The following is a 72089-nucleotide window of genomic DNA, read 5'->3' as shown; positions in this document are numbered from 1 at the left end:
CAGACTGAGACAAACATAACTGGTGGGGCACACCTTATAAAGGGAACAGAGCTGAAGCAAATAGCAGAACTGGAATCAAGGAATCAGAAGCACAGTACAGAGCATAAGGAAATCCAGGAATGGATTACAGCCAAGGGGAACTCTAGCGAGACTGGGAAATACAGAGATATGCAGCTCCGCAGCCTGGATGGGGCGTGACAGTTTGCTGGAATTATTATTATCTTTTATATATATAGCGCCAACAATTTACGCAGCGCTTAAGATTAGCCAAAGTACTACAAAGTACAATTGTTGGACCCATCAATCAAAGCCCTAACCACTAATGAGTCCATTCCAAACGAATGACGGAAACTGCATTTCAGCATTTCAGAGATTTTGCAATTTGTTTCTTTCGTTGGGGACCCTCTTCATCAGAGATTCATACATTATCGAATCTTGTTACAAATGAAGTTTGTATGCATTCAAATACACAATATGTACTGCTCCTCCCTTGTCTGTTATTTAGACACTCAAAAAAGAAGAAACAACCAACTACAGATGAGTAAGTCTTACATTAGTAGTTTGGAAATTACTAGAAATCATGCTAATAGAAAGGATTGTTAAACACCTGGATGTAAATGGTTTGGAAGCTTAGAAAGGAGATCTTATCCAACTAACTCAATTTATTAATTTTATGACAGAATAACTAATAGCATGGATTGGGGTAAATGTCAGTCTAATGTTAATTGGACCTCTTTTTATTGTGTCTATTTGCTGAGTGTGTTAAAGGTTGTCATATACTCTGCCATACACTCAAAATAAGGTAGTAAATATTGCATACTATGTAACAAAGCCAATTAGAGAGCTAATATAAACTCTGTGACCATCTGAATTTTAGATAACTATGGAAAACTCTTCACACTATGCTGTTATATGGTCTGAATCTTTAACTTTTTTAGAGCATGTTTACAGTGTGTCAACTGCCAAGCATTATGTCAGCTAATTCTTTGTTCTGTATTAACTCACTTTCTTATGTTTTTGATTAAGCTAAAAAGTGCTTATTAATATAGTCCAGGAAAATAGCCAACTATCAAACTAGTGGATTCTCATTTTATGCACATTTTATGCATTATTATCCAGGATGTGTTTGTATGAGAGACAGAGGGTCATGATCAAACTTACTATCATGTTATATGCTTATTTAAGAGCCTTCTTCCATTGAATTATGTCCAAGTTGCTATAGCTTCTTTCTTACCACCTTTCATTATTGGTGGATAGTTGATAGTGGAGGCAGGCTTCACCTCCCCTCCACAGGTGTGCAACATTATGCTGATGCCTGGGCAACACCTGGAAGGCCTCCCTGGGGTTTGCTGGAACTTTAGGCCGCAGTTTTGGCCTACTGCGCCAACGCGATCGGGATTGTGGGTAGACGCTGCTACTTCAGACCGCTTCTTCAGCCTCCAGTGATGGAGGACAGCTGGGGAGAGCAGCTAAGGGTGAGAGGGGCATGACAGCACCTCTGACAATTACTGCTGACTTAAGAAAGTGTTACATTTTGACTCCAGTGAGTTCCAATGAATGTGATTAAATGCATCTTAATATATATATATATATATATATATATATATACTGTCGGTAGTATTACTACCTGCCTACGATACCTTGTATTGATTTTACTTTATATCTGGAGAGACTAAAAAGTCCATATCCATTTTCTTTGTCCAGAGACAGTGGGATTCTGAGAATCTAATCTAATTAATCAAAAGAAATTACTAATTGTAGTTTCCATTAAATTTATGTGATCAATTGGTGATCAGAAATATTAATCACTAATGATTCTTTGTTCTTCATATCTGGTGTGAGTATCCACTCCTGGGGATCCTGAGCATCTCATAAGGCTCCCTCTAAACTAGATAAATGACCAGACCCACTATCTACATCTGTGTAGGTCACCTCAGTCACACCACTATTACATGTTTTAAATGGTCTTTTCATCTATCTTCAATTTCATAGCCTATCTTATAAATAATTAATACTAGCCCCTTTTAATTTTTTGTGTTTTACAATTCCAAGTAACTACTTGGTGTTTATCTGGAACTGCCTGGAATCCATTAGTTTTCTTTTGAAACACTTCCTTGGAAGTCTTTGTAGTTAGTAGTAACAGCTGTCACGTCTTCCTTTTTATCTGTCAATGAGAACAGAATTATTGGTCATCCTTGCAAAATTCTATTTTATTCCACTAGAGCATTGTGTAGAGTTTTGGAGACCTCGTCTCCAGAAGGATATTGACATTTTGGAGAGCGTTCAGAAGAGTGTTACTAAAATGGTGAATGGTTTGCAAGATACAAAATACCCAGAAAGACTAAGGGATGTCAATATGTACAGCTCTGAGGAAAGAAGAGAGAAGAAAAATGTGTACTTAAAAAAAACAAAAACATTTAAGGACTTAAAAAGCTGAATCAACTCTATTTCTGCAAATCAAATCTAATTTTGCGCTATTTGTGGGAAACATTTTCTATATAACCAAAATAATTTTGGGACTTACATTTATGTAAACCCTCAAATTATTTTAGATAGAGAGTTGAACTCACATTGAAGTCTGCTTCATTTAATCAATCATGTCAACGTATGACATATATCTTTAATTAAACTCGAATGCCGAAGCCAGTTGGGCTAAGGAGAAGGAGAGAAAGATGTCCTTAATTAGAAGGAAACAACAAACTTGTTTAGCAGCATCAAATTAATTATAACTCATTGCTATTTTATGTATGCATATCACATGTTACCAATTATAACAGTTGTAAGTTAATTAAAAACATAAGAAAGCAAGTTAACATGGGACAAAGGAATAATGTTATTTGTCACACTGAAAGGTTAATTAAAGTTATTTGTAATATAAGCTGACCTAATACTTGGCAATTGTGACACACTGTAAACACTCTCTGAAACATTATATAATCAGACTTCATAATAGCTTATCGCAAAGTGTATCGCAAAGTTTTCTAAATCCCATACAGTTAAAGTGTTTATATTAGTTCTCTAATTGGCTTAAGTACATAGTTGTCAGGAACTGGGTCCATACAGACTACTGTAAAGACCCAGAGCGCACAAAGATGTAGTTCAGGAGGTATTGCGCAGTAGTGGAGTTGGACAGGGCGTGGTGCAGGGCGACTGCACTCTCCCAGGTGGGCATCTAGGGTTGAGCAGCCACATACCAGCACCCTGACATAGCAGCAGATGTAGTCCAGAACAAAGCAAAACTTGGAGTTATCCTGCAGGCAAAAAACTATTGTAAACCAAATTCTCGTGCTCACAAGTGTAAGTGAAAAAATAATTGCACTCACTGTTTAAGGTTGTGGACAGGTGTCTTTTACACTGATAACAAGTTCAAACAGGTGCCATTAATACAGGTAACAAGTGGAGGACAGAGGAGACTCTTAAAGAGGATGTTACAGGTCTGTGAGAGCCAGATATCTTGCTTGTTTGTAGGTGACCAAATACTTATTTTACCAAGGAATTTACCAATAAATTCATTAGCAATCCTACAATGTGATTTCCTGTATTCTTTACCCCCATTCTGTCTCTCATAGTTGAAGTGTACCTATGGTGAAAATTACAGGCCTCTCTCATCTTTGTAAGTGGGAGAACCTGCACAATTGGTGGCTGACTAAATACTTTTTTGCCCCACTGTAGAGGCCCATTTCAGCTTAGGCAGACAACTTTTACTTTAATGCACACTGTGCTCTCCAACTTTATGGTCACAGCTTTTGTATTGTCGGAGATCAGATTCTGGGCAAAGGATTGTGAACCTATGCAGAAGAACATACACCCTTATGGGAACAATTTTGCAATTATATCAGTACCATGTTTGCTGGCTTTAAGGAACAAAATTCTACATGGGTCGGGTGATCACATTGGCCTTTTCCTAGGACACATATACAGTTTACATGTTGCTGACCTGCACAGAAGTGAGTCAGTAACTCTGTAATCAATTAGACATACCACAGGATAGTAATTTACCTGTACTGGGCAGAAACATGGATAACGGATTATGTGATCACATTATACGTTTGGGTAGATGACATAAAAATCAGTAAAACACTCAAATAAGTATTTAGGAAATTATCGCTCCCACAATGAACCATTCTAGATACCTTGCAGCTAAAAATAGCTTCATGGCTAACCAAAATAATTTCCAAACATCCTAAAATGTAATGAACTGTAATGATTTTCTTCTTAAAAGCTTCTTAACCTCTTCACGACGAAGCCCGTACATGTGCAGATTCCCAATGCATGTCTCAATATGTATAGCTTAGAGAGGACAAGCGAGAGAAGGGATGCAGGAGCTCAGAATATAAAACTAAATGGTCAGAGGCTTAGATGTAATATAAGGAAGTTTTATTTTATTGGAAGTATTTTTATTTTACTGGAAGTGCGGTAGATAAATTGTGAGCAGAAGTGGTAGAGGTTAGTGCGGTGAGAGAATTCGAACATGCATAGGGTAGGCATATGGCTATCCTAAATCTAAGACGAGACCACAGAGTGGTACATTTTTAAGATTTTTGTTATATTCTATGTTTATATTCTTCAATTTTACTGTAACAAACAGCCTATTGATATACAGTATAATGCAATAAGCTCTTTTGAACATGACTCTTCTTACCTTTTGTTTCTGTCCAAATTGTTGTGCACTACCTGTTTTGTATTATTTACCCATTATATAGTAGAATATGATGACTATATAAACCAATAAATAATAATACTAATTTGTTCTTCAAACATATTTTTATTCATTCGGGGACAAATACAAAATCAAATTGACAGTAGAAAACCTGACAAACAAACCATTAATTCCAAAGGGCTTACTAGTGTTTAGTCTGATTCTTTTCTTCTCCTGGCCAAAAGATTATCACTATAGTTACTATAAACATGTCTCAGGGGGAAAAATCATGATCTATGAAGCTCTGAAAAAATCTTATAATTCACTGATCTTACTTTATACATTTCTTTTCTGTCCTTGATATTACTGTTGTGTTTTGGTCAACATATTCATAATTGTTTTTTTATATTATTATTATTATAATTATTATTATTATTATTATTAACATTATCACACCAAAGGAGATTTTACAGACCACACATTTGTCTTTGCAGTTTATATAGGCATTGACAGGAATTTAGCAAACTGTATGCAGATGTGTGAAAAGCAAAATTTTATGGATCATGGCCTTCAATATAGCTCTATCTTCTTACCCATAGACGGTCTTTTGAGTGAAAGCAACATATCTAGCCCTGCCTTATGTTATCAGAACTGAAATGTAGCAAAATTACTTTTCTTTTTTTTCTTAAATATGTGTGCAGCATAATTTTTTCTCATCTTCCTGAAACGTTTTATATTAGTTTACAAAAGTGATTGACATATTAATTGTTTAGTACAATAACCCACTTGAAATATTATATTTGTTGTTTCCAAGATGGCTTTTTGCTGTTATCCATGTGATGATATAAAAATAGTAATTATTACATTTAATGAGTTAAATAAATAAATGTATTCTTGTTAAAACTTTACCCATCAAACATCAACATACTGAAGTTTCATATACTGTCACATATTAAAGTTATTTTAGTTGTTTTTCCTTTTTTGTGTCTACATCATGGGACAAAAAGGTGCAGAATGGAGACTTCTAATCTTTTATACACTTTTCATATAATTTACTTTAAAAAAGTATAAAATATGGTGACAAAGTGAGAAAAAATGACTTTTTCAGATTTTTACTTAAAAAAATGTTTTACTCATCTACAAAAGCTAATGGAAAAAGCTGCTAAATAGATTCTACTGTTGGTCCTGAGTTTAGAAATGCCCAATGTTTTTATGTTTTTTCCACATTATAGGGCAATAAGTACAAGTAACATATTGTTATTTCAAAGCCATTTTTTTTCAAATATGGTCTTATATGGTCTGCCCCCTATGTCCTATTTGGGACATCTTTAAAGCTGACCACTTCAATGTATCCCATTAAACCTCATAGGTTTGAAAACTAGACATCCCAGGGTATTTCAAATGCTACTATTTTAACTCTTTCCATCCACTAATTCTACCACCAGCCTTTGTGAAACTTTGTGGTAGTATTTTTTTCACACACGTTTTACTTCAGGTATGAATTTACAGCTATGTGTGTTCACCAACATCTCCTGAGTACAGTGATACCATGCATGCATGGGTTTGTTGTATTGTTTGAGGACATTTTTCTAATTAGAATTTTGACATGTGCTCATTCTGCCTTCATGTTTTAGTTGGGACATCTTTGAAGTTCCCCACATCAAATCATATATTTTTGAAAACTAGACACCCTAAAGTATTTCAAATGCTGATATTTGAACTTTTTCCATACATACATTTTACCACCAACCTTTGTCAAAGTTTGCTTTAGGTATGAATTTACAACTCTTAGCATATGTTACTGTCAAACAACACCCCAATATTTGTTTAGCCACATCTCCTGAGTACAGTGATACCCCCAATGCATGGGTTTGATGGGTTAGTTAGGAGGCAAAAGGCCACCTTGGCGAGGTGTGCATTTTTTTGAATTTTGACATCTTTGAACTCGTCCAATTCCATTAACCCCATCAAATCATCCATTTTTTTTAAACTATGACACCCCATGGGCATATTAAATGCCAGTATTTTTTTGTGAAGATATAGCACTAATATCTGGAGAGACCCTCTTGACAACTTTTTTATCACCATCTTCCAAGAGGCAAAATCTCTCACAGTGGAGCTTGTGACTGCTCTTCCACAGTGCGTCCTGGGGTGGTTTTTCGTTGTAGCCGAACGCCTCCCTGTTGAGGCATTTCATCAACCCCGTTTAAGCTTAGTAAATTCTAAATAGTAAATACTAATCAAATCTAAGTAAATTATTTTGATATTTTTGGGCATAATACATTTTATTGCATGAACATGTATCTGGTGTTCATGATCTGAACTATTTTACGGACATAAGGTATTTTCCTGTTGGCTTACAAGTGTATAAAAAAGTTAAGAAAGGTCCAAACTTCAGGAGAGTCAAAAGCCAAGAAAAACATTTAATAAAACTTTCAAAAGTGATTAAACGTTTAAAATCTTCTTTAAATTATATTTCATTTTTGGCACACATTTGTATTTTAGTAATATTAATAATCATTATCATAAGGCAATGTAATGTGCAAAAAATAACATTTACCACATTATTTAAGGGGCTATAAAGCCATGGGCCATGGACACCTTACACATAAATACATACATACACAAACATGGCTACTCATACGCTGTACACTTACACATAATTACAGGCAAACTTTATTAAATTGTAGATCTTTGTTTCTTTTTTTCACCAGCACATTGTATATATAATAGATCATGCTTGAAGTGGACATGTTTCTGAATGACATGTCCACTTACAGAAAAAGAATGGTAAAAATGTTCCTTTAAGCACTGCAACTCCATCAGTTGACATCTCCAGGGTACCAACACACATTGAACCTACCCTCTGTGCCAAACACATTTCTTGGTTGTGCAACAAAGTCAAAACTTGAATTTATTATTATATGTTGGCCTATCATCAAATTCCAAATAAAAAAAAATAGAGTATTGAACCAACACATTTAACATCTATGAACCATTACAAATTCACATTCCTCTACTTTTGCAGAAGTCCAGATGTTGTGTCTGGTAGCTATTATACTGACATATGTCTTATGGTTTAAATACATATAAATTAAATATATTGAAAGAACTCTGCATGGACCAAGATTTTCAGTGCCATGACTACAGGGATCTCTCAACATGTTATGAGATGACAGGCAAGTAAAGAAATAGACTTTATTTGATTAACATCTATGAAGGCTACCTAATTTAGAAACAGTATTTGTAAAGTGCTGGTAAGTGTAACCAAGAAATAAGTCAATGGCGACAGAAACAATTGATGGGTGCTGAGATGGCTTGTTTGGGGTATTCTCTAGCCAATCAATAGGAATTGTAACAGACATCGGTTCCACGAATGGGTATATTTGTTAAGATCAGCTTCCTCCACTACTCTGACCAAAAAACCTGATTATTATTGGCCACGCTACTGCCTTCCCCTTAAGAAACATCAGCAGAGACTACATGTTTGAAGGGTGAAATCAGGAACTGAGTTTAATGGGGAACATACTGGTATTTACAGTACAAGGGGGTATTTTACATACAATGGTCACAGCAAAACATACATAGTTCTCAATCAGGCCCAGCTTTGCACAATGTTCAGTATTGGCACTCTGCCCGAATCAGCCCAGTAGGGGGTCGCTATTATAGTCTGTGGGGAAGATGGCAAAACACGGGCAGTTCCCTGACTTCTGGCTTAAACCGGCTGGATATCAGATCTTGATGCAAATACTGGCCGTAGACGTCTCTCTGTCCTTTAAGTCCTGACCCGACGGAGAGTAATACACCACACATAAACCCCCCTCCCAAAATACAGGTACGCCAACTTTGCAACAGTAATGAATCCAATTCGGGAGAAAGCATTAAAATGAACTGCCTGGATTGTAAGTCCCTGCGGGAACAGGGCCCTTCATTCCTCTTGTATCTATATGTCTATTGCTGTATTGTACTTGTCGTTATCTGTAACATTTTCATCTTTGTACAGCGCTGCGGAATCTGTCGGCGCTTTATAAATAAAGTATAATAATCATAATAATAATAATAAACTGATATGTTGAAGTGGAGTGGATCTTCCACCTGTGAGGCATGTAGTATAAAATGCAGCTGGAAATAAAATTGAGATAACCCACTGCAGTAAGTAAAGGTTCTTTATCCAGTTTCAGCTCAAAATCTATCCCACCCAGGACAACCCAGGTATCCATCCGTTTACATTAGGATATTGTGCGTTCTGCTACTCAGAATTTCTAATAAATTACATCCCATAATAATAAAGATTGAACAGTAGAAGAAACTGACCTGCTTTGTTGTTCAGACTGATCATTATATTTTCTACATACTATACCATAGCTACATCTACAAAATATTTTATCTATCTCCTTTCCTCCAAGCTACATTTAGCCAGTTTATTAAAACAAATTTATGTGTTCAAAGAAAGTAGAAATGACATCTCATAGGAGCATTATATAAAAATGCTAAGAACTGAGTGCGTGACAAACACACAAACGATTTTTGTACTTATCTGCCCCTGGCTTCTTAAAATTAAAACCGAGGCTGCTCACACACTGTGATAAAGCTGCTCCTGAGGGAAAAGGTAAGCGGGGGCGGGCAGCAGATGGAATATATGTATATGTGATTTTATATATGTATGTATGTCAGCATGAAAGTGTGATTTTGTGTGTGAGAGCATGGATGTGTGAGTGTGTGAGCATGCACATGTAGCCGTTTGTGTGTGAGAATGGATGTGTAATTTTGTGTGTGTAAGCACAGAGGTGTAATTGTGTATGAGTGTGTGAGCATAGATGTGTAGGCGTTTTTGTGTGAGCATGGATGTGTAAGTGGGGTGAGATGGAGTGTGTGTTTAAATGAATGTGTACTTGTGTGTTAGTATGAGTGGGTGTAAGTGTGTCTACATATGTGTGCCAGAGTATATGTTGAGAGGGGGTGCAAGGGGCAACGATGGCACAGAACAGCTGTTGAAGTTGAGTGTTTAAGCAGCTATAAGAAAGAGCTCCAGGTAAGGTAAGGGTGTGAGGTGTCAAGAGTAATAAAGGTATGATGGAATGAGTATATTTTAGTCTACATGTGTATTAGAGTGAGTATATATGTGTGTGTTAGAATGAGTTAGAGTGAGCCTTATTTGATAACCACATTCCTGATTAGGAAAATTTTGCTCCCTGGCATATAACACCCATTTTAAATTTAAATTCAAAACATAGCCACACACCTTTTGTACAAATAGCAGTTGTTTGGCTCACAACTGTATGATTTTACCCTCCTTCTCTTATCTGTGTTCCTTGTGAGCCATACTATTACACTGCTTCTATGGTGCAAAATATGTTTGTCTATAGATCTATTTCACTGTGTTACATCCTTTTCTTTTCCAGTGTAAAACAAAAATTTGATCCTTGGTCAAGATATGACATCATAGTTTTTTATAGTTCCAATGTGTTTATGTTATGTTATGTGACTTTATTTATTCCAAACTAGTTTGGAGAACATAGCACAGAGAGATTTTACTCTCCTTACCATTAAGTGCTGCTGGGGGAGTGCCTAGAGTATTAGGCACCTGGGGTGGATCCTGTATGTGACACTCCCCCACTTTAAAATGTAAAAACACCCAGAAAAATGTTGGCAATAATATTTATTTCACAAATTTGTAAACTATGTCAACTGGAAAAAACTAGAAATCTGAAAAAATGAATTATTAACTTAAATAAAATTAGTTTCAATAAATATTAAATAGCACTTACTGAACAGTTATGGTACAGCATAACTCCTATCACTATACACTGTTGAACCCGGCTGAACCCGGCTTAAAATCACTCAAGGGAACCGGAGGTCTGTTAAAGACCTCTGATACCGCTCCCTTGCGAACCTGCTCCTCCAGCGGCGGACATTACTGTCCATCTCTGGAGGGGTGCCGGGTGCCGCAAGTTGGCACCCCCTGATGAGCGGCACCTGGTGCGGACCGCCTCCCGCCCCCTAGAGTGTGACGCCCCCTAGAGTGTGACGCCCTGTGCGGTCGCACACCCCAAAGGCCGGTCCTGCTCTAAGGGGCCGGGAAGCCCCCACCAGGGCCGGCCTTAGGGGTCTGCGGCCGCACAGGGTTTAAATTAAAACATCGGGGTTTTTTTTCAACTTTATTTAACATCCTCCATGTTAAATAAAGTTAAAAAAAACTTTATTTAACATGGAGGATGTTAAATAAAGTAAAAAAAACCCGATGTTTTAATTTATACCCTGTGCGGCCGCAGACCCGTAAGGCCGGCCTTGGTGGGGACTTCCCGGCCCCTTAGAGTGGCGGACCCGGTAGGTAGGGTAGGGGCCTGGAGCTGCAGCTCCATCAGCCCCTAAGTCAATGCGGCCCTGCCGTGGCCCGGCCCACCGGGCAAATGCCCGGTGTGCCCGATGGCCAGTCCGGGCCTGGTGATGATGGTCAGGGGCAGTTCTACACTTACGCATACATACATAGATACACACACATAATCTAACACCTTATACATACAATTATACACACAGCCACTCAATGCCATACACTTACACATAATGACATGCATGCAGACACATCCTTTCTAGGCACTATACAATTACACATGCATACATTTTTTATTATTAAATTGTAGATCTTGCTAGGATATTTATTAAAATGATTCACAATTTTATATACCCATAATTCAGAGTTTGCAGTGATATTTAGTTGATCTCTGTTTCCATGTAGTCCTAATTTGATCTATACATGCAATGCAAGCTTTGCATCTCATATTCAATTGGTCTTTAGGTTTCAATGTGGTTCTCATTTGACCTATATACACAATGCAGGGTTTACATGCGATTTAATTAGTTGATTTGTTTATGAGGCATTCCTGCTTTATGACTTTGCAAAATGATTTTCATATTTTGACCTGCAAACCTGTAATAAAGCCTAACAAATATTTTAAACGTTAAAGGATTATTAGGACTGTTATAAAATTAATTATTGGTTAACAGATGTTTTGCACATGTTTACATCTAAAGAATTATTTGCAGACTGTTTAGCAAGTCATTTGTCATATTTTCAGCTAACAATTTTTGTAGGAGAGCTTTTTTTGTCTGTTTATCATCTACCGTGAAAGTGATTTCTGTGTTTTAAAGAACTTTATTTTCAGTAATTTATTTAAATAAGCTTGAAAATGGTTAATTTTAAACGTAAAATATTATTTAGCATTATTTGGACTGTACTGGTGCTCTCCCAGATGGTCCCAACTCACAGCATGATGTCTTGAGCTACAGTGATTAGGAACAGTTTTTTCATATGAATCTTATTGACATACCTGGGAACTCTCCGGGTTTCACCTGGAGACTCCTGGTTTCCGGGCGATTCTCCGGGTCTCCAGGTGAAGGGGGAAATCCCCCGGGTGACAGCCGCTGTGCTGACACCATTTTTAACTGTTTTAAATATACGTACTACTTCATAGACCCTGATACTTTACTCCTAAGAAGAGGAAGATTTTCAGCTTCTGTCTCCTTGAGTCAGTATAATGTAAGTTTATCTTTGGACACAAGCAATAATCTACTTACAAAGTGTCTTTGTGTGCTTTAAATAGACGTACTACTTTATTTTTCCCCCATAGACCCTTATTCTTTACTCCTAAGAAGAGGAAGGGTTTCAGCTTCTATCTCCTTGAGTCATTATAAGTCAGTATAAGTTTATCTTTGAACACAAGCAACTTACAAAGTGTCTTTGTGTGCTTTAACCCATTCAGTCCCCTATGGACGTACCGGTACGTCCAAAAAACGCCTCCCAAGAATCCCCTATGGACGTACCGATACGTCCTGCCCTTACGGCTTTCTGCTGTCCGGCATGAAAGCACAGAACACAATCGCTCTGTTTTTGGATTCCATAGTATATTCTTTATCAAAACATCAACAATAAAGTAAGAACATTGGATTCTGTATTGTTTTTTTGTTTTCTTGAAGCACACACGGACAGCACTTTTGGTTGACATTAGTATAGTGATTTATAATAGCATTAAGATGCTAAGGTGAGTGTAGGGTTTTGTTTTTTTCCTCAAGTCTCAGGGTGAGCCATTTCTGAAAGTTCCCAGGATGCTTATTTATTACTAATGTGTTCTTCAAATATACTTTATGAATGGTTTGTCCATATTCTAAACAAAAAAAAATGAGTGTGCTATATGCACATTAATGGCACCAATTAAATATGGGGCTTCTATTCAGTTATTTCCAGGGCTGTTTTTTATTCCTAGTCTGGCCCTGACAAGTTGTACCATAAAACAGGTTTGATTTTGTTACTTTGCTTGATACCTAGAAACTGGCAAGGTACAGGCACACATTCTGGATGTTCGACCTATCTACAAATTTCTAGATGTGAAGCATTTATTTATCTGTTCTTTATAAATTATGCATTTCTACCTAAGAAGCTAGCTAAGGATCTAAGGGTGAAAATAAACAAAAAAAACAGACAGATCAAATTAAAGTGTATATAATATACTGAGACAAAAAAGTGGTGGTACCTTTTGTATCTCGTACTTGAAATCCAAATTTATGTTGTTTGTTTATGGGTTATCAGCATTTTATTTTTTTAAGAAACTGACAGATTTATGGCACGAGCCATATTGTTGAATGATTAAAATAGGACTGTATCAGATGTGGATAACGTTTTCTGTGACATGTTAAGCAGCATAACATTTTGAACTGCAGGCAGATTATTTCTCACAAGGAGGAGTGGAACGTTTTAGAGACGCATAAAAAGAACAAAATTCAGTGCAGATAATTCTTTCAAGATGTTAATCTGGGTTACTTAACGTTAATTATGTCTTTCCGTACTATAATAGTGAAATAGGAGCAAGTAATGTCTTAACATATAGGTTCAAATCAATTTTGTGTCTGTCCATTTTGAAAAAGTGCTTATTTTTTTGTGGATATAAATTAAAATAACTAAATGATACAATGAATAAGTTACTGTTGCACAATATGCCATGTTATTTACTGCGTTATGGTGATGGTTTATAATATGCAGCACTAGTCAAAATAGGTGAATGGAATGAAAAATCATAACTCTCACTTCTACTCCACTGACAAAGTCTTACAACCAAAACATTGTGCGGTGTCATGAATCTTCCCTCGTAATCACTGTAATTGGGTAGCAGTTAATTTTTTCTTCTGATATAGGATTTTAGATTTTCTGCCTTGTTTGCAATATAAAATGATGATATTTTTGATGAAATAATTTTATTTTAATTTGAGTATAAAGTATCTTCCTATTGAATATTTCTGTATAATAAAACATTATCTGTAAGATTTTCTTGCAAGACTGTTTTATGGGACACAATTATCCTAAAGTAGGGGGTCATGATTATTCTTCAAACCTGCTGTGCAATGTAACAATTACAAACTACTTAAGTAATTCATCTTTTGATTTTAATTCCAGTTTCCTAGATTACATCATTTCCTATATTCTATATCGTACCATGTTGAAAAGCTTGCTTGTAATATGTACAATTTTTACAATATACACTAAATTGGCTACAAGGCATTTTGTCATTCGTTTTCTGTTTTCAGCATAATGCAAAGTATTGTGTGTATTAATCCAGACACAGAGCATGATTTCATAGCAAGTCGATTCATTGAATGTTTGACCTTGCTGGGGTTTTTTTTTTGTTTGCTGTAGGCTGTTATATATGATGGGAAACTTGAGGTAAGTGCGAGAGAAAGCAAAGGATGAATGCATGGTAATTTTTGCCACTTGGCTATAAATTCAATTTTTATTTATAGGCAGAAGAGTTACCGCTACAGAGAAAGATTATACAAGGAAAGTATTCAGAGACATTTAAATGGTAATACATTCAGTTAGTGAACTATGACTTGTGCTTTTTATGTAACTGAATATATCCATTTTGTACTTTGCAGAATGCTGTGGTACGTAGATCAAGTTCTATGAAATACATTGTGGGACATCAGTCTTAAATTTAGGAAGCTTAATGAGAAAAGCAGTTTCTAAGTCGATGTATTACTGTAAGTTTATTTGATACACTGGTACTTGAGTATACAATTTTGTTTCAATTTCCAGTGATATCATGCCGCTAGAAGACCTATAATTTATAAATATTTCCACTCACATCAACTTGAGTGGACGTATCAAATTCAAGACAATCTACTGTAACAAGAATTGTCATAAACAGGTGAAAATGGTGATTCAAAGACACTGGAGAGTTCTATGTAAACATAAGGAGCTGAAGCAAATTATAAATCCTGCCCTTAAAATAACATCTAGAGGGGCCCCATATCTCAGACAAAAGTTGGTTAAAAGTTATATTAAAAATGATCATCAGCAAACATAAAAGGCTTTATTCACTGTGGAAAGTGTGAAGCATGTAAAACTAGTAATAAAGGAGGGGTGACTAGAGTAACTGATTTCAAATCAAACAAAACTAATAAAACATGTCATATAAAACGTTTAATAAAGCGCCAATCAAAAAATGTAATATACTTGCTTACTTGCCCTTGTGGAATTCAATATATTGGCTGTACCACTACAAAAATTATTAACTGGGATACATGAACATATAAGAAATATTAGGAAAGGATACATGCTACACAGTGTTTCAGCCCACTTTACTAAGATTCATGGCCAAGACCCCTCAGGTTTACAACTTATAGACATTGAAATAATACAGGCACATTGGAGAGGGGGTTATTTCATTCGGACTATATTCGGACAAAAAGAAATTAAATGGGAATTTGAACTGAAAGCATTCCCAGAGGGTTTTTGATTTATACAATGTTTTATACATTTTTTATAATATATTTTATGTATAATTTTATAATATATTTTTATATATTTTATTTAATAGATATATAATTTCAATATTAAAATATTAAATATTAAAAATCATTTTTTCTCTATATATTACTATGGGGAGATGGAGAGTGCTCTACTTTTATTTATTCTACGGGCTACATTACAATCTATTAAAGTAATGTAAATTTGAATTTGATGTCGAGTATTTAAGAAGGGGGAGGCCCCTATCTTATTATGTATTTTGAGGGAGCTATTCTTAAAGGACATATTATGTGAGACGCTGTACATGTGACGTGTCATTTTGGAACCATGAAACAAAGCAAAGCCATCCAAAAGCGGATATATCGAAACAATAAATTGGAACACTGGAGGATCCAACACAGCTGTCCATTAATGAGGATTTTGGATATATCGAATGCAGTTGTAACTGGAAACACAATCACATACGGCTTCCTGGAAGCGTGAATTTAATTTGTCTTATGGACTTCTTATATATTACCGTATTGGCTCGAAAAATATCCCTTGTCTTTTGAGGTCGTCTTCTAATCAGACCTCAAATAGAGGTCTGATTACAAGACTAAGATCCAGATCCCCTGCAGTGCTGCAGGGGACCCGGATCCTTCTCTCTGGCACCCAGTGGAGGTCTGTGCGATGCGCGCAGACAACCTCCGCTGCTTCCAGCACTTCTGCTGGGGCTTCTATGACGGAGCACTGGCGTCACATGACCTTCCGGTACTCCACAATAGAAGCTCTCGGCAGAGGTGCCAAAAGCAGTGGAGGTTGTCTGTGCGCATCCCGCAGCCGGTGAACGTTTGAAGGATGCGCACGGACAACCTTCGCTGCTGCTGGCACTTTAGCCGGGGCTTCTATGGTGAAGCACCGGCTGAAGTGCCGGCAGCAGCGGAGGTTGCTCGTGCGCATCCCTCAAACGTTCACCGTTCAGTCATAGAAAGCCCTGGCGGAAGTACTGGCCAGCAGCATGGGTCACAAGTAAAGAGATGCACTGGTAAGTCGGGGGAGGTTAAGAGTGGCATGGAGAGGGTTAAGACTGCCATGGTGGGGGTTCAATGGTTTTCTGGAGGCAGAGTGGTATATAGGGGGTTAATAGGCATATCTGGGGCCAGAGTGGCATATAGAGGGGGGTCTAAGGCATTTCTGGGGGGGCAGAGTGGCATATAAGGCAAATCTGGGGAGCAGATGTGCATAACTGGGGGCAGGTTGGCAAATAAAAGGAAATAAAAAAGATGGCACAGGCAGGGTGTTTATGAGACAAAGATGGCACAGGCAGGGTGTTTATGGGACAAAGATGGCACAGGCAGGGTGTTTGGGGACAAAGATGGCACAGGCAGGGTGTTTGGGGACAAAGATGGCACAGACAGGGTGTTTGGGGACAAAGATGGCTCACGCTGGGCTGTTTGGGGACAATCTGGGTGCTGGTCCAGTTCTATGTGGACACCAGGGCTGGCTTTGGGGTGTGCAACCTGTGATCTATGCCTGTAATTTAGTTTTTTTTATCTATACCTTTAATGCTGAGTTTTTATGTGAATTCCAATTGATCTATACCTGCAAAGCCGGATTTGTGTGTTATTCTGTTGATCTATATCTGCTATACTATGTTTCCATACATTATTTATGTATACCTGCAAATACAGGGTTTTCTAGATTTTATTTAGTTGATATAGCTGCAGTGCTGTTTCCATGTGTTGTTTATTTGATCTATACCTTCAGTGCTGAGTTTGCATGTGATCCCCAGTTGATCTATACCTGCAAAGATGGGTTTGTGTGTTAATCTGTTGGACTATACCTCCAATGCTACACACGCAAGTGTTGTTTACATGTGTTGTTTATTTGATCTATACCTGAACTACAGGGAGGAAGGAAAAGAGAGGGTATGGCTTAGTGAATGAGGGGACAAAAGGTCTCTGGGGAAGAGTACGGGAGAGAGGACCTTTCAAAGTCACAGTAGAGTCATATTTTGCTATATATTATTCTTATATGCATTTGTTTATATTTTATATTTCAATTGTTATGCTCACTTAATTTATCGATTTTTGTGTATAGTGAAGTTAGTATGCTGTGTGAGATAAAAAAACGGAGGTGATGGAAAAGAGTTTAAAAGCCACGGGGCTCAAAGGGATGTACACTGTGATGTTGAAGTCTCCCACAATGACAGAGGGGACATCAGAGGAGACAAAGTGGGGAAGCCATGAGGAGAAGTGGTCAAGAAAGACATTAGCAAGGCCAGGTGGACGGTATACAACAGCAATAAGTATCACTGACCTTAAAGGGTCTGGCAGAAATACAGAATAACTCTGGCAGGGCCAAGCACTACAGACCAAAGTATTTAGTACAATAGAAGGGATAAGCAGATGCCTGGTCAAATAACATTCCAGGGGTTGGTACTGGCAGCAGAGCTTCAGGCGTAATGAACGTAGCATAGAATGAAGACAGACAGCAGAACCAAAAAGACAGGTCAGGGGTCATAAAACTATAATAGCACAGTAGAGCTCTGAGGAATGGGCCGACTTTAGCTATAGACAGCATCAGACAACTGAGCACCAGCTGGAGGGTGAGAATTTATAGCTGTAGGTTTTGGCCCCTCCCCTTTTGCACCAAGGCCTCCCTCTCCTATGTCTGTAAACCCAAAAGATGCACGGCATCAACCCACCCATCTGCTTCACCTACCCAGAGTCCTGCAACACAACCACATCTCACAGAGTTTGGCCACATGCTACCAGGGCCTGACAGTTATGTACGATCATTTCTGCGATACACTGATCATGATTGCAGGATGCTGCATATACTCCAGAGAAGTGCTGCGGCCTACCTCAGGTAGGGTGACCACATTTTATTTATGCCATTCATGGACACGCTATGAAGCATATGAGATTACACACACAGGTATTATTATTATTATTATACTAGCATGCAAAAAAAATATTTGCCACACTGAATCAGAATCAGACATACAAATCCTGTATTTGCAGGTATACAATAATAATGCATGGAAACATAGCATTGAAGGTATAGACCAACAGAATAACACAAAAACCCAGCTTTGCAGGTATAGATCAATTGGAATTCACATAAAAACCCAGCATTAAAGGTATAGATAAAAAAACCCTAAATTACAGGCATAGATCACAGGTCGCACACCCCAAAGCCAGCCGTGGCGTCCACATTGCTCACATAGATCCTGACCAGCACCCAAATTACACGCATAGGTCTTGCCATCTTTGTCCCCAAACAGCCTGGCCTGTGCCATCTTTGTCCCATAAACTCTGCTTGTTGTGCCATCTCTGCTTTCCACAAATCAATTATACATCTATGATACACACAAACACTTTTACAGTCACTCACTAACTCACTTCATGAATTCATACTCCCACACATTCACACAATTCATCCACACATGAATTATTTCATTGTCTCACTCATTCACACAATGCATTCATTCATTCTCTCACTCATTCTCACTCTTTATTTCAATATTCTTACCACTCCATTTCTCACTATCTACCCCTCTACCCCCTTTTCACTATCTACCCCCCTTCTCACTATCTACACCCTCTCCCTCCCTTCTCACTATCTACCCCTTCTCCCCACTTCTCACTATCTATCCCACTATCTACCCCCTCTCCCCAACTTCTCACTATCTACCCCCACTTCTCAATATCTACCCCACTATGTACCCTTCTCCCTCCCTTCTCACTATCTACCCCTCTCCCCATTTTGAACGAGGCCTCTGTCTCCCTGCTCTGCCGCAGTGCGTGCTGCTTCACTGCTGAACGCCGGTATATGACATCATATTCCGGCGCACAGCGACCTAGCTAGACATGTGGTCACCCTAACCTCAGGGACATTTGCCCCCATGGAGCTCTGGATGGTAGTGGTTGCCAAGACATCAGAGTAAGGGACCCCAGCACTGTGGTATCAAGGTACTCGGTGCCTGACATGTGCAAACAAGATGAGAATCATAATCGGTAAAAAATATTTATGCTTCTGGAACTAAAAATCTCATACAAGTCAAATGAATGTTCTAACTTCCAATCAAGACTTGACTCCAAAATGCCAATGTGATTTCTCATTGGATCAACAAACTATAACTAATCATGTCATTGTAACTAATTAAAAGCATGGGGAATATCAGAACAAGATGTCACAATCTAAAACTAGAGAGTCATGGGCTGAGATGTAACATAAGGATGTTCTCCAATGCTATATTTTGCCTTTGGATGTTTACATCTCAAAAACTGCAGTTGCCACATTATCGCCCATTCGTCTAATTTACTTAAATCACTTGCCATTTTGCTTGTTCCAACAGGAATATTTACCCTGCTGCAGACCTTTGTATCATCTGCAAAAAATACATACCTTAATATTGCTAATATAAAATCTATGGATTCCAGTACTGGAATGGATTCCTTACATGCTATTATGTTAATATTGTAAGAACTGTTACTTCCAGGAAACTTTGTAGTAATGCAATTTATGATATACTGTATTTATGATATACTGTACGATAATTTAAAGTGCTTCATTACAAAAATAGCTAATCTACAATTGACTCTACATGCATGTTCTTTACTATAAAGTAGTTTGAACAACATTCTACTTACCTTATAGCCATTTAAACAACATTGGAGGTAGGTATTTTAACATCTGCTGTCTGTTTCACAGTATCCTTTATGAGATCAGATATCTTCCTCCTGCCCCAAAAAAGAGTGATTATTAAAGTATAAATTATTATTCAAATGTAATGTTAACATTTTAAAATGTGTTTTACTAGTTTTATATATTTATTATTTCATGTACCTCTCCATGTTTTACATCACCAAAAACCATATTAAGCAATATAATCAATATGATGTGACTGGTAAAGTCAACTAGTCTGTTAGCCAAGTTATTCTGAGCCTAAAATTGTGCACTACTACATTTCTGGAATAAGAGCAAAATTCCACTTCTTATGGGATTGCAGATTTCTCAGTGAGCCTTTGTCTGCAATAATGTAGCATCATGAAAAAATCATCCAATTCACCCATTACATTCAATATAATACCATATATAAGGAAATGTTTTTCTTTTGTCATCTTTCACCAGTATAGCTTACAGGCAAATTTACCAGTTCTTTCACTGTTTCCTCCCAGTAAGAACAGTAACTTGAAATTCATCTTCTGACCTTTTTATGGGCTGTGTCCCATTGAACTTAACTCACTACTGCACTTCTCCCTTCTTCCCCTGCTCTCCAAACTACTGGAACCTTTAGTCTATAAATTTACAGAAACCATCTGCTTCCCCATACATTTCTGATCTTCAGGCTACTGAATTCTCCATGTGACCTTTGCTACACTCAAATCATCCTCACCCAGGCATTCATCTTCTGATTCATCACCCTTCAACCTCATTGCAGTAGCAGGGACCTCCTCTCCTTCTGCACCAGTATTTCTTACATATGTCTGTCTTATTGTTAATTCCACATATTGTTAATTTTAATGTAATAGTGGTATGTCATTTATTAGCACTCTATAAATAAAATGTAATGTTGTTTGAAGCCATATTTATATGAGTTTGTGATGAGGGCATTGTATAATAATTTTTATTCTTTTACATTAATAAAACAACTAAGGTTCAAGGCAAATATTTTGTTTCCGTTTACTGAATAATATAATTGTTCATTTGTTATCTGTAGAATAAAGAAATAGTTTTTACTTCAATTAGCTTGTCATTATCTATGATACTTTTGCAGAATAGGATTTTTGTTTTTATGCAGCACCATCATATTTCACTGCCATGTACGATGAGTAAACAGGACATAATAAATAGTACATCAAAACATTTTAGACTTATAGACAAAAGTTAAGTATAGCCCTGATCAAACACTTAAATAGTGACAAAGCCCGTATGATCTGACGGAGACAATAAATAAAGTGGGTTTTATGTTTCTGCCTTAGTGCTGCCCATCACATTCCAGATCTCATTTAATTTACATTTTCTGAAATCCTATCTATGCATATTATCTTCCTAAAGAATCACATTTCATAAACTAACCTATATAATGTAAATTTGAAGATGGCATGTGATAAAATCCTGAAAGGACTTGTTGATGTTGTATATTAAATTATTTTTAAGTAGAAAACTGCAGAGGAAGGATTATAGAAGTCTCCAGGATCTTGTAAATATTACTAAAGGCATAATAAGCACTTGTGTTCACATGGCACATCTACTGTCTTATCTATTAGCTGACCCACAATATTTTTAACAAAACTTAGCTGCTATCATACACAAACGCCACACAGTAAAAAAAATGTAACCTTACTTTTACTATTATATAGACATATATTGCAGAAACATTTTGCAGTGCTTTACAATAGACTGGAAGCTCGTTTGAGCAGGGCCCTCTTCACCTGTTGTTTCTGTAAGTCAATGTGTTATGTTATATACTACTGCCTACCCATTGTACAGCACTTTGGAATTTGATGGTGCTATATAAAACAATAAATAATAAAAATAATAGCAGTAATGCAATCAGCAATCAGGGCAGCTGGATCAGCTGCAGGAGCAGAATTTATGGTAAATGACAGGTCACTACTCCTTCTTTCCTCCTCTTGTTAAGATGAGCCACAGGGGGGCCTCCAGAACTTAAAAAGCACAAGCCAGGTAGGCAGAGCTGTAATTGTCCATTGCTTGACATCTAAGTAGGTAGGGTCAAGTTTAGGTCAGGTCAGGTTTAATGGTTTGGGCTGGTTTGAACTAGCTGAAACCGATGTTGTTGTCAGGGATTAATGTAAAGTTGAGCAGCTGATTGGTTAATCAGTTGTTGCAGCAGCGCAAGGGTTTGCGCGAGTGAGTGCGCGGTGGGAAAAATTTAAAGGGCTGATTCCGCTAATCAGCAGTGTTAGTTGCGTGAGACAATTTTAATTAAAATAAATATTAGCTGTTTTGGAGTTTAAGTTGCTTAACTCGACTGACCGTCATCCCTTTTATTTGTCATAGCTGCTTATAAGGGTAAAGGCCACCTCTGATTTGGGGTGGACAGAGGCTTTTATTATACAGTCTGGCTAAGAAATGGCAGATCGTATTCAGTTATGATTAATTGGTTGATATCTTATAGTGTATGGTTATATTTAAATTGTGTTATGCCTCTTATACCCGTTAATAAAGCTACAGCCATTATTACCCCTCTGAAACCGTGTCTTGGTTTTATGTTCATATTGTTAGAGCGGTAAGGTATCAACCGGCAATGGGCATTGAGTATGTTTAATTTATTAGAATGTTAAGGTATGAACATGCAGTGGACGTTCCTCCAACTCCTTCTATTTGTTATTTTTCACAGCTCACCAGAGCATGCCTTGGGGAGGCTAACTAGGGTCTACGTTCAATAGAAATGTGACAATTGTGACTTACAGCAAGTTGTTCATGGTTTAACTTAGAGGGCAACTCCAGCCCTAATTTCATGTAAAATGCACTGATGATCAGCAAGAATACATGCTATTGGCTGCTGCTTCACCAATGGGTTACAGTTACCGTTTATGGGAGTGCTACCACAGATGTAATGCTTACACTTCCTGCTTGTAGAATTCCTGATTTAGCAGAGGCAGGCATGGGAGGAGGAATATGACACAGAAGTCAAATTTTGAAAATTTTCAATAAAATACATGCACTAAAATGTCCCAAATAATGTGTCCAGCATGAACTTTCAATGTGGTGTGGCATTGGTCATGTTCCTTGTACTTGCTCAACATTTTGCACCAGAATTGTTGTTTTTACACAAACCTACTTGCATTCAAAATTGTTTAACTTTGATGAAATCTCTGCATAACAAAACCACATTTCTTAAATGTGTACTTCACGTTATGTCAGGAATTCAAACATTTAAATTCTGTGAAAAACTGTTAAAAATAATAAAAATGGGCATTACTCCTTAGCATTGTTATTATTAAAATCTGGCACATTTTCATAGTGTTTTCAAAAACTATTCATTGAATTTGAGTAGAAAATAATAATAGGGGCAAATCCACATTGTTCTCAATACATAACTTCCCTTACTCAGTTGTGTAATGTGTGTGTTTTGAGTGAGTGTATGGCATGCATTGCTATGCCTTTGAAGTCAAAAAGCCTGGGGAGCCTGATAGACCATCTAACAGGATTAAATGTACTTCTTCCCTTATTGAATGGTTTGACTGATATAATTAGCTGAGTTATTCATACAATAGAAAGTACAGGATCGTGTTCTATCATGTTAACAGTATTATGTCATTCAATAACACTTCATCAGAGTCAATGAAGTGAACAGAACTGTTTATTCACAGCAGTAAAAATGGAGATACGACCATTAACATTTTAAGTCAATACAAAATATAGATAGATATACCGTTTAAAAAAGAAAAAAAAAACAGGTTACGTTATGGTTTTTAACCCCCAAGGGGTGTTAAAGGTTTGATAGTGAGTGAGCAATAATGTTTTAGATGCAATGGGTTAAAGGTTGTACATGCTGTATTTCATCTGAATGCAACACCATAACTAACAAGGTACATTTGCAGGAATTTGTGTTTTCACAGTGTTTAGCTCCAAACTGAAGAGGTCACAAATCTATGTATTTTTCTCAGTGTATTAGAACCGGTTAATTTAGATATTACAACTTGAAACAACACGTACTAAAAATGATCTTCCAACCTTGCTATAAATTCTAAGAAATTGTTATAGATAAAAATAAATATAGGAATATAGATTTATTTTCCTAAAAAAATAGTAACAATATGGGCATAAATATTAAACGTGTAATCTATAACCCCACCAGCACATTCAATAATATTATAAAATGTGTGTATTGTCATAAAAGCTTTTGAGACTTCAATACTTTTCTGCAGAGGAGACTTCTGAGATACAAAAAGGTTGCATAACGCAGCATCTTTTTAACTTTATTATTTTTTTATTAATTTATGTAGCTCCATCATATTCCAGAGCACTATGCACTGGTCCAATAAAAATTGACTTGGATCAATATAGATTCCCTCAGGTTTCTTTCAAAGTTCATAGCAACTGTGCAATCGTTTTGCATCACATATTATCTCTATAGATACCTTTTTCCCTCTCTTTTTTTTGTTGGCAAAAGCTATTCATTTGAACAGAGTCACAAAATCCTTGGCTATCAACTGTAGTCACTGCTGGGTATAGGTTAATGCCAATAAAACTGAGGTAAAAAGAGGAGAAGTAAACACGAATGGCTCACATGTTTTAGAGCCTTATAAAATGCATACTATCAGCTTACTGCTGGGTAATTGTGAGTTGCTGTTACAGACCCGTACAAGTGTAGCTCCAGGTGATGTTTCCCATCATGTTTACAATTGCATAAAGCATGCCTGGGAACTTTATTTGAACATTCTGGATTCTATTGCTTCATAACTTCATATAGTTTTACAATGTTTCATCTTTAACTCCTCTTCATCAGTGTTTTGTGTAGGGAAAATAATAAGAAACACTAGTGTTCTATGCACGTCATCAGCCGATAGTAAGGTGACCAGATGTTTCTGTTTTCAGGGGACTGTCCCCAGATGTAGACCTTTATCCGCAAACATAGCCTCTCTGAGTCCTTTCAAAAGCCTAGAATTTTTTGTTAAATGGAGTCAATTATACCTACCACAATAACTGGCATTATACAAGTCTTCATTAAATATTTTGTAATGGAATGTAATTAAATATTTTACAATGGAATTTAAGGAAAATCACATACATTAGTCGTTTACACAGCAACAATATATATATAAACTTTTCTGTTAACATATCCTAGGTTCTGCTTAAAACATCTGGTCAGCTTAGTCAATAGCCACCCTGAACTGAAAGTCAAGGGTCAGTAAGTCAATACAACAAAAAGTAAATAGCATAAGTCAAGTAAAGACTAATAAAATGAAAGTGGAACTACTGGCACAGCTGTATAGATAAACCAGCTTGTTTCCTCATCCTTTATCACAAATTCCACTTCTGTAACCCCACATTCTCTTTAAGGATGATGGCAGTAAAATAAAATACACTTATTTCACATGGTAAATCTAAAAACAATCCTGCTATGAATTCAAAACACCAGAGACATCGGTAGGTATCCTGAATCTAAAATGAGACCAAGTTATGATTAAGGTTTCAGTCTTTGCATCAGGAAAAATGGTCAGACTTGAGGGACCGGTTGGTTCTACCATCAAATTCTGTTTCTATGTATGCTTCTCTCATCATCATTTTGAGCAATGCACAGAGTTAAGAAACCAAAAAGTTCCACCTACTGAGCATTTTTCACCCTTTGTCCTAAAATCACTTTTTATATACCACTCCTATGAGTTTACATGTTCAATCCAACTGCAAACTCAGGTAACCATTTAGGAAAACCCCAAGTCTGGGAAAAATCATCGGGCAATGGATATGGGTTGCCAAATGTGTGATTAAAGATGGTTCATGACGGAACCTGATTTCCATGGGGTCCCTCATTTGCATATATTTCTATAGTGAGGGAATTTAAACATGCATGGTTCAGGAATATGGCTATCCTGAATCTTACATGAGACCAATGACAGATTACGGTTTGAGTCTTTACATCAGGATAAACAGTTTAATTTCCAACCTATGAAAAACTGACAGTGCTGTATTAAGACTTTATAGATACAGATCACATCTTAATGTATCACAACACAGATTATGAAAAGCATGGCTTTACCTGTAGGACAAGACATAAATGGTTATACTTTAAAACTTGACACTAAAGTCAAAGAGAATATTCACATTATGTAATATAATACTATTTTTATTTATATCAGAACCAGTTAGAAGTGAATATTACCTTGTATCTTATTATAATGTATAATTGTGGCTGTGGCTTCTATGACAGAACGCTGGCATGACATAACCTTCTGGTGCTCAGTCATAGAAACCCCGTGGAAGTGCCGGGTAGCAGCGGAGGTTGTCTATGCACATCGCACAGATGTTCAGCGGCTGCCCCCTCTGGACACCAGGGAGTCTGAAGCCCTTTGGGGGCAGAGTGGCATATCAGGGCGGCAGAGTGGCATATAGGGGGTATAAGGCATGACAAGCGCATAGTTGAGTTTGTGCCCAGGAAGACCGTACCCCATACCCAAATAATGACACAGACACTTTTATTTGGGTGCAAAATATATTGTCCACAGCTTTATTAACATATATACAATATTTAGAGGTCATTGTCAACCAAGCCACCCCGGTTAAAACATAATTACTTCTTACTAACACTGACAATGACCTCCCATAACAAATAAATTAACCATGTAACAATGGCACCAACACATACCAGGTGCCTCCACATTAACCCTTTAACATATTGACCACAATAGGGGTATACCAAGACACCCCTACCAGACCGTTTAACCAAATTATAACTATGTAGGGGCATACCGAGACACCCCTACACCACCAATTTAACCAAACCACCAACGCAGGGGCATACCGAGACACCCCTACACCACCAACTTAACCCAAACACCAATGCAGGGGCATACCGAGACACCCCTACACCACCCCAGGTTCTGAGCCACAGGCCAGCTCGAAACCTACCCAAATAACTTGAACCAAGTCAAATTATTAAACCAAAACATAACAAACCACCGTACTAGACAATAATCCCCAACTATCCCCACCGCTGTGACCAAACGGGGTAGTCACCCCCCACAACCCACCTTAAAGGGAGGGAGAGTGGGACAACCAGGATTTAGAAAAGCAGTTAAGTGACCGTTTACAAAATGGTTGCCACTTATATACCTTGATAATAACCCCACCCATAACAACTTTGAACCAATTAAATTAAATCACTCCTTTTGCACACCACCTAGCTCTGTCAAGGCCCACTCCGCCTAAGCTGCGCTGCTCCATGGGCTTCATATCTGGTGGGTAGAGTGGCATATCAGCGATGCAGAGTGGCATATAGGGAGGTATAATGAATATTTGAGTGGCAAGCAGGGGCAGATATGCATAACTGGGGTCAGATGTGCTAAACTTGGGGGCATGTTGGCAAATTAAAGGAAATAAGAAATGCATTTTTTTCAATCATAGTTTTTATTAAATATGAAAAATGTTTTACATGTAAATTAATATTTACTAGTAAAACTTTTTTTTTCCTATAGGTAGTCTTATTTTCAGGCTTTTTCTTTTTTTCTTCAATTAATATTTAAATTTTGGGGGCTCATCTTATAATAAGGGTCATCCTATAATCAAGCAAATACGGTATATGAAACATACATATAAGGAGGTTTATTTATAAGCGAGTACACAAATTGCAACACAGAAATTAATATTATTAATTATCACATTGATTCCCAAGACGATAGTTTGGGATACTTTATAGAGTAAGATGTTTGATTACGTACATTTTCAAGACTCCTTAAAGAACTACATTTTTCCAATGTATTTGTAATAAAATGAAAAACAACTATGAATTACAAAGGGCCAGAGAGCTTGACCTGCAGAATCTTTCCTTTATACTATATAGTTCGTGCTATCAAATAAAGCTTTTCATGTCAGAGAGACTTATCTGCAAAGTATTATTTAGCAAATATGTCAAATTTAATATGTATTTTAATACACAATAAATTAGAACTGTAAAAAGGGAATATTCAATATATATATTAACAGATTTAGAAAAAACATTGAGCTACTTGAAATATTTATGTGTCATAACCCAAACACACGGATTATTTGTGTAACAAAAAAGTAACCACAGGATATGTCTAAGACATTCATAATTTAGTAAGCGATGTTGTTTCTGGCTTTACATCTGAATGAATCATTAATGATATATTACTTAACCTAGAAAATAGATTTGGTTCAAACTCAGCACACTATGTCACTTCCCCATTGGAAACCAGTTTTATTCAGTGTATTGTATATTTTGGCTTCTTTTGAAAGAAAAAATCCCATCTTTGCTACTGTTTTAATACTGTAGGAGAAAATGAATAAACTACTTAAAGGATGGCAGAAGACAATTACAAAAGCAAAAATAATCATAGCTTTAGCATATGTAAAAATATAATTCCCCATGTTACAAAGACAGACTGAACGAGTAATGTCACTCAATCACTAATGGACACTCAATCACTGATAGACCTACAACCTACAGTTGTACTTCAATGTATTGCAACTTTATTGCATTTGTTCTTCCGTACAAAAATAACTGCAGTGAAACTGCAGTACAGTGAAGTACAAATGCAGTAAAACTGCAGTAAATGTACAGTAATACTGCAGTAAAAGTGCAGTTTTGCAGTTTTTTCATGTCCAAAAAACTGCGGTATTACTTCAGAAAAACTGCAGTAATTTTTTCGTAAGGGAAAAAAACAAGACCTTTTTTTGGATGAAAAATCTAAAATAATGTTAGGGAAATGAAAGCCAATGTTGTTGTATTCTAAGAGGGCTTTGGTATTTGGGTATACAAGGAAATGTTCTTAATATTTACTAGATCATGTAACCTTAAATCATTGAGCAGCCTTGATGTCATGAGCTTTGTTTATGTTGCCTGATAGCAAGGAGAAGGTCAGTGTTACAGGTGACGTGTAGTAAATCAAGAAATAGTAGCCTGTAGCCTTCCAAACATTTCACTTAAAGCTATTGAAGGTAATTTTGTTTTGTGTTTGGGTTATGAAAATGAATTCTTTATTGCATTCCTATGTTATTATCCTCCTGGCACTTTGGGTTCTAAAGTGCATAAGAGTAACATACACATAATTTACTATAATAAACTATAATAAATAAAACTTGGCTGTGCAATGTCAAAATGACATTAACCTATCACAAATATTTATGAAAACACTGCCACAATCGTATTGTATATTTAACAAACTAACAAATATAACCATATTAACTTATTACCAAATTAGTAGCCAAAACTAGCTAACTGAATGTATTTCCTAAAATTATAATGTGCAGTCCTTGAAAGTACTGACATAGGCGTAATATTGATCTTTCTACAACCGTAACTTCCACTGCATGGTAGCCACAACACAACCCTGCCCTGCACTTAGCTTCTTTGCTAATGATGTTAAGAAGCGCTGCGTAAATTGTTGGCGCTATATAAATAAAAGATAATAAAAATAATAATGACAGACATCAAGAATCCATTAGATTAACCTAAAAAGAGAAAAAAAGGCCGGGGGCAAATTACCCAAACAGGCACCTTTCTAGTGATTTCTTTTCCCATTCAAGATTTTATCCCACATTTAAAGAACCCAAACCGGTATTCTGTATATTAATGCCTTTTCTATACTCTGTAAAACAATATTCATATCAATGCGTAATGTCAAGGTCGTTATTGAATATGCAACTATCTCCCCCCATTATAATATAATTATTATCTAATAATTTATTATCTTAAATAACCTAAACCCTGTGCTCTGAATGTCAGTACTGTTTCATCATCAATTAACCAGCCATTTTATGACTGCTTACTACCAGGGCTTTTCTAGAAATTGCAATTTGCAACTACCACTCATATCACTGAGAACGTTTACCCAGTCTTAAAAATGTTATTCCTCTACTAGGTATAGTCATTCCTATGCTCAGTCATCTAGCCCTTTCGTCAATGCTTATTTTCAGGGCTTTTCTTGACTGTGCAATGTCAAAATGTCATTAATCTAAATATAACCATATTAAGCTATCACCAAATTGGTAGCCTAAGCTGGCTAACTGAATTGATTCCTTCAAAATTATGACTTGCGGTCCTTGACACTGGCATAGGCGTAATATTGATCTTGCGGGGTGACTAATGACAGGGCCACACTGGGAATGAAAAGCAGCCCTGGAAACATTTGGACACCATCCCCATAAACTTTGTCTCATGATTGAGCTCTTGTAGCCACACGCACCCCTTATACATACAACACTATTTGCTATCCAAATAGCTATAAATCATTTTTATGACATTATTTTTATAAAAATGACAGAAGCCAAAGGCTCAAATAAGTTATGGAGATTAGACATAATGGAATCAAGACATTTGCTACTACAAAAACTTTCAATTTTCAAAAAAATTCTGCCTTTGTGTGAAACCAAAGGGGATAATAAAACCAGGCCTTAAAATTAAAGTGGGTTTCACAGAATCTGAGGAACTCAACCACCATCCAAGTTTTTGCGACTATACCTTTGTCATAACATCTGTAGATTGAAATATAGTGAATAACACAAAACCTTTACTCTTCCTCTCACTGATTTCTGGGCCTGGAGAGTTTCGTCCTCTAAAGTGGTCTACAAATTTAGGACAGTGTTTTATCTCTGTAAAAGTAAAAATGAAATAGTTCTATTTATTCCTACAGTAAGTTAAGTGCCAGGAAACAGATGATGAACCAGACACCAAATCACACACACCAACTCAACACCTATCTAAGGCATAAATATTGGAGATTGGGTCACACTATATGGTCATATATTGCTAAGGCCACACTATATGGTCATCTATCTTTGCAAATCCTTTCCTACCATGACTACTGCAACCTGCCATTTGGGGGTCTAACAGCAGTCTCTGTAGCCCCTGCAGTTGCAGAGGGTACTTGAATCTAAGGACGCCCCTAAGATTTATTGGTGCAACAGTGAAACCTTTCAAACGGAACATAAGCTTCTGTTATTGAAGACTGTAATATTTTATTTTATACGCTCAATAACAAGTTTTAACATTTAGGGTCCAAAAAGTATGTGTTACATCTCTGCTTATCACGAGTCTCTCTACTTTACTCTGTTTTATTGGCATCTGTTCATTGTTTTTCTTACCTACCAACTATCCCTTCCAGTCCTTATATTAGCTCCCAATATTCTCAGAAGAACCACTATCAGGGTGTGTATAAGGTGGGTGAAGCAGCCATAATTCTATAGTGAATAGTTCACAGAGAATATCTCTCACAGAGGATATCAAATTTTAAATCTTACTTTATAAAGCACTCACCAATATTGCACCTGTTTAAATCTGTGATGTTATATGTCATCTAAATATTTTACAAAAACAAGAATACATAATATATCAAATGTTAATTAAAATTAATGTTAATAATAAGCTCGCAAGAGCAGGGTCCTTTTCCTGTTCTGTATCACCATAACTTAATGGGTGTTAGTTACCGTCAATTTTCTATATTGTCGGTTTTATTGTCACTGTCCATTTCCACCGTTCCCCTATTGTAATAGCGCTACAGAATCTTCAGTAATGTATGTAGTTGTGAGTTTTAAAATCTGTAAAAAAAATTGCATACTTTTTTCCCATGAAAAGCCACACTTTCAGAGTATGTGTATCTGTCATGATAATCTTGTGGAAAATGATTTTAATCCCTTGACATGTTTTATGTGTAAAATGGTACACATGGTTTTAATACAAAATGGATGAGGATGAGGTTTAAATTGTAAAAACTCCTATTTGCGTTTAATAATGTGAAACATATGGGTACAGTTTTAACATTTTGACTATATCCCTTAGCATAGCCAATGATAATTTCATAGTCCATGCTGAAGTTAATACACCCATTTCTAATTTGTATCTGCATTTCGTTAGTAGTAAATTCATATATCCGTGAGCTTCATGGGTACTTTGATGAACTCACATTCTAAATACATATACATTAATGTGTAGTTGGTCCTCCCGTTGCAGCTATAACGGCTTCCACTCTTCTGGAAAGGCTTTCCACTAAATTGTGGAGTGTTTCTGTGGGAATTTTAGCCCATTTATCCAGTAGAGCATTTGTGAGGTCAGGCACTGATGTTGGTCAAGAAGGCCTAGCTCACGATCTCCATACCATTTCATCCCAAAGGTGTTCGATGGGGTTGAGGTCAGGGCTCTGCGCGGGCCAGCCAAGTTCTTCCAAACTAAACTCATCCAGCCATGTCTTTACGGACCTTGCTTTGTGCACTCGGGCACAATCATTCTTAAATAGAAAAGGGACTGTTCCCCCAAAATTGGAAGCATAGTTTTGTCCAAAATGTCTTGGTATGCTGAGGGGGACATTCAAAGAGAGAACATTAGGTTTATTTTATAAAATTTCGTAACTTTACATATTTTTCTATGTTCTATGTTCTATGAAGGTAACTTGCCAAATGGTGCAGCAATGCTGAGTGGATCAGACAACCAATTTATTTTCCAAATCAGTCTCTTCTCCAAAGTGCTGTATCGGTTGTCCATTACGTCAATTGATGTTACCCTGTGGTAATGTACTTTCATTTTCAGACCATTACAAATTTGTATTTCTGTCTAAAACAAACTATGAGGATTTTAATTAAAAATACATGAATAGAAAGTATAGAATTTCTAATGGAGTGACCCCAGGGAAGATCACATAAGCCTTGTTTAAACATGTTCTACATATGAATATCAACAAGCAAGCCATGTCTTCTTTTGTTCTTTTCTTTGAGTCTTTTCTCTTTGTTTTTTTTTAGCCTTAAGGATGATAATAACACTCTTTCATGTTCCTTAAAGGGAGCTCCCAACATCCCTTTATATTTTTTTGCTATTGTTCTGCGGTTGTAAGTCATATATCTACATTTGTGTTACATAACTTTCCATAAATAATGACTTTAGAAGTTATTTTTTGGTTTCACACAAATACTCACCTACCCATGATCCTCTGCAATTTGAAACACTAGTTCTTGTAACCTGGAAGATCAGATCCTATAACTAATTGCGTTGCTGCTGTTTGTGGTTTAATTATGTAGATATTGATGCCACAAATGGTTTCAAATGTTCTTACGCAAGACACACGTTGTCACAAAAAAGCAAATGCTTATTTACGACAATATTCTGGCTTATGTAAACAAAGCAAAAAACAATAAAAAGGTGGGTGTTCTCTTTTTAAAATTAAATTGAAATTGAACTAAAAAATGAAAGCCAAAAAAAAATTAACAAGCCTGCCTCAACCAACCTCACAACCGCATACAACATTGTCAGCCTTTCCACCACTGTTTACCTTAAATTACTTCTTCTATCCATTTTAATGTTACATTTTTAATAGGCAATTGAATGAAACATTACATTTTATCTACATTTTCTCCTTCATTGTGGTTGTTTTAATATTCAATTTTAACATGTAAAAGGGTATGATTTATTACTTGACTGTGCAATGCCAAAATCTCATTAATCTATCTATAATAAAAATAGAGAGGCATGCTAGATTATAATGGCCACAGTGTTTATAAAAACAATTCAAAACTTATATTGTATGTTTAACAAATATAACGATATTAACTTTTCACCAAATCGGTAGTATGAACTGGCTAACATAATTTATTCCCTTAATTTATTCCCGAAGGAGGTTCTTACCCAAGATTTGGGATACATGGCCCCATCCATCGTCCCTTTGATGAGGTGAAGTTGCCCTGTCCCCTTAGCAGATAAACACCCCCAAAGCATAATGTTTCCACCTTCATGTTTGACGGTGGGGGTGGTGTTCTTGGGGTTATAGGCAGCATTCCTCCTCCTCCAAACACAGTGAGTTGAGTTGATGCCAAATAGCTTGATTTTGGTCTCATCTGACCACAACACTTTCACCCAGTTCTCCTCTGAATCATTCAGATCTCCATCGGCAAACTTCAGACAGGCCTGTACATGTTCTTTCTTGAGCAGGGGGACCTTGCAGGTGCTGCAGGATTTCAGCTGCCCTGAGGTCATTGACAAGATCCCCCCGTGTAGTTCTGAGCTGATTCCTCACCGTTCTCATGATCATTGAAACTCCACGAGGTGAGATCTTACATGGAGCCCCAGACCAAGGGAGATTGCCAGTTATTTTGTGTTTCTTCCGTTTGCGAATCATCGCACCAATTGTTGTCACCTTCTAACCAAGCTGCTTGGCGATGGTCTTGTAGCCCATTCCAGCCTTGTGTAGGTCTACAATCTTGTCCCTGACATCCTTGGACAGCTCTTGGTGGAGAGTTTGGAATCTGATTGATTGATTGCTTCTGTGGACAGGTGTCTTTTATACAGGTAACTCCCTTTAAGAGAGTGCTCCTAATCTCAGCTCGATACCTGTATAAAAGACACTTGAGAGCCAGACATCTTGTTATTCTGTCTGTCACTCTTCAAATAAACCTGCCATTAAATTATAGACTGATCATGTCTTTGTCAGTGGGCAAACATACAAAATCAGCATGGGATCAAACACTTTTTTCCTTCACTGTAGTCTAAAAAATATAATTCCATCACTATGTATAGTTTAATGCCTTTCACAAGCTCAGTCATGTAGCCCTTTTATCAATGTTTAATTCCTTTAGAAGCCACTTATGTACTTTACATGCAATTTACACTTTTAGAGATTTAAATAAATCCACGAATGAAAAGTGAGTCAGAACCTTGAGAATGTTAATGGTTCACAGAAACTTAGACCACAAAATGGTAATTTTCACTCAGCCATCATACGTCTGTTTTACCTTGTTGGTTTCATAACTAGCTTTAATTTGTTATGTCAATGAAAAGTGTGTCTTCGGGAATATTTCACTCCGCTGTGTTTCTTTTATTCACACCATGTAAATATGGCAGTCATTGAGAATGATATTCAATTATTTTGAAAAGAGGAAATGTTTACAGAACTGGTATGTAATGTAAATAAAGATCAGAGTCCTTAAATACCCCCTTTCTCCTTGTAAGTATTACGGAACTAAATCATCTTTTATATTGTCCACCTGGGGCAATCGTTGGGTTTTAAACAATCCAAACGTTTTACGTTAGTTCTGCCTGTCCCTTAGGGGTGGATTCAATAAATTCTAAAACAACCATTCAGTTAACATCACCATTAAATGTCAAAGACACTATTTTATCCATAACATTTACTTAGAAGATTTAAGATAGATGTCTTAATGTAAACGTTAAAGATGTCAGCATAAAATCAGAAGGTTTTGAGTTTAAAATGTTTTAAAGGCATTGTACTGGATTCATTGCCAGAAATAAATCTATCATGTAACTGAATAGCAATCCTCCCATGAACTTCAATGAAAAAAAAACATGATAGAAAATAGACATTTTTCAACGCAGTTACTGAATCTGAACCAATATATTTTCATCTTTTTTCCAATACAATATATTTATATAATGTATTTCTAGTCAATTATTTGGAATAGACATATCTCCAGCATTAAATCCAACCCATTGTGTTTTTAATCCTTCCATTGTCAACCATATATGAGAAGTGATTTAGAGTGGACCCAGGAAGCTAAACACATAAGCTAAACTCAAATCTGGTGTCAACCTTAAACCCTCAATCCTTTTTATGTGTATGTGTGTGCGGCGGACCTGACAACTGGCTGTTTGGCTAATCAGCAGCACTTCCTTGGTGGTCTCATGTTAGAGAAGGGCCATCAAAGAGAGAGGGCTCTGCTGAATGGTCACTGATCTTATTCTAAAACAGAAAATACCACCTATATGTGAGAGTAAACGAAATGTTACTGTTGGTTTCCATGGTTACCATTGATAAAAATGTGTCTGCATGTTGGCAGCTGGCAATTGTTAAATCATGTTCTAAGCATGCAGGAACCATTCTCCAATGAACATGTAGGTATCAGGGAACAGGTGCTCCCATCTGTCAATGCAACCCCATAAACGTGTATACCTAGTCAATAACAAGAGTTCTGCACTAGCCCTTATATAAAATATATCATTTTATTGTACAAAAGTTAATACATAAAAAACATACAAAATATTAAATTATATAGACAACAGAGGTTTGTAAGGAAGATAATCAGAGCATATAGAGGAAATATGGTTATGTTACATAAAGTGTCTCGAGTGCATGTAAACCATCATGAAGATATAAAGGTGCTAAGTTATTCAAGTATAATTGTATCTTACTCTATATAGAGTGCACCTATCCATTTTATGGCTATGAAAAAGTATATACATGGTAAATATCGCTCACTATGAAGTTGACCAGTATATAAGGCACTATAGACATCCACAATAAATACCTAGGAAATTCCAATCATAAGAATAATATCCTAAGAGCAATATGCTCCTTGGGGAAGCGGAGGACAATATGGGTAAGGAGCATATTGCTCTTAGGATATTATTCTTATGATTGGAATTGCCTAGGTATTTATTGTGGATGTCTATAGTGCCTTATATACTGGTCAACTTCATAGTGAGCGATATTTACCATGTATATACTTTTTCATAGCCATAAAATGGATAGGTGCACTCTATATAGAGTAAGATACAATTATACTTGAATAACTTAGCACCTTTATATCTTCATGATGGTTTACATGCACTCGAGACACTTTATGTAACATAACCATATTTCCTCTATATGCTCTGATTATCTTCCTTACAAACCTCTGTTGTCTATATAATTTAATATTTTGTATGTTTTTTATGTATTAACTTTTGTACAATAAAATGATATATTTTATATAAGGGCTAGTGCAGAACTCTTGTTATTGACTAGGTATACAAATTTACAGGAGTTTCCCTGTTTTGAGGATTAGATCCTTATACATGCCACAATATTTATAACATTATGTTATTTGTGAAGAGTGTGGTTGGATTCTTTCGTGTTATAACCCCATAAACGTGCACAAAAAATAGTCAGAAGCCGGCTTAAAATGCATCAGTATCATAGGAAAAAAGAGGTTTGAGATTAAGTTCTCCCTGTTGTGTTTTTACTCACTTAGGAACTGCGAACATTTGCATTGGATTTTATTTATTATAGGGAGAGTTGGCAAGGGTATACTGAAGAGTTGTAACTTCAACTTCCTCACTTCATTAACACTGGCAGGTTTTTATGGCAAGAAGGCCTAAACTGGCCCCGCATAATGCATTATTCAGTTGGCTAAGAATTCTCACCTAACTATGCATAATACAGAACCAGTGCTCTTTGGGCATTTCACTAAGGTTGGCCCACTATAATGTATACTTGGGTAAGGGAGTTGAAAATGCAACACTCGTTCTGCAAACACTCGTGTCAACTCTTATTGAACAGACCCCCATTTTTTTCAGTATTCCATGTGGGTATACAAGTTTTGGTAGGAGCTCCAAGTCTTAGATTTTAGTGCTTTGAGGGTATTATAAGCCCAATATTATATAGACCAACCAAATAATTGGCTGAAGAGATCCATCTTAGAAATGAATTGCTAAGGAATCTACGAGGGCCCAGCAAGTGCTATCATATTTCACGGATCTGTACAATGTACGCTGTATAGTGTGTTTGAACCTATAGCCACAATAGGGTCCATCTATATTCACAAGGCGGGACTGTGACTTTAGTGGGAGGTAAGAATAATGGTCAGCTAACTACACATCTAAATGTCCCCTAAGTAGGTCTGGCCCCAAATTTGCCCTAAAGAATACCCACCTTTTCAAATACTAAAAAATGTTGTAGCTAAAATGATATCCTTTAAAGAATGAAGTGACTCAATAGTTGACTCAGATGTAGATGTGATTGATCTAATACTATCTAATTTACACCATGGTGGAATAAGGTAATCCAGAATTTATTGAATAGTATTAGGTGTAATATATGCATTTTAAGGTCTTCCAACTCTGAATTAATTAAAAGATGGTGGTCTAGATCTATCAGCAAATTGGCAAGGAGAGCAATTTATATCTGTACTATTGTATTTAAAGAACACGAGTGACAGTATATAGTTCAACCACATTCTTTATTGAGTATTTATTAAGAAACAGAGGTATACAGGCACACCCAACAGACCTTTTAAAAGCCTTTAAAGAAAAAGGCACAGGAACGTAAAGTAAACATTTCCTCCCTTGCGTACATTATTGTTGCATTGCAACAGCTACGAATCGAAAAAAAGAAGCAAACGATTCTGATTTTATGCATATAAAACCGGAGTTATAAAAAAAGGCATAATTTACAAACAATCCCTTTTGAGTTAGTACAAGAAATGCATAGCAAGTTTTTTTTTTTTATTATTATTATTAAAAATATGTTTCAACCAAGCACCATTGGAAGTATTTTTTTTTTTACCCAAAAACAAGTTTTTTTTTAATGTACTTTTTTAAGACATTCCACTTATAGTTTTAGTGTCAGTGGGGTCATCGTCCTATTGTCACGCAAAGGATTTATTTGTTCAAATTTTCAAAAGGTATATGAGCTGTGTAATATTGGGTTTTTATCAATAAGGTTCAATAAGGCATCTAAAAAGGTCATCTAAAATGTAATTTTTAACATTTTTTTAAACCCCTGTGCTTTTATTATTATTTTTTTATTTTAAATGAGTCTCTCATAGAGCGCATTTTTTGCTTGGGATGGTTGCATAGTATGAAAATGATCTAATATCCATTGATACATTCAGCAATTTCAGATTTCTCTATGTTTTAGCTACTTTATACATATCATCCTCCTTTATCGAAATTTTGATTTGAACATAAATTTAATATTTCCACAGATTAAAAAAAGGTTTCGGAAGATGCCAGATAATTCATAAAACCCCTTTTTCCAAAATAGTATATTGTTCAATTTGTACTCGTCAAAGCTAATCTCCTGTGAGGCGTCAATACAGTTATTGTTGAGTGGTTTTTGGTGCATGACTTCTCCTCATTTTTCTCCTCAGGGGTTGGCCTATAAAATGGAAATGCTTGTATTATTGACCATCCACAATAAAACATTGAATTGTCACCAGTCTCAGAAAAATTAAGAAATGTTTTATCACCAAAACAGTATGCGGACAAGTTTCATATTAACACAGGTTACGCGATGTTCGAAACCGGCCGTCTGTAGGCTACTACGATGGTGCCACATACTCACCCGATCTGCCGCTCCAGCAGCAGATCAGGTTGATATCTGGCTGCACGCTACATGAGCCATCGGCCGCACATATGTCATCAGACCGCAGGGGGACTTAAAAAGTCCTACCCTGGATTTACAATAAAATGCTCTAATGCTACATTTTATATGCAAAGTAATTAGATAACCCTGGCTAAACTTTTTATTACTTCTTGAGACACTACTAGTATTAAAGTCATAATTTGTATTTTTTGTAAATTTTGCATGAAAGCGCAGGCACACTGTAAGTCTTATTCTTTAGCCATGCTGTTAGTCACACACATGTAATTAGCAAAGCTCTACCTTAATGCGGCATTGTCATGGGGTTATGCTGTAAAGCTAGTTAGCCTAAAACACAAAAGCAAAAGCAGTTCAATTCAGTTATTTGGCAGCTAAATTAGTAGTTCTCTTCTATAATTACGCTGTAGTGTATTACTTACTCGTCAAAACAGCAATACATACAGAACTGAATATATATATATATATATATATATATATATATATTAACCCTTACTTAGGAAAATTTAGAAAATGATGTTATAAGTAAATATCATGATACATGGGAACTTCCCAGGTTTGACTTCCAGGCAAGCAGGGCTAGGTCTCAGAAGTTGTAAGTAAGTAGGTAATGCCCGGTGGGGAGTTGGCATGACCAAACACCGCTCCCCTGCATGGTAATTGGAGATAGTAACGCAAAGCCCTGGGGAAGTTTTACCTGGAGGCTACAAGTAAAAACCTGGCAAGTTCCCAGGTATGAATTTAAAAAAAAAATCAATATACATTCAACATATGTTTGATTGTGGCAAACATTTTCAATTTTTTTTTAATGGGGAGAATTGCGTATTTGTAATATGTTTCTGAAGCAGATATACTTTGGTTTGATTAGCTGTACATCTGACCATTTTGTCCATATGTATGCAATTATACAACTTTGTCCATTTAGAAACCACAGCACTGCCAAATAGGATAGAATGCAGCTAAGTTATACAATAAAGCAAGCAGAGAGATTGTTGAAGACAAAAGCATTTCTAAAGATCTGCTGAAGACTTTAAAAGCAGAATGTGCCACTCTTGGCGTTAAACCTAATCTCAGCTACTAAAATTCCTATTCGTTGAAGATGTATGGAAACAGAAATGCTCAGAGACATTACGGAATGTCTTCTCCATCCATGCAGTTCTCTGAGGACCTGGACGCTTATGTTATTCTACATATTTTTCTGTGTTGGACCAATAAAAGGTATTAAATTCACCCAACGTTTCTGTCTTCTACTGTTGTGTCTCTTGGACAAATCCATAATCTTTACCGTATATTTCAGTATAATTGGCTGAGTATTTGAAGTTGTTTTGAAAGTAATATGTTAGAATGAAGATCTTTGAAAAATCACTCATCATTTGGAAGTAACAGAAACATTCACATCTAGTATCAAAAGCATTATGTGTGAGAAACTGCAGTTGAGGATTGCTGTAGTGCCTTTATTTACGTTAAATGGAAAAAGCACTGATTAAATAAACAATATATTGCATATGAGATAGGCATAATGAAAGGCATATTGAAGAATAAAAGGAACAGTTCTAGTGTAAAGTTCTAAAAAGTAATTCTATCACCATGATAACCATTTACTCAATAGAATATTCAATTGGGTCAAGGCCACTCATACAATCTGCACTATTATTGCTCTAAATATCCCATTGTCACTGCTAAAGGCAATAAAATTCTAAAATAGAAGGCAGTTTGCCCTGGTGTTTATAGAGAAGGTAAATTGATTTTTTAATATATTTCTGCCAAGTGAACATGTATGTCATGTTAGCATATTTTGTTTATGCTGATAAATGAAAGCAGAAAAAAACAGATGCTGATATAAAAAAATGACAGCAGAAAAACATACATTGTCAAAAATAATCAATAAACACTTGTTTTATACTACGATATATGTATATGTTTCTAACCCATTTAATCCTTTATCCAAATCTTTTTTTTTTTAATTACCAATGTATGAATGTTTATTCACATGCAATTTAAAACATATATAATATACCTTGTATCCTCCTGGTTGTCTGTATTTTTCTAACCTGTGGCTCTACACAAATAAAATAAAACACATTATGAATATGTGAGGCAATGTCATTTACTGTGTGTTTTTTTTAATTTGGTAACTGAAATATGTCAGTAACCTTTTACAATCTTTGAGATTTGTACAGTTTCTGCCGGCTCGCTTTCAACTACTGTTGAGACTTTGGAGATTTGTGAGCCTGGAACATAAATAATATGTCTAAGAAGATGCACAAAGAAATTCATTTTATCATTTATTGATCTCCGTAACAAATTAAGAATCATTTGTATGTAAGAATTGTTTTCATTCCATGAAGTATCACCAGATATAATGATACTGTATTGTCATGGAATGTTCTTACGTTTCCAACCTTACGATGAGGCCGTCCTCAGTCGGAATGCTGCGGGAGGTAGATGTTAACACAATATCTGGAAGGTTCATCACAAAGTCCACACTATCTGTCCACAGATCTCCAAACACTCACAAGAACTTATTCTTTATTATTTATATTGTTTATATACAGGGCCAGCCCGACAATGGAGCCGAGTGGGGCAACTGCTCCAGGCGGCACTTTTGAAGGGGCGGCACTTTGCCACCCCAAGCCCCCCTTTTTTTTTTTTTTTAAAGCGGAAGAGAGAGAGAGGGGCGCAGAGTGGTTTTCGCTTACCAAGTTGTCAGTACCCGCTCAGCTCCCCTCACTCCCCTGCGAGCCCTCTCGCTCGGTCTCGGTGCCGGCTTGTAATGCTGAGCGCCGGAAGATGACGTCATTTCCGGCGCTCAGCATTACAAGCCGAGACCGAGCAGGGAGACTCACCGCAGGACTGCTGAACGGTAAGTACAAGGGGGGGTAGGGTAGATAATAGGGAGGGAGGGAGAGGAAGGGTAGATAATGGGGGTGGCGGCATTTTAAACTTCGCCCCAGGCGGCATTTTGTCTTGGGCCGGCCCTGTTTATATATATATATATATATATATATATATATATATAATCTATATATATCCTAATTTTAGTTGAATACTTATTATATTTTTAATTCACATTTTGTTTTCTAATTAAAACAAGACAATGATTTTTAAGGGGCAAAAATCCAGCCACTTCATGTAGCAATTTCCCAGGATTGAAAAGCTGTAAATGTGCATTTATATAATCGGCAAAATCAATATGCATTCTTTGGTTTATCCATGGATACATTAACCCCCTAAGGACAATGGGCAGTCCCTAAACCCACTGAAAACAATGCAATTTGAGCCCGTACATGTACGGGCTTTGTCATTAAGGGGTTAAAACCCAAGTAATGAAAACAACACATGTCTTAAATTATGAAATAGGATAAACAAATTAATATCAACATATATTGGTTTATTACATTTCCAGAGCATAAAGTTAATATGTTACAGGATGGTAATAGGCGATCAGTTGTCCATTAGTTTAGAAACATTTGTTAGAAAAAAGCTATATAAGATTATTAAGTATATTGTAAAAGTGCAATGTCAGAAATAATCAATACACTACTAAGCCATATAGGAGTAAATGGGGAAATGAATACTTGTTTTTGGGAATTTCTTACCAATTATTTAATTTTCGAAATTGGAGGACCAAAATGAAATAAAAAAAAGCAAACAAATGCTCATTGCCCCATGGAAAATCGGTTAGTGTTTTTTTAAAGACTACTTTGAATTTTTTATCTTTTTATTCTTATAGTTTTCATTTTTTAACAGATATATTCTTTAAAAAAAAAAATAAGAAAGATTGTACTAATGGAAATTCAGTTAGTCTTTAAAAATAAGTCAGGACATCAGATAGCTTACCATAACCAAGACCCTGTTATGAGATTAGTTGACTAGTTGAACTCACTAACCTCCCTGGAGAAGCCTTTTGAGCTCATCATCGTCAAGTAACTGTGAATCACCTTCAATGAACTTGGATACCCTGGTGACTTCTGATAGGACATATGTTTATGGCATCAATGTTTAATCATATAACAATTGCATTGGTAAATTTGTGAGCCCAAGACCTGACCCCCCAAAAAGAGGTACATTTAACGCAATCAAGTGCTTAAATACAGGAAAAATACATATACTGATTAGATGAGTATATATGAAATTAACCATTAAGCATTGACTGTAGAACCTTGCCAATAAATAGCTGCCTGTAGCAGCACATTCGCAAGCCTACTGGGAAAAAGCTAGCATAGTTTTATTGAAGACTCAGCATAATTCTTCTTAATTTATACGCACAAACACACACACACATGTTCATGTTAACTAGTGTTCTACCTTTTTATGCCTTTTATTTATTAATACAATAAAAATGCAAAGTTAAAAAATAACTCAGTCAAACGTAACTAATAAAGTAAGTAAAAAAAACTATATAAAAGGAGGCAAAGATGGCAGCTGACGCCTCAAGCCATCAAATCATTTAGGCATTATATCAATGGTTTCATTAATAAATAAATGGGTTATCATGATCAATAGTTTTATAATGCCTGGATTAAAGCAAAGTGCCGCAAATCATAATACATAGATACAATAAGTGTCATGTTACAGTTGTACATGTGTGGATGCTTTGCTAAGAGTGACATGCTAGTGACATGTCTCTTGTTAAAAGTCAAAAACTGATCAGCCTCATGACATCATAGGGTCCAAATGTCAAAGTTGAACAGGAACTGGGTTTCATATTGAGTGTTTGGGGACTTAAATGTCTATGGATTGTCTGGTTCGTCAAATGTTGCTTGCCTTGATGTATGTACCATAATATATATAATAATATTTAGCAATAACCAGACATTATGCTTTGTTTCTAATTAAAACTAAGGGTAAACACCAATTATAAGTTGAAATGTATCCAAAATAATACTTTTTTAGTAAAATAAGAAATATGTGGCGCAAATACTAACCTTCTTCAAGCAACTTTTTCAGTGTTTCTTCATCTGTGTCATCACCAAGACCAGTGGAGACACGAGTATATTTTATTTCAGGACCTAAACAGAAAAACAAGAACTAATTGTAATATGTCATAGCATTGTATTGCACATAATTTAATAAGAACACAACGCCGAAACAGAAACTATTTCTCATTTATGTGGAATTAGAACACAACAATTTGCAAACACTCTGTTTTCTCCCTTTACCTCCTTGGATGTATTTAATTACTTGGGTTTCTCCTTCTTTTACCAGTTTAAAATCTGGCTCACCTTCAACCACTCTAGTGATCTTAGTTATTGTGGGTTCTAGTGAATTTGTGTGCCAAAAAAAGAAAGTTGAAGACAAGCCAAAATTAGATTTTATTGAAAATTAGAAATTTAGAATGATAAGCAATACTGTTTAGGTTTTAGATGCAAATATTTTGATGTATGAATATTTGTAAAAAATATATTGTATATATTATTCAACAAATATTGTAACACATTGTTTTTAATATCATTGACATATCATAGCAGGCTTAGCTTGATGTATCTATATTTAATTGATATTTTTTAATGTAAAGAAAGGCAAAAGTCCTATCATAATTTACTTTACCTCCATGGATGAGTTTAGTCACTCGAGTTTCGCCTTCCTTTACCAGTTTAAAATCTGGCTCACCTTCAACCACTCTAGTGATCTTAGTTATTGTAGGTTCTGGTAAATTTAATTGTAAAAAAAATCAAAAGAAAGCAATGAAGTGAAGAACATACTGTGTTATCAACATACCTGGGTATTTCTCTGGTTGGGTCACCCAGAACGCTTCCTCTTCGGGGGAGGGGGGGGCTTCTCTTGGAAGAAGAGCTAATCGGGCATTGGGCAAGGCTAGCCACATGTATGGCAGGGCTAGATGAGCGTATAGCTAGGATTAGCCTCAGGCTTCCTTAAACGCCCAGAGGGTAGGTGAGGAAGTGAGCAGGGGAACGGGTATGACAAAGGTAAAATATTTTTGGATTCATGAAGTGTATTACAAGTGGGCTCTGTGCCATGGATATCATTATTACTATGCTCATTAACATATGTGCAACAGATTCTGCAGCACTCAGGTGCTCTGTTGTTTGATATTTTTCTGAAAATGTGGATACTTCATAATTTTTGGTCATTTGGGGAAATCTACAGTGAAAGAAGCCTCTCAAGTTTCATGCAAAATGAAAACAGTGATATGCAGTATATCTATTATGATAAAAATCATGACGGACCAATTCAATTACCTTGGATTACTTTGGTCACTCTAGTTTCTCCTTCCTTAACCAGGCTGAAGTCTGGATTTCCTTCAATCACTCTTGTTACTTTTGTTATAGTAGGCTCTGCAGATGGTGAATGCAAAATTAGTCGATAAAACTTGGTAATCTACATGTAAATTAAAAGTGCGATCATTTATTTAATTTGATAGCATTTATTTTATGGCGATCGCAATCATCACATGTACGTTTATTTTTGGTGATGTACCCATGATTTAATAGGCCACAAAAACATGTCAGCCTGTGTAACAAATGTTGGTTTATTGCAGAATATAACCACGATATAAACTCCTGACAGTGAATATATTATCACAGTACTGCTCACTGGGGGAAGCGCACTGTTAAAATAATAGCCATTTACAATGTAATAAATACCAACAAATTAAATCATATGATATATCTATTCCTTTCTACCATTTAATTGTCATTTTTCACATTTTGTCAGCAAAAATAATGGAAATTAGATTTTAGATTTACAGCAATGCTTTGGATAATAAAATACTTTAAAAAATGTTGTTCATGAGTTACAAAAAGTGCACAATTAGCGACAATATCATGTTTTTTTTAAAATTGGGAGCAATTTGTAAGCCATTATTTGTACACTAGTGACGGACCACTTTACATTTGAGAAAAGAATCACCGAAATCCTAAAACGTTACTCTACTCTACATCTTGATCTACGAATATTATAACACATCAAGTACTATAAACCAAGATTACTATTTTGTCTATTTTGGTAAACAAGACTGACCATAAGAGTAAACTAATTTGCTAACTAGACAAGAACCCCAAAACGATGCCCATCCTGGCTTGGTGCACTACTACTGCTGGCTTGCTTATATGGAAGCGACGGCCAAAATGTACATTGAAAATTATAAATAAAATCAGTAACAGAAATAAAATAGTTACCTCCTTGGATGACTTTAGTTATTTTTGTCTCACCTCCACGAATCACTTTAATCTCTGGCTGCCCTTCAATTATTTCCGTTACTTTGGTAATAGTGGGCTCTGAAATTGTTTTAAGGAGTGTTTTTGGTTAGGGTTACACAAGGCACTGAAAATCTACAATTTCTGTGGATCAGTTATTTGAAATCAGTCAGTTATTGCAAAATGTTGTTGGAATATAAATATGTTAAATATACGTGATATTTGAGCATTTTATTTTATTTGTTTCTATCCAAATAAGTTAATTTCATCTTTATATATTGTTTTCATCACTATTAACGAACATAACATTTAATGTTAGTAAATCAAAATTTGTGACTTGAAGTGCAAAAACAAGCAAAAGGAAAGTGATAATGTGAACAAGACAATGACTAGTGTTACAATTATACACAAGAAGGCATATTTAATATAATCCATTAGATTAGTGAATAATTATGTGAGGCAACATTATTCAATATCTAACACTGACGAGAATATCAGCTATACTTGAAAGAAATTGTGAATTAATTTTATCATATAACTGTGCATTTCAGTGCATTTAAATTGTTCATGCAGGCATTCAATTTCAATTCAATATACAGATGTTTTGTTAATGATCAGCAGCCTGTTGGTGTGTTGGTGATATCAACAGCAACCATAACAACCAGTGGTGATGCTTTGTGGTGTTCCAGGCAACAAAACCAATAAAACCTTGGGACGTAGAATACCTGCATTTTTATTCCCAGTAGTATCATCCTCAGTCAAAGTGCCTCCTTGGGTAAAGTAATATATGCAAAGATTTAAGACTACCAGGAAACTACACCGAACAAACCATTTCTACATGGTATCAAGTAGCAAATGCTTTCCTTATACATAATAGCTGATATTTCCACATATATAAAACTATTTACCACTACGATGTCATTTACCTAAGCTACTCAAGTTAGAAGGGCTTTACTTTTATTAATGATGTTTAAACTAAGTAATATATGTATGGTGAAAATTAACAAACCAGTTTGTAATCTGTAATGGAGAGGTAGAGCTTTGTTAACCCCTTAAGGAGAATGGGCGGTCCCTAAACCCATTGAAAACAATGCATTTTGAGCCCGTACATATACAGGCTTTCTCATTAAGGGGTTAACATTCATCTCCCCTACGTTCTTACAACAACGGAACGCAATGTTTCCTGGTCTGTAAGAATTGTGTGTTCTCAAGTTCAAATATATATTTTTTTTTTACCAAAAGGCATAATTGATTGCAAGACAAGAAATTCCAAAATAAACTATGTCGTCTCTGACTCAACAATGGGATTGAGAGAAATATGTTTTATCTCAATGTTAGGGCTAAGCGTCTTATTTTCAGGGTACAGGTCTAAACTTGTTCTAATTGCTTTCTCACAAATTTAGATCACAGTCATAGCCGTGAAGTTAACAAAACATTAACACTTAGAAACTATTTTCAACTGTTTGGGACCAAAAGCAAGCAAGCGTTGTATTTCTAGAGATGTAACAGATAGTCTTAAAAATACTTAAAACATTAAATCATGTAGCTTACTATCTTTGCTGGTCATACCTTGAATAACTCTGCGAATAGTCTCACCTCCACCGATTAATGTTGTGATGGTGGGTTCTATCGAAAAAAGAAAATTAAAAACATGACATTTTTTATTCTTCATCATATTTACATTAGTTCTAACAGGTTTTTACTAGTTTATTTTTGAATTATTTTTTTTTTTTTACTTTATTTATAAAATTTTGTAGAAAAAGCATTACATACATTCGACAGACTTAAATATGTTTTAAATGTTGTGAAAATGAAATCTACCTTTAAAGGCTAATGTCTCTCCTATCATTAGATTTGAGCTTAGAACCCCTGTCTATTTATGGAAAAGAAGATCAGCAGGAGAGTTTCATAAACACTTTTTTTTTTATGGGACAGACAATAGCTTGACTCTTCCAACAGGAATGCATAAAACATCTACAGACGCACATTAATCTTTTTTAGTGGTTAATGTCGTTTTGATTTATGAAGTATGCGGATACTCTTGTTGATTTTAGTATTTGAGACATGCTAAATGTTACGATAATAGAGCGCTATCAAAAATATACTACTTTAAGCATAGCTAGCAACCTGGCTTTTATTTTGCCCCTTTCTCGAGTTATATTTCTGCACCATTAAATAATATTTCCGAAAGTGTGAAGGGAAACCGAAACAGCTTCCTTCCACCTACTGTAAACCAGAGTGTTCTTTCTTTCTTCGTGTTTTATGGCACATATTTTGGTTTCCAACCCCTTTACTTTTGAAAAATATGGTTGGAAGATATTTCTCTACCTGATTGCCGATTGTTATGGGAAGCTGTAAATCACAAAACTTCTGGGGGGTCTATTCATTAACCTAGCAACTTGCAAGAGAGTTGAACATTTCAACTCACAGACTGAACTCACTCCCGTGATCCCGTGAAAACATGTCCAACAGATGTTGTCTGAATGTCTGTTTAAAGACATCTGTATTTGCTTTAATCTGCATCATTTACTCTTAACATTAGCTCAGCACACAGTGACATTCTCTGTAAATTTATGCTATACTACATATACAACGTATTGCCATTTTTAATGAAGAAAACAATCATTTACGATAAGCCAAAAATATTTTGTCTTGCGGTCGTGAAATCTTACCTTTAACAACAATAGGCTGGACATTAGTAGTTATTCTTGTAACTAAAATAAAGAGAATAAATGCATATAGCAAGAAACCCGTGATATATGACGTGTTATCAGTTATAAGTTACTTTTACAAACCCTATATATTTGGTATAGAAAATAAACATTGGAAATACCATCTACAGATTAAAGTATTAGAAGACCACCTTATGTATATACCACTAAAAGTAGCCATTTTAACATCCCGAATTTCAGGATTTCTATAATAACCAATTCTCATTGGTTATTCTTCATTCAATTATTCAGGAATCCTTTGTAAGAGTCGGTTTACATATCATACAGTACTATTCTTAAAACTCTAAACTACATGGCTTAGCCTGAGACAGTCTTGTAAACAGATGGACTAGCAGAGTTTATTGTTGTTCCAAATCAAAGTCTTACTCACTGTATCTAGTCAAGGGAATTTCTTTGAAAGTGCTTCCACGAACAAACTGGGGAAAAAAAGGTCAATGTTTAATTCAACATCACAACAAATAAAGAAATAATGAGTTTTACCAATAACATTTTTCCATATATCATTATGTATCAACTGTATCTTTTATGAATTATAAAAGTAATTCTCCACATTTAAATAACAGAATATTAGAATGTCCATAGACTGTATATATATATATATATATATATATATATATATATATATATATATATCTTATACTGTTTTTAATTTTCACTATAAAAATTTTATTTCTAGCAAATAATTAAAAACATAATATACCTTAATAGTTATGTACTTGATGATTTTATTGAGAATTGACAGCAGTTGCTCATTTCCAACAGGTGCGTCTGAAAAAAACGGATATATAATAAAAAAAAATTCTTAATAAATTGTAAATATGTGTAAAACCATATACAGCTTTAGTTGATTAACAGTATTAAACGGTTTGCTTTGCTTTAGTAGTGGTAATGTACATGTATACACCAAGAACAGACATATTTAGGTTTTTCTTTATACTAACCTGCAGGGAAAAGAAGTTTATCGACAATATGAATAACACCGTTGTTTGCCATAAGATCTGCCTCCTTTGAGAATACATCGTTCACTGCAATTGAATCATTTACCTATAAAAAGATGCATACCTTTTTATTTATTTTTTTGGGGGGGGATTTTACATAAACACAAGTAAATTAAGACCAAAAGGCTGAACTGTCTTTTGATGAGAATTACAACTGATGAGTTTTTACAAAATGTAATTAAAACTATAGACATCTAATTATGATTAATATCAATAATACTATAAAAAAAACTTACTGCCTTGACCATTATTTTACTTCCTTGTAGGGATTTGAGAATGTTTGTGACACCGGGTTCAAATCCACCTCCAATGAATACTCCAGGTGCCAGGTGATAGAGCAGAATGTTCTGAAGAGCAACCTTGTCACCTTCAATTAAATATTGTAATTGTAGTTACAGAAATAAGTTAAAACCAAATAAAATATTTTATCAATTCATACGTGTTAATATATGAAATATGTATGGAACATGAAATATGTTAATTAATTAAATATCATTTTGCTCTCTGAATATATCCTAAAATATGTCTTCCCATTTTCTACATTTTGTAAGATCTTAAACCTTTAGTAAGTCCTTGGATTTGATGAAAAATTGTCGGGTCTTGATTTTATTTTACATTTTGTGTCATTCTTCATTGTTACTACACATATGGAAAACATTTTACTTACGTTTTAAGAGTTCGATGTCTTCTTCACTTAGCCCTTTAAAGGCGTCATTGGTTGGAATAAATAGGGTCCAGGCTCCAGGTTGCATTAGAAGTTCTTTAAGATCAGCATATTCAACGAGACTTAAGAAAATGCTAGCAGCAGAGAAAAAATATTGAAATGTAAATCTTATATACCACGTTGAGTGCCACTAGGTTAAGATATACAATGCAAAGCCTTACATTGTTAGACCAATGGACTATAAATTGTGAAGGTACACAAAATATTGCTTAAGATCTATAGTTTCATTATTTAAACAACTGGGTTAGTATATAACCTATGCTACTAAAATACGTTCATGAAAACCAGATGTGGCTTATAATTCTTGCTAAGACTTGCTTTGGAAATGTTTAGACTTTTTTACTTGGGGGAAACCTGAGTGTGAAGGCTTTACATATTCTTAAGTAAGAATACCTTGTCCATATACCATATTCTCCTCTTTTCTTATTCCAATGCTCTCAGAACCAGCGTCCACCAATTATTAATATTACTATTGTTAATATTACTGTGTTACTGATAAGTTGAGATTCAGCACATATACCCTAGTGTTATGTATCATTATTAACAGTAGATGTTGATTCTGGCACAAACAAGAGTAAAAACACAGAAAACACTTAATAAAATAAAACCTCAAGATACATATAATGACCCACAAGTGGCTTATTATGCAGACTGAAAACTGTTGGCCAGCATATCTGAATTACATGTTATACATGCAGCTGATGGCTTCACAACCAAAAAACCCATGATTTTGCAGACCATTGTACAGTATGATTATGTAAAGAGTGCTTTTTTCACCCTAAACATCTTCTATTACACACTCATTTTGCTATATTTAAGCATGTAACCCATGCATGGAAAATATGCTCAAAGTATTTGTTGGCATTTTTTGTACATTAATTAGAATTTCAAAACACTTACCTGAATCGTTTGTCAAGGCTTATGATGTCATAGAATGACTGCTCTGCTGGCCGAATAATCTCTCTGAATGTGTGGATTGCTCCATTCCTTCCTTCTTTGCTTCCACGAAGCATGCATGAGTTCTCAATGCATACAGCCTGCCATTGGTAAACATGTAGATTAATGTGTATTCTGGCCAAGGAATCATCAAGCAACATGTTGGTATACAAATGAGGGCAGCAAAACGCTTTCTCTTTAAATCTATCTGGTAAAGAAACAAACATACATGCAGAAAATAAAAAAAAATAAAAACACACTTACCGTGCGGTAAACAAACACTCTTAGAAGTTTGCCACCAACGGTTTCCAATGTCTGACCATTGTAAAGTTCATTAAGGACCACTTTTGATTTAAGAATGTGATTCTGCAGAATAAATTTCAGGACACGTTGATCCAATCTTAAGGTTTCCTCTGTAAAGGTTACATAAAGAGACAAAGATATGTTTTATATTTCTTAGCACACTTTAAATATATGAGCATTCTATCCCCCTTTCGGCAAGTGTTACTTACCAGAGAAAGCATCGTTCAGTGGTGCAAGAAGTGTGTATTCTGCATCTGGTCTCATAGAGGCTGCTAGGCCCATCTGTGCCATAAGGTCAGTGAAGGTGGTCTGTTGGGTTCCAGCAAGCTCCATGACTTGTTTGGCTGCAAATTTAGAAATGTGTATTACTTTTTCTGTAACAACAATTCTACACATTACATATTTCAGGAATATTTCTTTACATTATATAACATGCCAGATGAAATCACTACTTAAATTCCATACTAATTCTTATCACATAATTTAATTCTAAGCAAATTTATAATTTATCTATGGATAAAGATACAACTTCAATTTTCATTTAATTTATTAATACATGGTAGAGGGCCAATATTTAATATAATATAAACCAAGAAAAAAGGTAGATAGATGTTCAAAAGATGAAGGAAGTACCTGGGCGAATCTCTCAAGACAAAGCTAGTATCTACTAGGAACTATTTTCCAGTTAAATCTCTTATAAAGAATGGTGGGTTGGATATTGTTGCTTGCATCGACCAATTTAACTTACTTAAGTACATTTTGCCCACAGGAAGCATGACAGTATGTGTGCGGGAAAAATCTTGGCGTCATTGTTAATGGAGACCTTTTTTCGCTGCACAGAACACATTTTTAAAACCCGACCCTGGTAACAGGATGATATTAATGCTTAATTACATACTAAATGGTTTATTGATGTTTCATTTTGGATATGTGTTTTCCCATATGCTGTGACCTGAATAATGGTGTGTGACATCATTTTTCAACCATCTCAGTGTTAAAGATAAACGGTCACTATATACCTCTCTGTAATACTATGATAAGAAGTTTGTTCTCTTGGTAAGACATTCACTTGGCCTAATTTTGAAGAATCAACCAATGTTGATTGGTTTAACGCCATAGTATCATCCAGCACAGCTGAACACATTGTTAATACAGTAGTTCCATATTCAACCTTAATACATCCGGGGCTATGTTATTGCTAAAATGCAAAAACTCACCAGAATCGGGAATGAGGACATCATCGATCAAGTGGATAACACCATTGCTTGTGACGATATCCTTCCTGCTCACAATCTTTTTACCATTTACAGTTAGACTGTCACCATCACATCCTATCTGAAGAGGGCTTCCTTCAAGGCTATCAAATACTGCTCCACCCATAATGGCTTCAGAACACTGAACAGAGTCAAGGATATGGAAATTCACCAGAGCTAAAAAAAGAAAAAAAAATCAACCAATTTTGGTTAGCTTTTGAAATCTTTTGACAACTAATTTTATATATATAAAATATTAACTATTATGTGACGCAATACTTTAATGCATACTTTAATTCCATTAAATATGCCATGAATACAGATAAAGACATTTTAGACTAAGATAGTACAGATTTACTGCCCAGATGGAAAGCAATTTCTGCAGAACATACAGATCAAGAAGCAACTGTGGCTCTCCATAAATAATGGGTGGTAAAAGGGTGTAAGTGTACATAGAATGCAGAAGAAAACAAACATAGGCAGAAGGGAGCTTCCAACTGTAAACAATTCTTCTAAACAAAATGAAACTTTTAACAGGAATGATTAAATACATTAAGGACTTCCTAATTCAGACTTCCTCTTCTGTTCTGTTTGGAGTTACATTGTCTTGATTCAGTATCTGCAGTAGACTAAACCTAGATTTCCTATTATTTATAAAACAAATTACAACCAAACCTTTTTTCATCTAAATATATTTATATATCCTTACAAAGATATATAAATAGAACTGCATCATCACCTTCTTGATTTTAACTCCATCTAGCTTTGCTAAAATGCTTTATCCATCATGTACCTGCCTATTTTCTACGCTTGTTCTGATAATAGTGGACCTCCCTTTGCTCCCTTCACATCGACTGCTTAATCTCAACTAAAGGCTTACTCTTTTTCTGATCTTTGTCTTTTTTATGTCAAACTTACCTTCAGCTGCCTTTTTATCAGATTTAATTCTGTCTAGAACTTCTCGTGGAAGTTTTTCAAAAGCTTCATCAGTTGGGGCAAACAATGTATAATGTCCTGGTTTTCCAAGTTTTTGTAATGCATTAGAAGCAATACCAGCTTCCTAAAAATACAAATCAAATAATATAATTTATAATTTGAACATATTTTTTCATGCTAGTTATTATTCTGAGATTCTTTCCTTTATTTTGAAATCACTAATGAAGAGGACAAAGATGAAGAAGCTTTTCTTGTTAATGTGAAAAACTTTGTGTTTGTGAGATATATTGGCACTTAACAGCACTAGCTGGCCCGCCATCAGGGAATACGACCAGTACTGGTGTGCCAAGACGAGAGAGCAGGGAAGCGCCCAGCGAGGTCATGTAATCTGCATTAAGTGACCCCACGGTAGTAGATCCATTGGTCTAAAGGATCACCTAGCTCCTACTCCACCAACCCCAACCCCTCGAACATAGTGTTAGGCCGTCACTGTGGCCTACGCTTCCCTGGGCCCAACGGGGAAAACTATGTCATTGAGGGAGCAGTAAAGCTGCCACTAGCCTACCCCTCTTGAGCCAACAAACTAAGGTTGTGTGTGTGTATGTATAAATAAATGTTAGTGTGTGTGAGTATGTTGCTTTATGTGTGTTTCTTAGTATGTGTGTATAAGTATGTTAACTTGAGTGTGTAAGTATGATACTGTGTGTGTAGGTATGTTACTGTGTGTGTGCATGGTGACCCTGAGCACTAGTATTAAGATTAGCAACAAATATAGAGGGATACATTTCAACAGAAAATACATTTTAATTTTAAGTATTGATAAATGGTTGATGCAATGTAAATGAAATAACTTACTCTAAAGGTAGAGAGTTCGTCTTCAGAATCAATGAAATCTTCAATTGTGTTTCCAACAGCGGTCACAACTCGATCAATTACATGAACGACTCCATTTGTTGCAATCTGGTTTCCGTGAATTATCCTTGCACAGTTCACTGTGACAATCTACTTAATACAGTTAATAAAGAATAATATTACACAATGTATTTCACATTACACTATTTCTTGCTTAATCCAATTTTCTTTTAAAAAGTATCTAAAAATAAATGTTTTACACACATATATATATATATATATATTAAAATAAATACATGAAAAGGCACTTACCCCATTTGGATAGTGGTTTATTAAAAGTCTTTGATTATTAAACATAGATTCAACTGATAATCCATTTTTTAGATCTTTTGTTAGCATCCTCTTATTAATCATATGGTAATGAAGAGCATTAAGCAATTCAATATTCACATTGCTTAGCAATGAGGAACGAATTTCCTGCAAAATAATAAGTACAATCAAAAAAATAAGGAATGCGTATTTTTCCAAGTGCATTTTACTTTTCTAAAGCTGTGTTTCACATATATCTTAAAATTAAAAATGTTCTGCAGCACCATTCTAGATAAATTAATTAAAACTTTGTAAAACTTTAGAATATAAGCATTTGGGAACACATATGATGGGTACATTTTTAAAGGTTAAATTAAATGCTGAAACATCTCTAAAATACCCTCTAGGTTGTAAGCTTGCGAGCAGGGCCCTCTTTACCCAATGTGCTGCGTAATTTGTTGGTGCTATATAAATAAAAGTTAATTTAATCAAAGTCCTAACTTCTCTTTTTTTCTCCTCACCACACCTTACAAAGGCTACGAGAACCAATCAGCAACAATCAGCAACTAGGGAAGATCTTTTAATTTCATGAGAATTCTGTACACATATTTAGCTCTAGCAGCTGATTTTCTTACAGGATCCAGAAGGTCCCATGCATCATTGCTGGGTGCAAAGAAGGTGAAGGATCCCACTCCTTCTATCTCCTTTCTCAGATCTGATTGGTCAGAGTAATCTTGTGTTGCGGTGGCTCCCACAATGCCAAGAGTGCCATACACATTATCGATAGGAGCAACTGAAAATATGAAAGTAAGGGAAACAATGTCATAAAAAGGTACTTAAAATAAATTCTATCATTAATTATGAAAAAACATCTAATTTAATGTTTTAATAGTCATTTCATGTGCATTTATTATATTCAATAGCATTCGACGACAAGTTTTAATTCAACATTATTTAAGAAGATATGTTTCTTTCACTAGTATTTGCGTTAGTTATAAAAACCTCTATTTTGTCTTCTGGTAGGCATGACTGAAGGGTTTCTTTAAATACTTGCCTGATGGTGCTACTAATATGTTCTACTCTAGAAACATGGTTAAGGATTGTACCCTACCAGATGGATGTAAAACAGCAAATTCAGCACCCTTTAGATCCCTATTTGCCATTCCTGGTGTACATCTGTGTTGTTTGTGGTTATTATATGAGTTCATTTGATAAAAAACATTTTTGCGGATCATATGCTAGAAATTACATGTAGGTCCCACCCTGAGCATAGCCTTCAGGTTATATCATCTATAAATGTGTACAAAACAAAACTCATCGTACTCCAAAGAGAACTTGGATGATTTCCTAGATTTAAAATAACAGCAACTGCTGTAGTGCCTTTGGCCAGATTTATATATTTATCCTTAATATATCTCTAATCATATGCATGCCCTAAGCAAATTCTCATAATATATTTTACTGTAGCATCTGTTTTATCTCTGCTACAACTGTAAGGCATATCACGATATTTTGTTGGAATTAGTGTAATCTCATGGCCCTGCTCTCACGCCATTTCTGCCTCGTATAAGAACCCTCGGAAGTTCTAGAATATTCATGCAAACGTATTGCACTGGGATTCAGGAATACTTAAACCAAACCACAACCAAGCCAAATGTCAGATTGAGATCTGTTTCCATTTTTCTATTACTATAGGCTGCAGTATTGTAAAATCCAGGGTCAACTCCTAGTCCGAGTAGAATCCTGCTACAACATTATATAAAGACACCGGGAAAAATGTAGGACTTAACTTCTAAGCATGTATGATACGGCATATAACTCATAAATAACTCCTGGTATCACAACCATGCAAGTAAATTACAGAATATGTATTTTTATATTTTATCTTAATATATAATTATGATGTATATTGTATACCTGCAGGGCATCCTGGTTGGCCATTCATTTGCATGTAACCTGGGCAACATTCATACAAAACAGTCCTGTTGAGGTAAAAGATAATTGAGTTATTAAAAAGTTTAATTAGATTATGCAGTACTAATAGGTCTTCAGTACACTACACTGCACATCAATTAATAAATTGTGATCACTATTTAAAACCAGCACTAATTTACTGAATCAACTAATCAAAGAGATTCATTTAATTGAACTCATATCACCTAATACATATCTTCATACACGTAACATACCACATAGGCAATATTAAAGTTAATGGTTGGAATCTTTCATTACTTAAACATATGTGAGAATAGTATCATGAAATAGACGTGTACATTTTCTGGTCTATCATCACTGATGTAGCGATAACTGTATAATCTTTTTATTAACAGTAGAATAAGTATTGAAAGTTTCAGGTCACCGAGGATTGACTGATTTGAGGTCTCCATAAATGGAAAGAGATGCCAGAGAGAGACTTTAATTAGAATTTAATTCCATTGTTATTTTAAGTGACATAAGTTACAAAAAGCATGCTTGTTTTCTAGTTGCAAAGTCTATTTTAAAATGAATCCCCCTAAATGTAATCCCCCTAAAAAAAGAATCTTTTTATAAAATGTCATTATTCCCAGATCTGACACTGTTCTGGGCCAAAATATACAGGATAAAAATGGAAGAATTCCTTAAAAATGGAAGAATTCTCCCTTGCACATATATCTTTAAGATTAACTATAAAAAGTTCCCCTTGGAATATCTATTCATTTAAATGTAATGTCATACTTGATTTTAAAATGTATTTTATGTTGCATTTACAGTTTTTCTAACTTTTATGTATAACAGCATTATAATTTAAATAGTATTGTGCTACACATATCTCTGGGAATCTTGACCCACATGCCTTTTCATCATCAAATAATAACATGTTCCTCGAAATATGAACTCTTTGTGTGGCTAAATATCAAGAAATTAAATAGACATAAGAAAGCATTGAAACAGTAATATAATCTGTTTGGGACCCTTGGTAGTATTTTGGCAGATTGATGTCTGGAAATCCTCTAATGTGCTGTAGACTGGTGATGAGATCATATTGAAGAAATGCAGTTTCCATAAAACAACTGACTGAGTTATAGGTAAGTGGTTTTCTCTCCTTCAAAACTATGTTCTGGTTTTTTTCAGGTCACAAATGACCCCAAAACTGCAGATGTTAGCAATGCAGGCCTGAGAAAAATCCATCGCATCAGCACAAGACACTGAGAACCGTAACCTTTCAACTACCAACATAAAAGACACATGGTTTGCAAACTAGGCTCTGGATGGCTTTCATGTATCTCCTACGTGGTCCCACTCCCTTCTTCCCATTGAATCAATAATGTTAAAAACATAGTTTCATGTTTAAAGATGGGATTAAGACTTGTGTTGTAACAATTGCATGTCTCTGCTTTTTAGGAATTGTGTATGTACTTTTTAGGAATTGTGTATTATACACATACATGTATGTGTATAATATATGGGACCTCTCTGGGTTTCACCAGGAGTCTCTGGCTCACTTCCCTCTTTCATTGTGAGGCCCACTCCCCATTGACTCTTCCTTCTACTCCTTCCCCAGTTAAGGTGCCCACCCCTGTGTAGTTAGCCCCGCCCCACACATGACTATTCCTGTCTCCACTTGTGCTTAGTCCTGCCCCCTCACAGAGTCATTCCCCCAGAAGAGACAGAGCTTCTGCTAGGTGCGATAATCATTGATATGTATCTAGAATGTTTTTTTCTAAAATCCTAAAGTAGATTACTATCATTTGCATCATCATGGATGCTGCTGCTTATGGATAAACTGATATATGGCATCAATTCTGGATATTTTGCATACATTCCTTTTTTCATTTTATTAAAACACTGCTCTAAAACACTATACTAATGTTAATCAACTGAAATTATATTTTGAGTTGTAGTCAGGTTGTGTTTAAACATGTGATTTTAATGGAAACCAGATGTGCCTTTTTCTGAACGCTTAAATATCCCATAGGAAAAAAAGGAACACTGCCATAGTATCAGGTTTTAACTGCAGGAAATAAGTACATTTCATTACTGTATGCATACAAACCCCCACACAGCAGATCAGGTTTCAACGCCAGAATATACAATCTACATATGCTAAATCTGTGTATTCACAGTGCTCGTTGACGTCAATGTGCACATATATTCAATACAAAAACTTGGGTCAATGGCTACTTCTTGAAGCAGATGGAAGTAAAGAGAGACACAATGTCTTCAACAGATTATAACTTTTCACCACTCTGATTGGAGGGAGGAAATAGCATTTTATGAAGAATACAAATACATTATCATTTATAATGGGTTAAAATTGTTAACGCTAAATAATTTGATGTATGCTAAATCAAATCACAAAACCACAAACTAAAACATGACAGTGGTTCTCCATACAGACAAATTGCCAGTTATTTTATTATAAATGGAATTACCAAAGCTGGACATTGAAATTGGGGATTTTTTTTTCCAAATGCATGGTTTCAGTGCATACTGAGTCTAAAGATTATTCCTTTACACTATATTCCACACTCAATGTATAGCTCTTACAGAAATTAGCTCTTTATAGCTCTTTTATAATCCATATTTAATTAATTTGGTGATTTTGCATACAAAATCTTATGTCTGGCCCTGTTTATAACAAAAAAGGGAATGGCCGCAGATGTTTATAAATGCAATTAGGCACTATTTAATGATTGGCGATTAAGTAATTTCCCTGTAATGTAATCAGGGGAGTTACGTAAAAGATTTCCGAAAGATTGGATCAAACACTTTTGAAGTGCAAGAAAGGAATTCTAATCATGGTAAGAGGTCTTGACATTTTATCACAGTTGCTTATATTTCTCCACTGCATTTGTTTGTTATAATTTAGCCTTTGTACTGTATTTGTATTAACCCCTTAAGGACAATGGGCGGTCCCTAAACCCATTGAAAACAATGCATTTTGAGCCCGTACATGTACGGGCTTTGTCATTAAGGGGTTAACCAATAAAGACAATTTTAAATTCAGTTATTTAGTGCATTTTTACTAGAGCAACAAAACATAAACTTAATTTAAATTATGTTAGAATCATTTTATAATTAACTATGATTATTAAAATAATCTTTTTGAACAATGATGTCAAATATAAATGAGTCAAAAATCTTTTGTTTTGGCAATTTGGTGCAAAGCTTGATCCCATAGATAAATGTAATTAATTGAACAGCAATCCTCACACAAGTTGCAATGAAAAAAATGAAGCAGTGATATATTTTAGCTCAGCATCTTTTTTCATTTTTTGTCTTTGCAATCTTTAAGAGGATCCCTATTTAATTAACTGTGATTCATCTCTGCGTTGAATCCAGCTCCTTTAACTCCCCCTAATGGACATTTGCAAAATAACTGAAGATTTACATTTAACTCCTTAAAGTGTGTAGGTTTCAAAAGGCAATGTAGGACAATGAACTGGTTGGAGGAGCCACCAAGAGGTCCATCCCTATATCAGCAATCCTAGGGCATTAGAAATACTTTGGACAGTCCTTCATCTGTGACAAACACAGACATATATAAAGAACATATTGATATTTCTTGATGAATATTACACGATCACCATTTGGTCTTGGCCATCCACAGAAATGTTTTCAGGTGTGGCCAAAACGGAAAAAAATCAAGTGCTGATCCACCTCCCAGTTACATAAAGACTGCCAAACCACATAAAAAAGGTACAGGCAGCATGTCCAGGGTAAGAAGCAAAAAGCAAATAATCTGAAAGAAACTGAAAAGGGTCAAGGGGACTTTGGTTTTGTGGCCAATAACAGCTCTGCTTCATCACTCTCCATTTTTTAAGCTCATGGGTCAAACCTTTTTTAAGGATTTGCTTAGCATAGGTCATGCTAGTTTGTTTTTCCATTGTGGGAATCTTATTTTACTTGTGATTAAATGTTAATTTTGGAAATAAATGCAATTTGGAATAACCATTAGTCTTGTCAACAGAATCTTATGTTGATTAATGTTTTCCCTGAAACTTCACAATCGTGTGGTTGTTATTTGGATTGTCAGGAAAGCTGATAATCTCAGGAAATATACTGTTGACATTTAGAGATCAATGAACTTAGGACCAAGTTGGCCTCAGCTGAGGTTCCCAGATGGAAAATCTTGGGCATTCACTATTCTCTTTTGCTACTTAAATCCAATACAACTCAAAATGGCCGTGTCAGACATTGTGAAACACAACTACTGACTACATTTGACGTTTCATAGTGTATGGTACCTGAGCTTCGCTAAATTTTTAATTTATGTGGGCTAAACTTTGGCGACCCATGGGGTTTCAAGATGGTCATTGAATGGTGAACCCAATCTGTTTACAGGTTTTGCTAACAGTAATTGTTTTGTGACTTCTCTCTTTTGTATAGGAAAATGCCTTTGTTTAGCCTCACTATAATACATTTCAATGAAAACAGATGGACTCGAGTACTTAAACGGTGCAACACACCACAATATACGCAATAAAATCAACAACTAAAATGTTCTTGGTTTTCAAGGTTCTGTTATTATTTTGGTTTCACAGCTGTCCTAACAAGAGGTCTGTGATCATAAATCTAACACAGACCTACAGATCTTCAGCTTTTGCACAAGTGTTCATCAGCTGTATGTGAACAGCAAGGCTGAAGGTACAACTTTTCAGTGTTGACAATTTAGCATCTGCTTGTTAAAGATGTGGCAGATGTGGCTTGTGTCGGTAAAGTACCCGTTGCAGTGACTTGCGTATGCCATTTTCATTTCCTCCGTGTAAAAATATCTAAATCATGTAAATCTTGCTTTGTCATTTAGCAAATTTTGCAATTTCCTTTTCCCTGAATTAAAAGTCATTTAGACGTTAGCAGTATGCATATCAAACATTTCTGATTTGTGGTTGCTAGTAATATTAAGTGCTTCCAACGCTGTTAAACGCAGGGTTTCTTCATAGTTGCATTGTTCCCTACATCCACTAGATTTTAGAAAGGCGCTGTTCTCATTTCTTTGGACTCTGACCATAAACTGTAACACAGTTCACTACTTTTGCAATACTGGAAGATTATTACAATGCCCCCAGCCCCTCCGCCTAACAAAACGAGTTAATGTAATAGCATAATTGAATAACAAAGCAGTATACATGTATATGTAGTATGGATCACTAAGGAAAAAGCAAATAAAATGTGCCGAATATAACCTTAACCTTTTGGTGACAATGGTGGTGAGTAATAGGTTGGAAACTCAAAATCTATCTGCATTTCAAAGCATATGAATAAGCACGAGATAAACACATAAGGCATACAACTTGTAGTAATATTCAGTTACTAGGATGTGTTTCTATCAGTTAGTATTTTTATTTAACACCATTAATTCCTGCATGTTAGCCAACATCCAACTGTGTAACACCAGAAATCAGAGCAACATATGAATCATTGAGTAACTGAATCATAATTTACAAACCCGGGGCATCTTGTAAAGTTCTACAAGTTCAAAAACTGGAACATTGTGCTTAGCAAACAAGAATAATGCTTAACTTCTATTTTTTTCATCTGAAAAATCATTACTGATTGTCTGGAAGGAAAGGAAATGACCCTTGCCTTATACATCTTGGTGGTTCAATGCATTCTTTTGCTCTTTTTATAAAACATCTCAGCACTTTTATGTGTGATTCATGCCTCTCCTTCTACCCTCCAGTTAATAGCTCAACATTCCTAATATGGAACACGAAATCTTCTTGCTCAAGCTGTTGCCAGATACGCAACCCCCATCATCCTCAAAAAGCATCATACTCTCATTTATTTAAAGTAAATATAACTTGCTTTGGTCCTAGAGATTGTCCTCCAGCAGCAGTAAAATGCTAACAATATCCTACCCCTGACTAAAAACTAACTTTTGAAATTAAAAAGTGTATTTTTCACAACCTTTTCTTTCATAGTTACACAAAAGTAGAAAAAAAAATACATATACACACTTACGCTTTTTTGCCACAGATGGCTCCTTGGTGCCAATTTTTGCAGGTACTGAAATATTTTTTTTTGGTCCCCATAACTTGTTGCAAAGCACAGACATTTGGACTAAATAAAAACAGGACAAAAAAAATGATACAATTAACATTGTTGCCTTGTTTATTCGGTAGTCACAATATTAGAAAACACGCCTAAAATTCTACTATAACAAATATATTAACCCCGCTCTTTCCTCCTGCACTTCCAGGGAAACAAAGGAAGCTTTATGAATCCCTGCTGCACAGAGGATGCCAGCGGTGCTGGAACATGTAGGTTTACAGCGTTTGTACTGGGAGCACTCATCCATTACCACTAAACTGAAATCCACACCAAACTCATTTCATTTCAGCTTCAGCACACCAGAAAGGTAATTTCTTTGTTCAGAAAATCAATAGACACATTTTTTTTGACTGTCTTTCATTTTTTGTAATAAACGTCTGTCAATTTTAAGCGCCACTGAACAAAGAGAATGCGAACAAATTACAAAAACATCAAAGTATTGTAAAGCTAACAAACAGAGTGTGAACTAATAAAGCTGTATTATGTTTGAAATTCTCTTGTGTCAAAAAAATAAATAAGATGGCAATAAAGTTTATTTTATTTCAATTTTGTTGGTCTTTAATGTTAAATAAAATAAATGTAAATGTCAAATAAAAAAATATAATTCACTTTTAGATATACTAACAAAACCTACAAGCCAAATAAATAAAAAATGCTGCATTGATTAAAATGAATGAAACCTATAATTTTTGCCATTATCATTACATATGAGTGTTATAAATAGCTAAAAATATAAGGGTAAGTTTTCAAGTAATATTAATATTTTATGTAAATATTTTTTTTGTGTATCACATTTTACATAGCATATATATAGAAATATATATATATATTTCATAAAAGGCAAACTTACCCTTGTTTCCTTGCCCTTATACGACTGTGAGACAAGATCTTGTCATAATAAGCATTACTGTCTGCATGATGTAAAGCACACATTAAAAAAATGGATAAAAATATTAGCTTCATCCTGTAGTTCCCCTCTTGCTTCTTGTAAACGAAAAGGGAGAACTGCCAAGTGATATAGGAGTGCACAAAGTTTATATACTGCCTGGAATTTTGTGGGAGGGGGTAGTTCTATCAACCTGATACAAATGTACCACCCTCTAAAAAGGATCACCAACTCTTGAAATCAGTTTAGAAGTTAATGTGTGTTTAGCCAAATGCAATGTTTCTATTTCTCTTAAGGAAAAAAAAAACCTTCCGATACAGCAGTGATTTTGTTTTTATTCTTCACTTTCAAATATTTATGACATATCTTTTCCTTTTGAAGTCCCTTTAGTCGAATCTTAGAAGTCACAGTGCTTTGAAATTATTTGCTTAGCCCCAGCACTTGAAAGGTTACGGCTTGTTGTGCGTTCTGTTCTTAAGATTTTTTTTTCCTAATGAAGAGTGGAAAACGAGTGATAAAGTCAGAAAAAAACTATACGTAATTAATTTTATTTTTATAATCATTATTAAATTAGAGATTCCCGTACGATTTTGTTAAATATACACAATTCTCATGAGGTTCAGCCAGAAGTTGAATCTAGACGATAACCCCCTAAGGCTGAAGACCCGCAAGTTTTCTCATCAACAAATTAAAACTTAATTTAAATTAAAGAACTAGTGTCATTCTTCATTCTCTAATTATACAGACCATAAGGCAAATTCAGTATATTCAGTATTGCTGGCTCTTTTCCTACAGCGATACAATCTGTTATATATTGGACGCCACCTACTGTACTTTTTATGTTTACTTCTTTTTTTTTATACTACCAATGTAATAAGAAACCAAAAGTTCTAGGGTCATTTATTTTTTATGGTTAAAGCCAGTTTTTAGGAGGAAGGATTGCATAAGCTCCCTAATATGTTTTATCCATAAACTCAGATATGATGGAACTATTTTGTGAATAGTAGTAGACTTGAAGCAAGAAAAAACATAACTAGTTTTCATATTAATGGGACAAAGATTGTTTTCCTAGAATACATTTTTCTTTGATATACAATAATCTTTATAGCAACTTATAGTTATATTATAAGTTATATACAGTTCCATTCACCATATAATGTAAACAATGTCCCATTTGGCACTTTCAATTATTGTTAGTTTTTTGTACAGAAATGCCTTCCTTAGAAAAGGAGCCAGGAAATAAGTGTGTCAGATATATGGCTTGCCTGACTTGGCTTGGCCAAGACACACTAACTTTTTTTGTAAGCAACAAAGTCTGTGGCTCTGCTGTGAGAAAAAGGTGCTCCTATTGCCAAAATCATGCCTATAAGGCCACAATGGTTTCCCTTCTTTTTTGGGGGGGACGCACTCCTTGAAGACATATGTGACCCTTTCCTTCTCTTCCAGGCCAGAAGACCTACAAGAGCCCCGGATCTTCTTGGTCCTGTCCTACCAATTAAATTTTCAATTGGGGGGGGTGCGGTACCTAACTACCCTCCTTTTTTAGGGGACCCAGCTCCTCCATGGTAGTTTTCTGTGAACTGAAAAAAAAATCCATTACTGTGTACCCATTGCTTTTGCATTAATAAAACAGAGCAGAGGTGTAAAATGTGTAAAAACTATATACAAAATGTGCTCCATTTATTGAAGCCCCAGCCAAGACACACTAACTGCCTAAAAGATGTTGTGTCTAGTCCACTTGTATGTACTGAATAGCCTGGGATTGTCCATGGAATTCATCCTCCCAATCATTAACCAGCTTTGTTTAGTATTGGTGTGACAAATTGATGATCCCTACAGCTGCCCAACTGCAGTATTTATGAGCAGGGGAGTCTAAAGGATGTGTTTGCCCATCAAAATACCCAGAAAGGAATTGTTCTACTTTTCAATGAAGAAAATAACCCACTTTATTGTGTTGTTTTATTCCAAAACAAAAGGCATATAGTAAAAGTCGAAACCTTTCGAGGTACCTACATATATTGCCCATTTTAATGTGTAAACACCATTGCACTAGATTATTTAATGTATAGAACTTTAAAGAAGACCTCACGAAACCACCACAGTTATGGTGGATATGTCAACTTTAGCAGCTCTTTTGTCAGTCGTATTATTTTCACTATATAGTCTAACATGACTTTAATAAATAGCCTAAAAAGTCAGCACCACTTAATTCTTAATAAGAGCTCGGCATATTAGATCACACAGCTTTTAGTCATAAGGTCGCACAGTCATTGTGGCCACAGCTACACTTTTAATGGTACAGAAACATCAAATAAAAAAGCCCATCCTAACTACAAGTCTGAATGTGGAAGCACATAACCCAACAGGAAACTCAAGATCATACAATACCATAATTAAAAATACCCCCAATGACCAGTATTGTGCCCCCCATTTTATTTAACTAGCAGAGAAGTACATTGAATGCATAAGGAATGTTATTTCTGTCTAGTCACGTATGAGTTTCAAGTCAAGCCTTGCATGTACATAATGCGAAAATTATTCCTCAGATTTATTAAACAGATTACTCTGATAATAAAAATAAATCAAGCGCTTTACATGTTAACACTTCTTGGCACCTACTCAGTCTATATCAATCTCAACCAACAGCCAGACTAGAAATAAATGACTTAAATTAAATTCATGAAAATAAGCTACATAACCATGTAATAATTTAGATGCATTATTTGGTAAACGCACATTTTGTTGCTCTAGGGGTACCATTGTTTGATTGTTTGCAAAGAAAGGAGCAGCTTTAACAATAGTTCTGTCAATCCATTTAGCTAACATGTAGCTTAAACCTCAATAATTAATGTTTTTTTTTCCAAATGTGAATCTGCCATCATTGTAAACGGAAAATTGCATGTGGTGATTGACAGAAAGAATTTAGGAAGCAATACACAATGATTTATACGCCTGAAATAGTTATATAAAGTTCTAGACGATAGCTCGTATTTTTAATTTGTTTTTGTAATAATTATCTTACAATTTGATTTAAAAGGGTCAGGGAGGGACACAAAAATCAACAATTCTGTAGATAACCCCCGGACCCTAAACAACCAATACAGAATAAGTTTTAAATGGACGGCATACCACATAATGTAAAAGTACACTCTGTCTCCTTAGAGACTCAATATATAGTCAATGTTGACCTTCTGACACTGGTGGGGTAGAGCCTAGTAAGGGGGGAGTGCTAATGGAGGCCTACAGAATACCTTTGGATAGAGGCCCTGTATAGTATCCGTCTCTGAACATATTTTGTTAAATTATCAAAAGTTGGTACAGTAAGAAACCATCTTGTTTTTTTTAGGAAAGAAAAAGACCAGAAAATATAAGCATATACTGCTGATCATATACAAAATACATGTAAAAATGTAAAAAGCGATTTTATCTATTAAATCCCATGCTACAATCATTATTTAGACAATATATGTATAGTCCCAGGAAAGATTTCAATGCCTTACACATTTGCTTTTTCCTTAATGGAAACAGTATCAACCAGAATGTATTAAACTGAATTTCAAGAGATATTGATGAAACCAAAGCAAACTAATGTGTATCAGGGATTATCTTGAGCAGAATTTGATGATTCGGACACATTTTTCATTTAATTTTTGGACAATTCATTTAGTTTCCTGCCCTTTCGGTTCGGACAACATTTTGAGGACTTTTCCCCTTCTGAAACTAAATTTGTTGTCACTCCCTTGTGCTGTGTCACACTCGGTCACGCTCTTTAAAACTCTCTCATGCCCTCTTACACTCTCATTCACACTATCTCTGTCAATGTTTTTCTACCTTCTCCGCCAACTGCTTCCATGTCCCTGTCTACTTTTCCGCAACTCTGTTTATTCCCTTGCCTCTTGTTGTTCTTCTCTCTTTCTTTGTCTGTTTCTTCTGTTATCAGCTCCGTTATCCAGGTACCCCTGCAAAAGAGCAGAGGCTTCGCGCATATACTCGTTCCCTATTGGAGGAACAGGGAAAAGGCTGCCCCTTTGGTGCGGAAATAGTCCAAGAAGCCAGAATATTGAAGATGGATTCCCAGAGAAAAAGAGGTAGGACAGAGAATGAGTGCGACAGCAAAGAAATGCCAATGACAATTCAGAGCTCTCGTTTTCGTTTGTTTCTTTGGGGGTCCCTCTTCATTTTCGGACTTTCATACGAATTATCGAAATTGGCAAATTTTAATGACAAATTGTATGAATCTACAAGCTGATATTATTTGATGACATTGCTTTTAGACCACAAGGTGTTCTAGAAATTAATATTTAATCAGTGTTTTAGGTCAAATAAATGAAACTAACAATAAAATGTTCTGTTGCTGTTATCTGTTATCCTAACAGATGAGTCTTGCTACATTTCTTATCCCTTTATCACGTTACGGGTTAAAATTGACAGAAGTCTAATTTTAAGATGTGGGCAGTCAATACAGAGGTAAAACTTGTACAAGAAGTTCCTTTCTGTCAAGGAAAAAATACACCTAGTTCTTAACTTGCTTGAGCCCCTGTGGAATGTGGAGCCCAGGGCATTGTACAGTCTTTTAAGCATTCCAGTGTGCAAAAGTCTTCAGCTAACTTCAACACCTTGTTAACATACCTAAGGAATCTAAGGATGAAGACTTTGAAAAAGGGCAACATTCTGAGCTTATAGAACTATCCTTAATTTATTACCATGTTTTTCCCCCCATGTATGCACTTTTAGCTCCATATAAACCTCAACATAAGATAAGAAAGAAGACTACAAATATGTCAAGTTCATTTACCAGCATGGAAACACATAAAGTGGCAGCAGATAACAACATCTAGTATGATGACTCCTTTATGTGCTGTAAAACCTGAAATGTTATGGGTTCTTAGATTTTTCTAATGTCCAGGATAGCCTTATACATGTCTTATTTATTTTTATGTGCCGTTTCATTGAAACAATATCCCATGTATCTTCCCTGAGAACTAAGTACTTTCTTCTATTTTACAAGCATATGACTCACTTAATATTCCTAGTCTCCTGAAATCTAGATTTCTATGCATTTGAATGTTGCAATCACATTCCCTCTCTAGGCTTTACTCCAAGTAATATATATATATATATATATATATATATATATATATATATATATATATATATATATATATACCATAATTGTTTATTTATTATTTTTCATTCTAATTTAAGTCCCTCAATATACTTTTTCAGTCTATCTATAGCTTTCAAGAGGTAAAGTCACCAGTACTGTATGCAATACCTTTTACTCTGTATTTGAGAAGAACTTTATTATGCAAGACACCAAATAAATAATTAAATTACCCCTTCTGCACATCCCCAGGGGGACTATACTATGTTTGAGACTCTTCCAAAGTACAAAGCATTTAAAATTGCTGAATAAACTTAATATGATATTTGACATGTTTTACGGTGGATGTGTCATCTGATACAAGTTAGTTAATAAAACATATAAGAGCACTTACCAAGATATTTTGATTAGAAGATATACATTTTCTGTACTACTACTGCTAATAATAATCATTTATAACGTATGCCTGAACATTGTCTCAAAACCAGCCTATTGGTAACCTGATTTATGACTAGTCAACTAATCAGAAAACAGAGAAATAAATAATCTTAAAGACTGATGAACAGCTTCAAAAAGTGTCCACACAACATAAAATATTTTTTATACACTAGTGAGTAACATAAAGTTTTCATAAGAAACAGTTTCTTTGAGAGTGGAAAACTTAAGTTAAAATACACATTACTTCCATGCAGAGAACAGAGTATAAATATTTGAAAATGTATGTGTAAATGTTTCCAAGCATTGCGAGTCTAAACTTTCCCAATTGCGTGTGCTCACAGTCTTCAATCGGTGGAGGAACATTTATTTTGTTTTTATAGTGCCATATAAATATATAGTTATATAGTGCCAAGAATTTACCAAGTGCTTCTTACAGTACATATAACCCAATGGTATCAAAAAAGTATAACTGACACAATAAGACAAACCAATACAATAGGTAAAGAGGACCCAAATCAAATTAAATTTTTATTTGCATTTTCAGTGTTGTCAAAGCCATATAACATATTTGGGGTAACACATGAAGGGATAATAAAGTAATTATATATAATTATAACTATATATAGTAATAAAATATACTACATATACTGATGTAGTCAGCTGGTCTCCTCTTCTCCCAGAAGAATTTTTAGATTTCCATGAATTTCCATGCAGTAGAACTCTTTGGAGATTATCTTTTCTCACGTCATAATATTTTATGGTTAGCTTTATGGATTCTTTTATTTCACTTTTTTCAGTTTAGGATGTATTTCTCTATAATTTTTCTAAATGTATTTATTTGTGTGTTGTTAAGGTAGAATGTGTTACACTCTCCTTGTAGCGAGAGCAGAGCTTGCTTAATGGCATATGGTTTGTTTGGAGTGTCTTGGATGGTTATTACTATGTGGCTGTAGGACTGTGGGGTGACAGGTGTATTCAATATTTCTTAGGACCCTGCTCGCAACCTCACAATATGTATAGCTAAAGATACAAAAAAGACTAGAACTTAATACATGAAGGCTCATTTGTATGGCTGATTAAGCAACTCAATATTTACAGAGCTGATACTAATTAAAATGTCCATATCATCAACATTATAACAGCTGGGGTCATTTTCAATAACAAATAAGGTTCATATGAGTCTAATTTCCCTGTTATATGTGGAATGCTATAATCAGAAATTGTGGATGACAATGATGTTAAATGTTCTTCTTTGGAGCCCTCTAGTGGCAAAACCAGTAAAGACAATGTTTTATTTTTTGTAATATTAAAATATGATAAGAGGTTTATCTTACTTTGTAAATATTAATTATGTCATCTGTTACAGTAAGACTCTTTAATCTTGTTAAAAATCATAGTTGATTTTGTCCTTGGATGGACATGCGCAGTAGGCACTGAAAACATATCCAGTATGAAATAATGCTTACTGCAGCTATGATCCAATACACTATTGTGTAACCAAATACATTAATGAGGTGTGAATATTATGTTTTATATACAATAGGCAGAAATATAGTGCAAAATATATGACTGGTGGGAATAAACGTAGCCCTATCTGCAATAATTTAGTGAGTCATTTAAGTGGGTTCAATTATTATTGTGTAAAACAAATCATACTGTAGTCAAAGGAATATCGCTTTTCTACATGAGTGTAGGTGGAAAGGAAATATCCACTTTTTCTGTGCCTGTTTTTTTTAAGAGTTTGTGTAAAATCCTTATATACCACAATGCTCATGTTGAGGTGCATTTGCATGAATCGTGGGCAAATGGATTTTGACAATGATTCTTAAACAATACATTCTCCGATGATTTTAAAGCCCACTCATTGCTGTAAGCAGAAAAAAATCAGTCTTCTTCTATTTAAATATTATCACCAAGGTCTCTGCCAAAAGTGTACAAATTAGTTGAAATCTCGTTACCTGCAAACACTGTTTCACTCTGAATGTAGACCTATACAAGAAATAAAAAAAAGATCTATATTGTGCCAATTGAGCAAGTGGGTCTAGCCTATGTACCATTCTGAGAGCGGTGATACACTATTGACTAAATTTATAATGGTAGCTTCTGTCTATTTGGTCAAAAATGAACCATTTTTGCATGGGAGCTATGTAATTCATTAGGTATTCAACTTGTTAATTCACAATTAGTTTCTTTTAACATATGTATCCTGATAG

The 72089-nt window shown here is 35.3% G+C and overlaps 1 protein-coding gene across 1 annotated transcript; it reads right to left on the bottom strand.

The window, feature by feature from the left end:
- Window positions 1-38050: 38050 nt before the first annotated feature.
- POSTN (periostin) lies at window positions 38051-64460 on the bottom strand. The gene is made up of 25 exons (XM_053456340.1): window positions 64299-64460; window positions 63359-63457; window positions 57332-57396; window positions 56050-56207; window positions 55418-55582; window positions 55109-55255; window positions 54236-54377; window positions 53282-53494; window positions 52274-52408; window positions 52026-52174; window positions 51726-51862; window positions 50769-50899; window positions 50338-50468; window positions 50045-50147; window positions 49804-49871; window positions 49474-49519; window positions 49044-49085; window positions 47941-47997; window positions 47097-47141; window positions 46354-46452; window positions 45415-45510; window positions 44140-44223; window positions 43102-43182; window positions 41229-41270; window positions 38051-38989 (listed from the first exon to the last, which is right to left on the bottom strand). The coding sequence occupies exons 1-25, from the start codon at window positions 64409-64411 to the stop codon at window positions 38931-38933; spliced, it is 2607 nt and encodes an 868-aa protein (XP_053312315.1). The 5' UTR covers window positions 64412-64460; the 3' UTR covers window positions 38051-38930.
- Window positions 64461-72089: the final 7629 nt, after the last annotated feature.

This window comes from Spea bombifrons, chromosome 2 (genome assembly GCF_027358695.1).
Source record: "Spea bombifrons isolate aSpeBom1 chromosome 2, aSpeBom1.2.pri, whole genome shotgun sequence".
In the NCBI taxonomy this organism is placed as follows: domain Eukaryota; kingdom Metazoa; phylum Chordata; class Amphibia; order Anura; family Pelobatidae; genus Spea; species Spea bombifrons.
Note: the sequence above shows the minus strand (reverse complement) of the source record. Positions and strands in the feature narration are given on the sequence as shown.

Bases quoted from the DNA above. Each gene is read 5' to 3' on its own strand.
- POSTN (XM_053456340.1), bottom strand. From the start codon at position 64,411: ATGAAGCTAATATTTTTATCCATTTTTTTAATGTGTGCTTTACATCAT. The intron at 55,256-55,417 runs GTAAGTGCCTTT...TGTATTAAGTAG, and splicing joins TAAACCACTATCCAAATGGG to ATTGTCACAGTGAACTGTGC. The intron at 41,271-43,101 runs GTTAGTGAGTTC...TTATTTGTGTAG, and splicing joins CAAAAGGCTTCTCCAGGGAG to AGCCACAGGTTAGAAAAATA.